The following is a 66,948-nucleotide window of genomic DNA, read 5'->3' on the forward strand; positions in this document are numbered from 1 at the left end:
GAGTTATTCAGGCCCATAGTGTAAGAAAGGGTTAAGTTTAACTTTCACATAAAGGCCACATGGAATAGGGAAGATGGAGGTTGGGCAGAAGAGCTGGCTTAAACTAGCCCCGTGGCGAGGGGAAGGAAAGAGAGAAAGAGCATTGTGACATAAATCTAGAATGAGCACCGGTTCCTTATATGGGAAAGATAACCAGAGTTACTAGAATATAAAAGAATGTGGGGGTATGGTCAAAGGCGGGGAGTCTCAGCAAAAATTTTGAACTAGTTAACTCTCTGATAGACTGTACAATTCAAAATCTCAAAGGCGGGCTAGTTAGCTCTCTCAAATAGGCTGTAACCTCTGGGGTACCCAGCCAATGGGGAAACAGGGGAGGGACATGCATATTAGGTGTAGGATATAACTATCGCATCGGTTCTTGCAAGATCGTGAATAAATTATTTTCTCCTCCACAACCAGGTGAGCGTTTGTAAGGTATAATGCTTCTTTCTAACAATAGGAAATGACACTACTGCTTGCTGAATTAACAAGCAGACATAATTGCAGGTGATGATTTATGCGACCTGGAGAGGAGAACCTATTGGTTGGAGGAGAGGAGATGTGAAATCTCGGACACTTTCATGCCCAGGAGTCACACTTGTACCTTGGTTTGAGGTTAGAATCCCAGGAGCCTGGCTTTACCTCTAAACAACTGGGAAGCCTCAGATAAATGATCAGACTGGTCTCACTTTCCCCTGTTTAGAAGTAGATTGGATTCATCCATCCATCCAACCATCCATTCATTCATTCATTCAGAACACACTTACTGAGCATGTACTATGGGCTAAGAACTGAACAAAGTACTAGAGGTATACAGATAACTCTGATATCATCCCTGTTCTAAAGTGCATAGTCAAGTTCAGTGGTTTTCCACCTTTCTACCCCTGTTACACATTGACAGTCAGGAAGCTCCTGCAGGCATGCCTAGAGTTTGACAGTCCTGGCTGCAGAATAAACAAGAGAGGCTTCCAGTTATGCCTGAATTCCAGTGTAAAAGCTATGATTCACCCCATTTGAAAATTGCTGCTCCAGTTGGCTAACTAAAAAATACCTACCCTTAGTTGAATTTCTATGCTGTGCTCAGCACTTTACATCCATCATCTTCTTTCATCCTTCCTGGAAGTTAGGTGCCACCTCCTCTTCACAGATGAGGAAACCACAACCCAGTGAATTGCCAGGAGTGTGTGGCCACTGAAATCCCTGCATTCTGGGGTGATCTGTAGGATTCCTGTAAGTGCCGGGATTCTGAGTAGGGCTTTTAGGGACTGTGACTCTGTGACTTCGGGCCAATCATTTACCCTTTGAATTTGGATCTCTCCTTCCTTATCTGCAAAATGAGCTGGTTGTGAAGACTGAATGACATAAGGCATATGAAGTATCCAGACTGGGTCCCCTAAAGCACTTTCTCATCTATTATCTCACTGCTGTGATGTTCCATACATACTCGATCAAGACTTGACTCATAAATCAGAGAATTGGCCAGAGAGAAGAATTGGCCAGAGAGAAGAGTTGGCAGATGAGGAGAGGCAGATAAGGGGGAGTGGGGAAGACAGAGGGCTCAGCCTTGGACTCCCAGCTGGAGAGCAGGAGGGAGAAAAGGAATCAGACAGGAGGATACTCAAAACCAAAACTCTGAAACAGGAAGTTCTGACCACCAGAATCCTGGGATGTAGAGATGTTAAGAGAGTCAGAGATAGAGATTCAAGGTGGCCCATTGTGGTGAAGGGTGAGAGACCAAGAGGAGGGTGTGGAGGGCACTGCTGCAGAGGACAGGCTAAAAGGAATCCCCAGGGAGTAATGCTGCCACCCAGAAGACAGGAAGGCATACCTGGCCCAGACAGAGGGGACAAGCACAAACCAGCATCACAGGTAAGAGCCAAACACTCAAGACCCAAAGGCAAATTTACAAAACAGACTTGATAAAATTCAGAAGGATTAAAGGCAGGATCCAGTATTAGTAATACTGACTGACATTTGCTTAGGGCTTTATAGTTTTCAAAGTACTTTCTCATGGCTTGTCTCTTTGACCCTCATTGCATGTCTGAAGAATAAGCAGGCAGTAGAAACTGAGTCATGGAAACTCTTGGAACCCACTTTCTTCATTTGTAAAGGGACTGATCAACCCCACCCTTCCACCCTACAGTCGGGTGAGGATCGAGCCAAAGTGCTTTGTGAACAATCTGGATGGTTCTGAGTCTCACACCACGTCACCATCAGGAGTGGATACAGGGTGGCCCTGGAACCCAGGCCTGCAAAGCCAGGGCTCCCTCTTCTCAGGGGATGGGAACACTCTCCATCCCCACCCAGTTTTTGCCAATTTCCAAGCACAGTGACACAGTAATCTCTGCCTCCTCCTTGCATCCTCTGAGCACCGAAGGGTGCTGAAAGCCACCTGTTCTCTCTTTCTGGGAGGGGACAACCACCACCCCATATCCTCAGGGGAGTCAGGATGGAGAGATGCTGAGAATGGTGAAATTAGGAAGAGAAGGCTTCCGATTGGTCCCAATGAATAATAGTCTGAAAACAGGACTTAAGGTGACATCTTGCTTCTGAGTGGCCCAGACATGAGGAAATTGGAACTTTTAGGGAACTTTCCATTCTGATTGGCTGGAGGGACTGGAAGTAGGTGAGCGATGGACCAATCAAAGAGCTTCTGGTGGCACAAGAGGTTTCTGGTGAAAGATAGGAAGTTAGAATATGCAACTCCCTTGGATCATAGTGACTTTTTGTCTAGAACACCTTTAACTTTTCAAAGTGCTTTCCCACAATCGAGCTTATTCCATCTTAAGTGCAGTTTTGTGGGATATGCAGTGTGTTAACAGTTTCAAAACTCCCAAATGGGGGGACATCCTAAAAAAGAGGTTGAGTGACTTGTCAGTTACTTTTTTGGCCTAGCTGGACCTAGACTTACTCTCTTGACTCTCATCCCTTTAATCTTGGGGGTTAATATGACCCTCCATCTTATCATGTTAGCATAATGGGGCCAGTTTACTATCTTTTGGAATCATCATCACCTTGGAAAGTACAAAAATGAAACAGGATACCAGAGACAGAAGCTTTGGTGAGAAGAGGGGAGCCTGAGAGCTGGGCAGACTCTGGGGGCAGGCAAGGGCAGGATCTCATCCTACCCGAACCTTACACATTTCCTCCACCTATAGAACAATTTACAGTTAGGAAAGCTTTCAGGTTGTGCATCGTTTCAATGGCTCCTCGACGGGGTGAATCGGCAGGTGTCATCTCCCTTCACCGGGAGGGGAGGGAGCCCCGGCCTCAGCCACCAGCACCCTCTGAGACCTCCAGACCACCTTCCCCTCTACTCGCCTCCTTCCTTCAACCCACCGGTCAGCAGGGGGTGCCCGGCCAGGTGGGCGTGCTCAGGGGTCCGTGTGCGTGTGCTCGGGTGTGCGCGGGTGTACGCGGGAGTCTTCCTCTCTGTGCTTCTCTGCGGGGCCCTTGCTGCCTGATGGCCGGCGAGATGGTGGGTGAGTGTGAGCCGAGAGGGTGAGGCTGCTCTGGGGCCCCGGGGAGAGATGGGGAACACTGAGCTGTCCTTAGCCTTCTCGCTCCGCTCCTTCCAGCCCCTCGGCTTCTCTCTCTCGGTGTCTCTTCGCTTCCCGGTTTCCTCTGTCATTTGCTCTGAGCAGTCTCTCTTTTTTATCTGGTGGCCAGAAGGAGGGGATTACTTCGAGAAAGGCATTCCTCTGAGGAGGGGGGCTTCGGGGGGCGGTGGGGACGCCCAGACATGGGATAGCGGTGCTGGAGGAGATGAAACACAAGTCGCACTAGGCCACCCACTCCCCCTGCGGCTCCCAGCCGGGACGAGGGGGCGGAGTCTCGCCAGCCCGGCTGCAGGCCACCCCGCTGGGCCCGCTGCGGGGGTCGCGCCGCCCCCAGACGCACCTCCCAAGACCCCCACTCCCCACCCCCCAGCCAGACTGAGTCCGCTCCAGATCCGCCCCGGGTTTCCTCCGCGTCTCCGGGGTCTCCGCCCCTGCGAGCCAGCTCCCCGGCCGAGCCCGGGCGTCGCCACGCGCTCCATCCGCACCGCGCGAACCCGGAACCCCGCGTCGCGAACTGGGCCACCGCGCAGACCCGGGCTTCGCATCCCAACTCGGAGTCGAGACCCGCCGGCGTGGCCGGGGCCCCGCGCGTCATCCCTGTGTATAGACCCTCCCTCGGCCGCCGTGGCTGTCCTGGCATCCCGGCTCCGGCTCCGGCGAGGTAGGGGGCGCCGGGCCTGGGGGCTGGGGGCCGGCCGGCTGCGGCCCGGGGGCATCGCGGCAGCTGGAGGAAGGAAGCGGCTGCGCCCCCTGCGGCCCGAGCCCTCCCCAGGCCGGTGACCTAGATAACTGGGACCGAGGCTTCGCTGCAGGTGTCCACCCCCCCAAGCCCCGCGCCATCATTTCGCTCCCACCTGTCCCCTGCGGAGTCTCCCTCCTTCCTGCTCCCTTCCTGACCCCTACCCCACCCCCCGCTCCAGGGACCAGGAGGAGGGAAGCCCCTCACCGGGGTGACAGCCCCCATCCAAGGCTGGGACCCTCTGGGGCACCCTCTTCTCCCCGCTCATCCGCCGCCCCTGCCTCTGCCCCCTCCTCCTTCCAGCCCACCCCACTTCGTCTGGTCTCCCCTTCTCTGTGCTGGAAGTGTTCTCTTCCACCCTCTCTCTGTGTTTCTCCTCCCCTTGACCCTCCCCCTACCAGGCACACCAGGGAGAAGGGGGTGTGTCACGCTGCTTTCTATTTATGGTCCCCCCGGGGAGGGGGTGCAGCCTAGGATTTTTTTGGCATCTGCTGGGCCCAGAGTCACGAGGCGTGGATGTCTGTGACTCGGTGTCGGAGCCTCCTGGCGCGCCCGCTCTCGCATCTCCTGCGGCCCCGCGTCTCCCGGTCCCCCTTTGTCTCCTCTCCCCTCGGTCCCCGTGCCTTTCGCTCCCATCTCCGGGCGCTTTGTGCAGCCGCCGGCTCTTTGTCTCCGCCTCTCCGCGGCTCTGCTCCCCTCCCTCCTTCTCCTCCCTCCCCCGGCTCCGAGAAGCCCCCGGCCTCAAGGCCTCAGTATTTCAGGTGTGTGAGATGCGGGGGGAGGGGTGTGGGGGCGGGGGGCGGTCTCCCAGCATGCTCAGCGAGGGCCCCAAGAGCCCCCCTCCCCACCTTGAGTGATCATTCATATTTCTGGGTTTGAAAGAATGGACCTAAGTATGTGGGGCTGGGGACGGGAGGGGAATGCAGACCCTCTTCCTGGAGCTTAGTCCAGGAGATGCCTGAACCCCACCTCCCACGGTGTCCCGGGCCGCTTCTGCCTGGACGCCCGTCGGGCTTGAAGTTCCCAGGAGCCAGGCTGGAGGGCAGCGTGCTGGAGCCGGGGAAGAAGTGGGCAGAGTATGGTGCTGGGGTTGCCGGGCCAACCCATAGCTTCTCCTTGACCTGAAACCCCTGACCTTCCTTGTTCCCACCCATCTCCCCCAGAGTTTAAGGACCTTGAAACCTGAGCTTATGTCCCCCCAAAGGGGAATGGGAGTAGAGAAGTGCTTGAGAAGAAAAGATGGGGTTCAGTTGGCAAGCTGTTCCTTCCTCTGTGTTCCCCTGGGAAACACCCCTCCTTCCAAAGAATCCTGCCTGAGATGTAGAAACACCCTTTGGAAATAGTCTCCCCTTCCTGAAAGCAAGAGAGGGGAACTGGAGTAGAATGTCTTGAATTCATGGGATGTGTTCCAGTCTGCTGGTTGCTCACCCCGTACCCCTTTGGGGACAGTGAGGAGTTGCTGAATTCTGGGCTGAAATTCCCGGGACTCAAGGACAACCGGTAATGATCCATGGAGATGCTGTTGGGAGCCAAAGGCTGACCTGCTTATCTCTGGAACCCACCATCCCTAGAGCCTGGCACAAGGAGTCTGGTGGCCTGGAGGCTGGTGCAAGCCTGTGGGCCTGTGTGCTGGCATGGGGACCACTGACAGTGTGGGGAGGACAGTGGGGGCACTTCTAGCAATCCTTTCTCTGCTTCCGAGTCAGCTTAGGCCACCTGGGACCTTTGACTCCTGTCAAGGGCCTCAAGCTGGATTTGGAGATCCGGCTACACCAAAAAGAAGTCTCCCCCACTGGCCTGGGAGCCAGGAAATTTAATTTCTAGTCTGGCTCTGCCCAGGCAGTAAAGATACTTAACCTCCTTGGGCCTCAACTTCCTTGCTGTGAAAGGGACGGGTTGAACCTGAGGGTCTCTATTGGCCCTAGCAGGGGCTCTAGACTCCTCTGAGCTGGGGCTTCCCACTCTGCCGCAGCATCTTTGGTGAAGTCTTAGAGTCACCTGCGGGGTGGAGGGGGACTTAGGGTAGGAATCAGACTGCAAAGAGGGAGGGAGATGGCGCTCTTGTTTGGAAGCTTTGTTGCAGCAAGCACTGTGTTTACTTGAGCTATGTTAAGGCTTGGCAACTAAAACTGTCCCCAAACCACCCTGTGATGCTCCCACGGCTACCCCCCAAAACCTAAGTAGTGTTCTTGTAAAAGAAAATACAAAAGGTCCAACCAAGTCAGTATTTCCCCCACAGGGTATTTGGTGAGTGTGTCCCCTGGAATGCTGGTTAACGAGGCTTTGTTTCGTTTGTGTGGGGGAAGCATTATGATTAGTCAGGAGAGGGAAGTTTATTTGAGTGGTTGATTTGGTTGGTTTGGGGAAGTTTGGAAAAATGGAGTCTCTCTTTTTGGCACTATCTCTAGGCAAGAAAAATAAAAGAACTGGAGGCCAAAGGGACCCCACAGGAAAACAAACCAAAAGGAGACTTTGAGGAATGGGAAAGGCAGGGAAACTCTGAGCAGGTGATAGGACAATAATTACAGGAATAGATTTAAAAGGAAGGAAGGAAGGAAGGAAGGAAGGAAGGAAGGAAGGAAGGAAGGAAGGAAGGAGGGAGGGAGGGAGGGAGGGAGGGAGGGAGGAGGGGAGGTTAAGTGGGAGAGGCGCTTGGGGGATCTTGGTGGCCATTTTATTTGCTGGGGCTCCAAAACAACCCCCTTGAGTCCCCCTTTTCAACAATATCACCTAGCCTTGGAGTGGAGCCCGCACCTCCCTATGGGGAAGAGGGAAACAGACACAAGCAGGAGGAAGGAAGGGGTGGTTTTGATTGGCCTGAGAGGAAAGGCCTGGAAGTTTCTAATGGAGCTGCCTGTCTGTCACTCCTCTGGCACATGTTTGTGTCTGTGTGTCAGGGAGGTGGAGAGGAGCTGGGGCAAGGACATGGAGGAGCTCAGGGATGACACGTGGCGGGGGCGGGAAGGGGAGGGTGCTGAGTCCTCTGCTCTTCCCTGGGTAACTCTCGTGGGGGAGTGGTGGCAATGGGAGTTTCCTTCGCATGCTGTCCTTGCAGAGGTCTTGGAGAAGTGGGGGGCCCCTTGAAGGGGGGTCCCTCCATTTTTTACTTTTCTCTCAAAGATCTGCTCTCCTTTGAGTCACTGGGAACTGAAGGGGCCTGGAGGAGTTCAGTTTCTGGGGCTTGCCTCTGAGGAGTTCCCCGAGGGGTTCCTAAGTTTCTGACTATCAGGGAGCATTCTGGTGGGAGTGGAGCAGTGCAGGATCGGGAACTCTGGAGGCTGGCCAGAGGATGGAGGGGTCTCTCTCCCATGGGGGTAGGTAACTTGGGAGATTACTTTTATGGGAAGGGGGACTGGGGACTCTTCATGCCCAGGGTCTGTGTGGGGAGCAGAAGAGGAGTGGTTGTGTAGAACGGGGTTGTGCACAGGGGACAGATGTGGAAACGGGGCTCTGATCCCGGTGCTGGCTTCTCTCTCTTCTGCAGAGGAATGAAGCTGGAAGCCGGCGGTGGCGTCCCTAAGCCCGAGACGGAGGCTGCGCCCGACGCGGAGCCGAGCTCGCAGACCCGGCCAGAGGGGTCGGGGGCCACGGCCAGGTCCGGATCGGGGCCCGAGGCTGAGGCCGAGCGGTTGGACTTCGTGGTGGCCACGGAACGGGAGTTTGAGGAGGTGCTGGCCATCTCGGGGGGCATCTACGGTGGCCTCGACTACCTTCCCAGCCGCTACCACAGCTGGCTCCGGGATCCCGACCGCACTGTGGTGCTGGCTAAGCGCAACGGAGGCGTGGTGAGAGCCGGGGGGCGGGGCCAAGGCGAGGGGGTGGAGCCACGTTAGGGCGCGTGGATCTTAGGACTGAGAAGGGGCGAGCCTGTCCGCCAGCCCCCGTCCGATTGCCGAGGAAGGACCTGCTTTGGGACCCAAGAGTAGGGCGTGCGGACCCAGGGACTGGGCCAGTGGGGGTGAGGGTAGGGGTCGCCGGAGAGCTTCGGGGTTTCGGGATCCGTGTGAGGAGTTTCTGGGGGCGGGCGATCCCCAAAGCGGGAAGCAGACCATGTGTTTGGGGATGCGCTGGGGTAGGAGCAGCCAGAGTGGAGCCAGCACCCTGAAATAGTGGCAACTCCAGCACCAAGGGGACCCTGTGGGAGTAGGGGCGGGAAGAAGGACTTGCTCCGACATGGCCCGCGGGCGGGGCCGGTAGGGAGCGGTGCCTGGGCAGTGCGGGGCGCAGTACCCCAGGGCGCGAGGTAGTTCCTGGGGGCGGAGCCAATGTGAAGGGGCGTGGCGAGAGGGCAGGGCCCGCTGGGCTGGAGCATCTCAAGAGTTGGAAGAGACCCCGCGAGTGGCCGCGCTGCCGGCTCTGCAATCCGAGACCCCCACGCGGAGGACAGCTTCCTGGGCAGGCCCGGGTCTGTCCTAGCGCCCGGGGGTGGTGACGACAGAGCGCTGGGCTCGCGGGAAGAGGCGAGCGCTGTGAGCCGAGACCCCCGGCAGGGGCGGAGGCGGAGAGGGGGCCCCCTAACGGCCTCGGTCCGCAGATCGCGCTGGAGTCGGTGCACGTGATCGACGCCGGGGAGACGGCGCTGGTGGAGGGGCTGCGCGTGGCGCCCTGGGAGCGCGGCAAGGGCGTGGCCGGGCTGCTGCAGCGCTTCTGCGCGCAGCTGGTCAAGCGACAGCACCCGGGGGTCAAGGTGGCACGACTCACCCGGGACGACCATCTGGGCCCCCGGGAGCTGAAGAAATACCGCCTGATCACCAAGCAGGTGAGAAGGACTTGGGAGCCCCTATGGCCGGGCCTCTCCCATCGGGCACGCGGGCTTTCTCTCCGGGCTCTACAGGAGTGGAGGGACCCACGAGCCCGGTGCAGAGGCTCCCGGTTCTTACTCAGGCCCTTCTGCCCAGGGGAAGCCAGGCAGCTCCCGATCCCCAGCCCTGGAGCCCTCAGCCCTTGCTTCTCCAGGGGGCTGGAGACCCCAGGCGTCTGGTTTTCTCTGACCCTGGCTGCCTGACGTCCATCTGGCTCTTCAAGAGCCAAAGCATCTGAATCCTACCCACTGATCTGCCCTCCTTCCCTCGCTCCCACTCCCTTCGGAGACCCAGGAACCCACACCCACGGTTCCCTGACCACTCCATACTGCTCCCGCGTCTCCTTGGGGATTCAGGACCCCTTGCCCCTGGTCCCCTCATGCTATCCTCGCGGACCCAGACTTTCTCATACCCTACTCCACCCCGGCCCCGCACAGGTCTGTGCTCCCGGGGACCCAGGTGGGAGCCCGTGGGTGTGAATGTGGGCGTGAAGATGCCGAGAGGCGCCGGGCACTCCAGCCCTCCCGCCGCCCGCGCCGGGCTCACTCGTGCACCCCGCAGGGCGTCCTTTTGGTCCGATTCAACGCGTCGGCGCTGCTGGCGGGGCTGGGCGCGCGGCTGGCGGCGCTGCGGGCCTCCGGCACCTTCTCGCCGCTGCCCACCGAGGCCGTGTCCGAGGCGGGCGGCGACGTGGCGCGCCTCCTGCTGTCGCCCTCTGTGCAGCGCGACGTGCTCCCGGGCGGGACCATCATCCAGGACTGGCAGCCCTACCGGCCGAGCGAGAGCAACCTGCGCCTGCTGGAAGCCAAGGGCCTGGAGTGGCGCGTGGACAGCCGCGCGCGCCCGCGCGTGCTCACGCTGTGCACGCGCCCCTTCCCCATCCCGCACGGCGGCGACGGCACGTGGCGCTACCTTAACATCGACGCCTTCGGCAGCGACGGCGCGCAGGTGCAGAGCCAACTGCTGTGGCACCTGCAGCGCCAGGCCCCGCGTCTCGCCGGCCTCAACGTCATGTGCCAGCTCTTCCTGGCTCCCCAGCTGTGGCCACAGCTGGCCGACTTCTGCCAGGCCGGCCTGGGGCTCGAGCTGGTCAAGGGTTATACCGAACAGTACCTACTGGAGGCCGACATTTGAGGGCTCCACTCTCAGCCTGGAGAGATGAAGCACTTTATTTTATACCCGCCTGCTTCCGCAGATCCCCAGCCAGACCCACCGCCTGCCACCTGCTAGCTCCTCCCCTCCCCTGCGCTCAGCTCAGCTGTGACTCGCCTGCGGCCCGGTGTCCTCCTTGTGGCCTTTAGCCCTTTCCACTCTGCCTGCCATCTTGCGCCACCGTTGCCTACGCCTTGACTGCCAGATCTGGGGGAGCTCCTGGCGCTGCTCTTGTCCACCCTCTCTCCTTTCCCAGCCAAAGAGCCATCCCTTCCCTGGCTTCAGAGCCTCTCCCTACCCATCACCCTGGCCTGGGGGTGAACGCTGCCCTTCCTGGCTTCTCCCTGCCTTTCCCTTCTGCCTCCTCGGTTGGGAGCTGGCAACGGCCGTCATAGGCCTGGAGCTCTGCGGCTCGATGAATGTCACCCCCCCCCTCCCCGCAGCTTGCCTAGTGCTCCTTTCCTCCCCGCCCCCGCCACTCCTGTGCCTCTGAACCTGGGTCCTCTCCCCCCTCTTTGTCTCCCCATTCTCCTCTCTGGACCTTCCCAACCCTTAGCTCCTAGCGCCCATTTTTCTGCCCCTCAGTTTTCCTTCCCCCTGACCTCATCCCCAGCCTTGTGTGCAATATGGAGAGAGACCCTGTAAATAAAATCTGTCCCCAATTTGGCCTCCTTTTATGCTCTGGTGATGCACTTTCCAGAGCCTGCCCCTCTGCCTGGGGTTTCCTCCAACTTCTCATGGTGTTGCTGTTTCACAGCCCCTCTTCCCCAAATCCCAGTTCAGAGGGGGTTCTAACTGGCGACTTCAGTGCAGTCGAGGGCAGGTCCCTCAGCCTGACCTAGGGGCTGTCTCCTGGTTCCAATCAGGCTGCCTTCTGGTGTGCCAGGAACCCCCCCCCCAACCCTAGATATTTCTAGACATTTCTCCCTTCCTCTGCGTTTGGACTTTGGGAGCCTTCTATTTAAAATGAAGTCATAACGGCTGCATTTGCACAGCTGGATCCCCCCATCTACCGCACAGGGAGGCATCTGAGGCTCAGAAAGATCAAAGTGACTTCTAAGTCCCTCAAAGTAGCTGGGGGCCTCGAAGGGACTGGAACCCAGGCATCCCAAGCCCAGAGCATGCCCCAGAGCCTCATTCTGTGTGACGATATTAGCTTGAACTTCTTGTTGGACAATGGACAGTTGCTAGGGATTCGCTGACAGCCAGCACAGGCTTGGCGAGGCCTGGGATGCAGCGAGTGTGCAGAAGAGGGCGCCAGGAGGTGGAAGAAGGGGGGGCAGAGGGGACAGCCACTGCTTCACCACTTTGCCCACTTTCCCAGGTTGCGTGTGCTCTGCCTTTACTGCCTTCTGCCCCTGGTCATGCTGCCACCCTCCCTGCCTTTGGATCACGGATGTATTGCAATAAAAAGGACCCCTTGAGCACCCTTCGTGTCTGTTTCACTTCTCAGTGAGGAGGGATGAGATGCAGCAGCCTGTATTAGAGAGGATCTCTAAGCCCCGTGGCAAAGGGGCTAATGACTTCCTCCGGGTGGGTAGGGTGGGGAGGGGGCGAGGGAGGGCCGCTGGGTGCCCCCACCCCCACGCCAACCAAGCGGCAGAAAGAAGCGTCTGCTCAGAACCGGGGCTGCGCCCCAAATTCCGTGGACTCTTCTCCACTCTCCCAAGTTCCCTTTGGCATCAAGATCAGCCGCCCTCCGACCCAGGATCCCGGCGTTTAGCTCCCAGCTTTCGACTCGTCATCCTGGGTGGGCACCGCGCGGAGGCGGGAGCAGTCCCGGGAGGAGGTAAGGGACTGGGGGAGCCTGGGCACCGCCCCCGGGGAGCCGAGATCCCGAGCGACTGAGACTGCGCTTCCGAAAAGTACCACGCGGGGGCGCCGGGACGCGGGCGAGGCAGCGCAAGGTGGTTTATTCGTGTGAGTGTGTCCACGGGCGTCTTTGTGTGTCTACGTTCTGTCCGTGGGTGTACGAGGCAGGGGGTGTCAGGGTGGGATGTATTTGGGAACAGCGTGCCTGGTGTACCCCAGAAGAAGGCACCCCAAAAGGCTTTCGGATGAGGACGATGCTTGATATGCTTACTATGTACGTGTGGATGGGAGGCAGGCAACTTGTGAGAATCGTCGCGTGTGCACGGCGCAGCCTGTGAGTCCCTGAAACCGCGTCTCGGATTTTTGAAGTCGCATTCCTTGAGGATGTGACCCCCTCCCACCCCTCCGTGAAAGGAATGAGGGCTCTCAGTGCGAATCTCCATTCCCCTGGTCACGTCGTGGGCTGGGTGTGACATTGTGTTTGTGTAAGTGGGTGTATCTCGGAATCTCTGTGTAACTCTGTATGATTGTGTGTTGCGTGTGCGTGACAGGTGGACGTTGTGGGGGGCTGGTTCAGGATCACAGAAGTACACAACTGTCTCTCTTGTTAGTTTGTGGACGCCACCTTCGCCGTGCGTGTTTTCCTTTCTCAGTCTCTTCTCTCTCGGCTGTCTCTCTTTGTCTCTCCCCATCTCTGTCTCTCGCCCTCCCTTTCTTGGTGACTCATCTCTGCGGCGTTGCCCTCCTCCGGCTTGCTGGGTCTCCCCTCCCCCACTCAGGAGTGGGTGGGGGTCTAACAGGCTGGGACCCCAGGACTGAAAACCAAGGTGAGCTCCCCCTTCTTGTCACTTATCCTGTTTTCCAGACCCACCAGCCGCCCCAGCCCTCTCCCAAGTGCTCTTGCCAGGACTCCCTGTGGAGCTGGGGTGGGCAGGGGCTAGCCATTCTAATGGGGCCATTTTCAGGGGAGATCTTCATCACCTTCTTTCATTTCAAAGTGGAGACCCCTACCCCTTTCATAAAGTGCCCCTTCCCCGCCTGTCCCCCCCTAGCACTGACGCAATGAAAGGCTGCAGAGGTGAGTCACCCGTGGGGGGAGGGGGCCGGTGAGCTGCGGGGCCCCCAAGCCCCTGCCCCCTCTTTCTCTCCCAGCTCTTCTCAAGGAAAAAACCCAGTGTTCTTTCCCCTCTCCCTGGGGGGCAGATTTGCCTCCCCAAATCTTCTGCTCTGATCACTGCTCTACAGGACCCCATCTTCTACCCCATCTGGAAAGTAGGGGAGATTCACAAATGAAGACAAAAAGAGATGGATTCATACAAACAACTCAGTGCAAGCATCAGGAGTCCCCTCCGGGTTCCCATCTCAGCTGCTTTTCCCAGATCTGTCTCCCCATTTCCCTTTCCTTCCTGCCAATACCCTCCTCTCCTGGATCCCAAGAACCTGCCTCCAGTCCAGCTCTTTCCCAGAAGCCCCCAGAGGCAGCAGGGTATGAAGGGCACAGCACATCCCAAGGAGGTGGGGGTGGGTGAATGAGCTGAGCCAGGTAGGGAACCGGGATGGAGAGCGACAGAAGCAACCCTAGGCAGGTGTGAGGGGACAAGATCCAGACAGTGGAATCACCAAGCCTACGGTCCTCGGTCCCGGGGCTTCCACCTAGCTCCCTCCTTCCTTCCTCCCCAGATGACTAAGGTCTTGGGATATCACTTTCTGGGAAGCTCCCCTGGGCCTCCAGGCTTGGATGGAGGGGGTTGGGGGAGAATGGAAGAACGGAGGGAGTCTCTCAGAAAAAAGGGGTGAGGACCCAGAACTTGGGGCTGCAGATGGGGGGCTTGGATACTTTAATACACAGAAAGGTAGAGTTGGAGGTGAATCTGGGGTAGAGGGGCAGGGGGAGATCAAAGGCACCCAGAGGTACACACAACCACCAATATACGCCAGCAGGCATGCAAGGCTTCAGAGAAATGTATAGACACACTTCAAAGGAGGCAAACAGACATATACACACAAATACACTCACATTCATCACCAGCATCTGGGCGCACTCCCAAACGCCCAGCCACACAGGTATATGGGTACTCAGAAGGGATCAGAGCACAGAGATACTCACACTGACACACAGATGCCTGGCAACAGGCAAACACACAGCCACACAGATGGGAAGAGATGATCACACATTTAACTTGGAAACACTACCCTGCCCATCTACTCTCTAAGGAACTAAATATACAACTGTCTCTCCCTCTAATTCCCTTTCTCAGTCCCCTATCTCTTAATCTCTGTATACACACAAATGGAAATGCACACACAGGTACATGCACATAGGCACACGTGCACACAAGCGCACAGACATATAGTCTCTCTAGGTGCCTATCTCCTTCATCTGGACCCTGTCGCAGCCCCCATCAGCCTCTCTGTCCCCCTTGGCTCCCTCCCTCCCCCTTCTTCTCTCTTGGTTGGCTCCCTTCCCCCTCTCCAGCTGTCTGAGCCAGCTCTCTCTGATTCATCCTCCTCGGGAAGGTAACGTGACCCCCTCCCCATTCCACCCTCTCAGTCACCAGGCTGGAGAGATGACAGGGAGATGGAGAGGGGGAGAAGGGGAAAGAGGGTATCCTGGGGAGCGGGGCAGTAGGGGGCCTGGAGGGTTGTGTGTGTGTGTGGGGGGGTGAGGATGAGGCAGTGCAGAAGGGTCCCCTGCCCCCTCCTCTCTCTCCTTTCTTTGGCATCTCCAGTCATCTTATATCTCCGTTTTCCTCCTTTAGCCTCTTCCCTCTACCTGTTTCAGATCTCTTCCTTTCTTCCTCTCACTCCTGCCCCCATCCCTTCTCTCCTTTCTCTCTCTCCACTCCTCCCCACCTCTTTCTGCGTAGAACTGATGGATTTTCTTCTGGGAAAGTCGAGCCATTGATGGAAGCAAGAAGCCACTGCTGGCTATAGCAGGAAAGCACGTGAGTGAGGGACAGAGAGACACAGAGAGAGAGAGAGAGGGAGAGAGGAAATGGGGGAGAATGAGGGTCAGTGCTGGGAACATATGGGTGGGGGTGGGGGACAGACTGACTCCGAAAATGTCTCTGAGACCTGGACAGACAGCCCTGATTCCGGTTTCCTGAATCGCAGGGTTCGGGTGCCCTATGTGTGCCCACAGGCACCCCTGTGTCCGCAGTTCTTGTGTGTCTGGCGTGTGTCATTGTCACTCCCCCCTTTCCCTACCCACGCCCCCGCACGGCTCTTTGCCTGCACCGCAGGCCCCTCTGGCCTCCCTCCCTCCCCTTCATTCCTGCAGTGGCTGCTCCCCTCTCCCCCCTCCCCATTTCCGTCCCCCCTACCCCCGCCCACGGCTGGTCTCCCTTCACTGGACCCGGCAAGCTGATGGATTCTCTTTGCGCAATCCGTGCGTCATCGCCCCCCAGCCCCCGGAACCTCTAGCTGTCCAAGCCCCCAGCCTCAACACCTCTGGCAGGAGATACGGTCGAAGGGTCCGGTGGCAGAGAGGGGCGATATCTGACGTTGCAGTCCCCACTCCCCACACCGTGTTCAAGCCTTCCTTTAAGCAGAGGGGAGAGCTGGAGTTGAGTCACTCCCCCACCTGCGCAACCCCCTCCCCACCTGGTCTGGTCTCGCCCTCCAAACGTCCTTCGAGGGGGAAGGGGAGGGAGGGAAAGAAGCAAGAGGAAGGTGGCAGGGGGAGAGGTGGGCTTAAAACGGGCACAGCGGGGGCACAGTCAGCCAGACAGAAGGACAGACACACCTTTTTCTCCGGACATGCACCGACCGTGAACAGACACAACCCAGAGACACACAGATCCTCAGTCTTTCCCTTTCGTCTCCAGACTCGGACCCTTCCCGATGGCATTACCAAAACCGCAAGGTCCACCCATCTGCCCCGGACCAGGGCCAGCACCCGCACCGCAGGTCCGCGGACAGCGCCCGCCCGCGCGCGGATCCGTCCCTCTCTCCGGGTTCCCGCTGTCCTTGGGCGTGTTCCCCAAGGACCGCGCGGTCGGGGGGTGGGGAGCCGGTTCCCCTTCCCGGCTTATGAACCCTTATCCTCCCCTCCCCAGAATGGATCTCCTACTGGCGCCCAGTCGGACGCTGGGAGTGCCCCCTTCATATTCCGCTCAGCGGCGCGGGCTCTAGCGGCTGCAAGTTGCTCTGTAACCCACCCTCCCGCCTGCCAGGGTCTTCGGATCCACCCTTCCATTCATTCTCCCATTCATTCATTCATCCTTTTCTCCTCGTCCCTCCTTCATTCATTCAGAGCCCCCTCCCCCCTCAGCATTTCATTCATTCATTCATTCATTCATTTCCCCAGCGCTTGGCTAGCGCACGCCCCTCCAGCCAAGGGCCCCAGCGCGCAGGCGCGGGACGGGAAAGGCGCGCTCCCTCCAATCGCTGGGTGCCCTCCCGCCTCGCGGCGCCCGCCCGCTTCCCCATGAATGAACATTGACGTCAATGGGGCGGGGCGCGCCCACGTGACCCTGAGCGCTTCCCTTTATAAAGCGGTGGCGGCGCGGGCGCTGTCCAGCGTGCTGAAGCCGGAGCGAGCGAGCCGCCCGGAGCCGCGCGGATCCAGCGGAGCCCGGCCCACTGGATGCCAGACCTCGACCGTCGCTGGTACCCCATCCACCGCTCGGAGCCCAGGCGGACGCGTCCCGATCTTCCCCTGTCCCCACCCTGCCCCGACCCTTCTCTCCATCTCCCGCATCGTGACACCAGCTGGTAAATACTCCGCTGTCCGTCCCTCAAATCCTCTGCAGCCGTGGGCATGAGGGAGGGTTCCCTCTCCTCCTGGATGGGGGTGTTGAAAACACAGCGGGGAGCCCCCATAAGGGTCCCTGGTAAACGGGGGAGTTGCCGCTTTTCTCTTGCTGCTGAAGTCGCCCACGCACCATCCGGGGAGTCCTGTGGGGAGGGAGCAGAGATTCTCCCCCCCCCCCATCCTTGCTGCTAAGTACGTGGGCGCTGGCAGTGAGATGGCTCAGGGAAGGGGGCGAGGAAGAGCTGGGGGAAGCCAGGGTTGCCGGCATTCCTTTTCCATTTACACGACTCCAGAGATCGGCACAACCTCTTCCTCCTTTGCTCCTAAGAGTCCCTCTTCTGGGTAAGGTTGGGGGATCAGGGAAGCCCCGGATTTCCTGAATGAAGTGGGGAAGGGAATGTAGAATTAGAGAGCGGCGAATTTTTACAGAAATCCCCTCTTTCTCTGGCTCCTTCTCTTTCACAGCTTCCGAAGCCCTTTGGTCATGAAATCTCCCCAGTTGCCGGCATCCGCCCTCTTCTGCTTCCTTCTACTAGTGAAGGGGCTAGGGGCAGCGCCCCCGGGACGCCCTGAGGCGCAGCCACCTCCCCTCAGCCCTGAGCATAAAGAGCGGGTAGCTGGGGACGCAGTGCCCAGGCTGAAGGATGGCAGCGCCCCAGAGGTCCGAGCTGCTCGGAATTCCGAGCCTCAGGACGAGGGAGAGCTCTTCCAGGGCGTGGATCCCCGGGCGCTGGCCGCGGTGCTGCTGCAGGCACTCGACCGTCCGGCCTCGCCCCCCGCGCTGGGCGGCTCCCAGCAGGGGCCGGCGGAAGAAGCAGCAGAAGCTCTGCTGACTGAGACGGTGCGCAGCCAGACCCACAGCCTCCCGGTGCCAGAGACCCAGGCGTCGGCGGCCCCGTCTCGCCCCCAGTCTCAGGAGGAGAGTGATCCTGAGGTGGGCGACCCCTCTAAGGAGCTTGAGGCACTAGCGTCCCTGCTCCAGGAACTGCGAGATTTCAGTCCGAGCAGCGCCAAGCGCCAGCAAGAGACGGCGGCAGCGGAGACGGAAACCCGCACGCACACGCTGACCCGAGTGAACCTGGAGAGTCCGGGGCCGGAGCGCGTGTGGCGCGCTTCTTGGGGAGAGTTCCAGGCGCGCGTCCCCGAGCGCGCGCCCCTGCAGCCCCCGGCCCCCCAGCAACTCCAGGCGCGAGTGCCGGAGAGCAGGCCCCTTCCTGAAACCCACCAATTTGGGGAAGGAGTGTCCGCCCCCAAAACACATCTGGGCGAGGCGTTGGCACCCCTGTCCAAGGCGTATCAAGGCCTGGGAGCCCCCTTCCCCAAGGCGCGCCTGCCGAAGAGCTCACTCCTGGGCGGCTCCGAGGCGGGGGAGCGCCTTTTACAGCAAGGGCTGGCGCAGGTAGAGGCCGGGCGGCGCCAGGCGGAGGCCACGCGGCAGGCCGCGGCGCAGGAGGAGCGGCTGGCCGACCTCGCCTCCGACCTGCTGCTTCAGTATTTGCTGCAGGGCGGGGCCCGGCAGCGCGGCCTGGGGGGTCGGGGGCTGCAGGAGGCGGAGGAGGAGCGAGAGAAGGAGAGGGAGGAAGGAGAGGCGGAGCAGGAGCGACGCGGCGGGGAGGGGAGGGAGGAGGAAGAGGATGAGGAGGCGGCGGAGGCGGAGGCGGAGGCGGAGGAGGCGGAGAGGGCGCGGCAGAATGCGCTACTGTTCGCCGAGGAGGAGGACGGGGAAGCCGGAGCCGAGGACAAGCGCTCCCAGGAGGAGACGCCGGGCCACCGGCGGAAGGAGGCTGAGGGGGCAGAGGAGGGGGGGGAGGAGCAGGACGACGACGAAGAGATGGACCCGCAGACGATCGATAGCCTCATTGAGCTGTCTACCAAGCTACACCTGCCCGCCGACGACGTGGTCAGCATCATCGAAGAGGTGGAGGAGAAGCGGAAGCGGAAGAAGAACGCCCCCCCGGAGCCGGTGCCTCCCCCCCGGGTCGCCCCCGCCCCCACCCACGTCCGCTCCCCGCAGCCCCCGCCCCCCGCCCCGGCTCAAGACGAGCTGCCGGACTGGAACGAGGTGCTCCCGCCCTGGGATCGGGAGGAGGACGAGGTGTTTCCCCCGGGGCCCTACCACCCTTTGCCCAACTACATCCGGCCGCGGACGCTGCAGCCGCCCGCCGCCTCGCGCCGCCGCCACTACCACCACGCCCTGCAGCCCCCGCGCCACTATCCCGGCCGAGAGGCCCAGGCGCGGCGCGCCCAGGAGGCGGCGGAGGCGGAGGAGCGCCGGCTGCAGGAGCAGGAGGAGCTGGAGAATTACATCGAGCACGTGCTGCTCCGGCGCCCGTGACCCGCCCCCGCGCGCCCCCGCCCCGCGCGCGGCCGCCGCGCCTCCGCCCCCTCCGTGTCGCTCCTCCGGGCTCTCCAGGTTTGCATGCGCCCCGGCCCCGCCCCTCGGCCGCCGCCCGGCCCCGCCCCTTTGCCCTTTGGCCCCGCCCCTTTGCCCTTTGGCCCCGCGCCGCCCCTGGGCTGGGCTGACACCAGTCCCACCTCTTCTGGGTCGGAAGCCGGAACCCCCGGAACTCAGTCGCGGGTGACCCGGGGCCGGCCCAGGCGAGCGGGTGGTTCGTGCGAATTCCCTCCCTCCGCGGGGCCCGGTCCCCATTTCGTTGCTCTCGGGACTAAACCGGAAAAAGCAGTTGCAGTTAGTTGTGTGAAGTGTCTGTCTCCCTCCCTCGGGGACCCCCGCCCTCTTCAGATCGCTGTGAATTTATTCCTCTTCCTTCTCGATTGTATATACCCCTCACGGAGGAAATAGTTTTGCTAAGAAATAAAAGTGACTATTTTATTAGGACTTTGTTCTCGGTTATTCACCCGTCCCCTTGGGCCTGCGCGGCCCTTCGTAAGGGGCGGTGAGGGCAGCGCCAGCCCGGACACCCATCTCCTCTCCTCGCCCCCGTACCCCAAACCAAAGCGAGAGCTGAGGGATGGAACCACTTTCTACCGTAGCTGGGGCAGAAAACGGCTCACACACATTCAGAAGCCCTCGATTCCACTTACAGCTTTGGGTAGTGGTGGCGGTTTAACAGTCTTCTGTCCCCAGGGCTCATCCAAGAGACGTGGGGATGGCCAGGCTGCCTCAGGGTCAGTAGGGAAGGCCTTCATCCCATGACCCCAGGGCCCTCGGAGCAGGCCTGGGTGGCTTCCCCACCGCCCCTGGTCCACCTCACCTGCCGCTCTCCCTCCCCTGGGGCCCGTTTCCCGGTCCTGTGCACTTCACAAGAGACCCAGAGAGGAGGGGCTGCAGCCACAGGAACGGTTTCAGCCCTTTCTCCACCGTTTTCTAAGCAGGAGGGTGGGACACGCCCTTGAACTTCCGACCCCCCTCCCCAAATAAAACCAAAACCATGCAACTGAAATATTCCACAAAGAAGGTGAGGGGCCAGGCACCTCTTCACCACGAGCTGCGCCTTCCTGGGCAAAGGCGGCCCGGGGGGGCTGGGCACAAGGGTGGAGAGGCACTGGGCCCCCAAATCTGCTTGGGGCAGGGCTGCCTGATAAATACAGGACACTGCTAAACCTGAATTTCGGATAAACAATGTGTATCCCACATACTTAGCAACACATTTATACTAAAAATTTATTCCTTGTTTGCCTGAGATTATTAAACCGGGTGACTTCTATTTTTTTTTTTTTTTTTTTTTTAATTAAATATGGCCAGCCTAGTTTGGGGGAAGAGGTGACTGGGCAATGTCCCCTCGCCTCTTGCCTGGGGCCAGCAGCCTTGCTTTCCTCCACAGAGTCCAAGGAAGGCCAGGTCCAGAAACGCTTGTTCTTTTATTTCAGAGGAAAGGAAATGAAGTCAGATACCCCCCCACCCCCACCCCCACGGCTCCTGCCTCACCCAGAACCGGGAGTGAAGCGGACAGGGCCCCATTTCCCACAAAGCCCTCCCTCCCCCTGACCTTCCCCTCCCTCAAGGTGGCAAGGTTAGAAAAAAATTACCTATGTGGTTCTCCCCTGGCACTGGGCAGAGGCCCACCACAGCCGAGGAGGAGAGGGGGCGGACGAGGGAAAAGGCCTTCCCTCTCCCTGCACAGAGGCCCCTCTCCCGGGCACAGGAGCTGCCCTGGATGGATGGCTGGGGGCTGGGAGATGGAGGTAGGTTCTGGGGGCAAGGGGTCGAGAAGAGCCCTGAACACCATTTCCCTTTAACCTGACATATTTATATATTTACAGTCATAAGGGAGGGGAGGGAGTCTGTGGTAACAAAGGCAGGGAATGAAAGCCAAATAGCACCCCCGTCTTGGTCAGTTTTTCCTACCTCCTGACTCCTTCAACCTTCAGCGGGAAAAGGGAGAACACGAGGTAGGGGGTGGAAGGGAACGTTTAAGGGTCCTGAGCCCACGGCTTACTCCAAAAGGTGAGGCACAGGGGGGCAACTGGGTTCCGCCAAGAAAAGGGCCCTTGGAGAGGCGTGGGAGAAGCAGCCACTCTTGCCCCACCTCTGCACCAGCTCCCCACAGCTCTGCATGGCCCAGGCTGGGGGCTAGGCCAGACCCATCTCCTCCAGCACGCTGCGCGGCGACTCATCCTCCTGAGGCAGAGACAGACAGAGGGTGACGCAGAGACACCAGGGAGGCAGAGGGGGGGCGAAAAGACAGGGGAGGCAAGTCAACAGCAGCCAGAAGGAAGGGGTCAGAGTGGAGCAGCAGAAAGACACACGGGGGGGTAGGGGAGAGAGAAGCCAACGTGAGCCCAAGGCTGGAACAGCTGGGAGCCCTTCAGGAGAGCTCACCGGCCTCCCGGGTCCACCCACAGAGCAAATGTGGCAGGGTGGGGGGCCGGGGTCAGTCCATCACCACCCCGAGAACCCAAAGCCAGGAGCTCAGCGAACAAGGGGCTCAGCCTCAGTACCTGAGAGGAAAGGGGGTGAATCTGGGCTGGGGGGTAAGAAACCGCTTTGAGGATTGGGGCTGGCAGATGGCTGGGTCCTCTCATTTTTTGGGGGGAGTGGGGTACTAAGAGGTTGGCATCAGGCCCCCAAGGGAAGGTGAACCAGGCTGCAGAGGAATGAGTCATTAGGGTCTGGGCAGAGACCAGTAACAGGTGTATGTGTGTGTGTGTGCACGGTGTGCGTGTGTGAAGGGGAAGGGGACCGGGAGGTGGCAAGTTCAGCTCTGCCCTACCTCCCACCGCAGAGATGAGCCCCTGCCCCCATCTCTCCCCCTCCTCAGAGCCAGTTCAGGCCAGCTTGCTTGTCACTGCAGATTCCGGTGACTCATCTCCCTGCACCAAGTCTCAGCAGTGGCACAGCAGAGAGGGGGCAGGCAGTAATGGGGTGAGGGCGGGGGCACTGGAGAGCAAGGAGAACCAGCAACCAGGGACCCTCTGCTTCAGTTCCCAAAACCCTATAGCCTTTTGCTCCTAAGAAGCAGAGGCTTAAAAACAAAAAAAATAGAAAAAAGAAGTTGAGCCCAAGGAAGAAAAGAATCCTCTACACCATGGGTGCCCTTCTCCATTCTCTGAGCCAACCTTGATGCCAAGAGAAGCATGGGCCAAAGGGCAAAGGCCAGACACCTGGGCCTCGGGAGAAGGACGGAAGTTGGAATGAGTGGAGAGTTGACACAGGTGGGCCATCTGCTGCCCTGGACGGCTGAGTGTGGTGGGGGTCAGACGCCACTGGGTGGGGGGCCACCGCGGCGGCGGGCAGGGGCCAGTGGTCGCCGGCGGGCAGGGTGTCGGGGGGAGGGCGGACACCCTCCGCCCCCGCACTCTTCCTCCTCCTCACTGTCCCTGGCCCCTACCTCCTGCAGCAGGTCTGCCTGCTCGATGGCCTTCAGCACACTCTTCTTGGAGGTGTCTTGGACATCACCCCCCATCAAAAACTCATCCAAGATGAAGTAGGCCTTCTCGAAGTTGAAGATGATGTCCAGCTCGCACACCTGGGGAGGAGGGCGAGAAGGCAACGCTGACCGTGGAGGTGTGTTCCAGCCCAGCCCCACTCCAGCCACTCCTTTTCTCACATTTGCTCTTTGGCGCAGCCACTCTTCCCACTGTGCCTTCTTGCCACAGGTCCTGGGCCCTTGCTATCCCCAGTTCTTTTTGGGGAAAGTTCTTTGGGCTCTTCTTTTTTGTTTCCTGCCTCTTTCTCCATGTTCATGAACTAGTAGCTGCCCCAGTCTACCCCTGTCTGTGGTTCCTGTTGCTTCCCCCAAAAATGTATAACATCGTTCCCACCCAAGGCTGAGCTGGCCTCCCTCTGCAGGCACGTGGGGCAGGGAAAGCGCAGCTTCTGGGTAATGGGGTAGAAGAATTGAGTTCCGAGCAGGGCTCTGCCACTAACCAGTTAGCTGTACATGCCATGCAATGCCTCTGAGCCTCGGTTTTCTAATCTGAAAATGGAGACAACTCCACTTGCTCACGAGGAGCACGCAAGAGAACAACATGAGGGTACTTTGTGACTAATTAAGGGACTACACATTTTGGAGTTATTACTACCCCCATCTAAGATCTGAGCTGTCTGCCAAGGCCCAGGCTATACCCCACATCAAGTAATTATGAGTCTTTGGGGTGGGATCAAGTACCCATATTTCTAGAAAGTTCTCCAGAAGATTCAAATGTGTAGCTAAGGTCAGGAACCACTGATGCAATCTGGATGTGGCCTCTGTCCTCTTCCAGAGCACATGGCAGAGTCAGTCCACAACCCCATGCTCCCAGGGATGGTTAGGGGGCGAGGCTAATGGGTTTATGGCTTAAAAAGGGAGATTAATTATTGTTCTTGCTACTCCAACTTCACTTCTCCCTTGAGTCTTCCAGGGCAGAGGCTGGAAAGGGCCCCAGAGTTTGGGAGAAAGAGCGGACTGCTGGACACACAAGCTGGGGTGTGTGGGGACACTTACACTGCCAAAGTACTTGTCCAGGAGCTCCACGTATCGGTGGATCAGCTCCAGTGTGATGAGTTCATTGTCTTGGCCCTCGATGGCGCAGCAGAAGTAGAGGCTGGCGTATCTGGAGAGAGGAGCAAGTGGGGCACAGCAAGGGGGCTGCTGGACCTGCTCCCAGATCCAGGCACTCTGGGCTCAAATCTCCTATTTTCCTCCTTTCCAGACCAGGGTCCAAGCCTCTAAGGGACAGAGGCAGGGTGGCCCCAGGGCATACAAACAGTAACTCATCTGGCCTCTTAGCTTGAACCTTAGTGCTGCCTCACAGACACAGGCAGATATAGGCTCTTACCTTCTTGCCCTTTGACCTGTTCGCTTTGACTCAACAAAAATCTGAGCCAATTAATTCACCTGCTTAAAGGAGAAGGAACTGGTAAGGGTGCATACGTGTGGGTTGGGAAAAGTGGAGCAGGACCTATGACTGTCCAATGGGACTGCAAGGGAGATATGCAATGGACAAGGCAGGGCCAATAGGGACAGAGCTATGTGCCTGAGGCAGGTGCTAGCCTTGAGCAAAACCAAGTGGGGAACTGGAATCTTCAAGGGGAGTCTGGAAAGGAAAGGAAGTTAAAATTAAATCACTGCCCTCCAGATATCCTTGGCTCCCAGCTCATCCTGACCTTCGGGGCCTGTTATTTCTCAGCAACCTCTCTCTTAACCTATCGCCAAACTCCAATCAAGCAGGATGTAGTCAGGGTTGAAAGTAGGTGGTGAGTCACCTCTTATAGACGACTTTGAGGTCCCTCCACTCCAGGAAGCTGCACATCTTGGGTTTGCGGGCCAGAACAACCTGCATAAGCTCCCGAACCATCTTCTTGCGTTCCTTGTCAGATGTGGCCAGGTACCACTTTTGTAGCCGCAGCTTCCCCTGCCGGCTGAACAGCAGCATGAATCGCATCTGGGGGTGGAGGGGACAGAGTTGAGGGTCAGAAACCTTCTTCAAAACTCTATCCCCTTATTGTCAACTCTGGGTAGCCTCCCCACCCCCAATCCCCAGCAAATGCCTTTCCTTCTGAGGGAAGTCAGATCTCCCGAATTAATCTGTCAATCTGTCGTTTGTTTGGGTTTAAATACCAGCTCTACTAGTGTGTATGGCCTTGGGCAAATTACTTTATGTCTTTGGGCCTCTGTTCCTTATCTGCAAGATGGAGATAACCGAAGTCCCTACCTTAGAGTTGGTAGGAGGGAATAATGAGTTGATATATGCACAGTGAAAGCACCATAACATGTTAGGAATTATGGCTGCCTGCTTCCTATCCCTGTTCTCTAAACTGAAGTAAAATGCCTAGCAAAGTGACAAGCAGCCCATAGCTGATGTTAAAGGGATGCTTGTTTTCTTCCCTGCTCCTTCTGGACACCACCTCCTAAGTATTTTGTACCCCGAGAAGCTATCTCATTTCTCTACCCCACCCTAGTCATAAGCTTTTCTGATATCCCAAGCACACTGCTCTCCAGTGCCAGTACCATGCCCTGAGGGATCGGCCTCTAACAGTGGCCCAGGGTAACTGGGATCCCCAAATTCTACCCTCTTCTCTTCTCAGCCATCCAAGCATTTGGCTGCTGATTTCCTTCTCTCAACTTTTCTTCCTTGTGGGGACCCCTCCTGCTAATCACACTCTATGAGACCAAGTTCCCTTTCAGTCGCCAAGTTAGAACACAGCCAAACGGGATGGTTCTCCTAGGGAATGTCTGTGTAACAAAGAGCAAGTTGAATGGAGGGGGAGAGGTGACAGCAGAGCCCTCACTATCCCGTGCACCTCCAGCTTCCCGGTTCCAGGGTGTCCAGGCCACAACCCCCAGTCCTCTCCTTTGCTCGTGGGCTCCCCTCTCCTGGAATCTGGGTGTCTGGAACACTAGTTTAGTAGGCTAAAAATAATTCAAGGCCGGGATTTTCGGTGGTGGGCAAGGAGAAGTGGGGCTAGTGTGGTGGGAGGGAAAAAGAGGGGCGCCAAGGGAGCCCTGTGCGTCCAGGACGGGGGTTGGGGGAGGAGTGTTCGCCGGAAGACGGAAGGCCTGGGTTCCGGAGAGAAAGGGGGTTGGGGAGGCGGAGAGGGTAGAGAGCCAGACCTGGGGATCCCAAAGCCTGGGTCCCTAAAAGCAAAACCTCAAGCTCACATGGCTTCCCCACCTCACCCCAGCTTCTAGGCGAGCATGACAATAAACCGAGGCAGCACGTTCACCTCTCGGACCCGGAAACGATCCCTTCCCACCCACCGCTCGGCCCCCACGGGCCGCCGCTCCTGTGTGGGACGCACGGGAACAGAGGGTCTCGGTGACCGGCGACCCCCCGCTCCCTCCCTCCGCTAACAGACCCCGGCGCTCCTATACCTTGGGCGACTTCCCTACGGCACTGTCCCGCCCCGCTAGACCGAGACGCGACCGGTCTTCCAGGCCCTGCCGGGTCCCGCCATCCCCTAGCAGCCCCCTGTCCCCCCACCAACGCGCCCCCCCTCCCCGCCCCTTCTTTCTAATGTCATTTCCAGCTCTTCCTCCGAGGCCGGCTCGGTCTCTAAGGATAGGAGGGAAGGAAGAGCGGCTCCTACCAGGGGCGGCCCCCAAGGACCCCCGCAGGTGCAGCCCACGCCCCTCCGTTCCCCCTCCCCTCCCTCTTCGCACAGCCTACCATCCTGCAGCCTCCGGCTCGGCGCGTCCCTCTTCGGCCACCGTAGGCGCCAGCTCCGCTCCCTTTCTTACCCTTTCTCTCTCTTGGTTGAAGCCCCGCCCCGTCCCGCCCTGGCTCAGAGGTCCCCCCACGTGGCGTTCTGCGCAGGCGCAAGCGTGGTGAGGCGCGCGGGCGGGGCTGGAGGCGGAGAAGCGGAAGCCCTGGCAACCAGGTCCTTGACTTCGGCTTTGAGTAGCTCTGTTGTCATGGCAACGAGGCTGTCAAGCGGGTTGGTTGGAGGATGGGGGAGGAGGCCAAGAAGTCCTCGTGCTTTGGAACCTTGGGGGGGAAAAGGCGGGAAAAGGGGTGAGCGGTGGATGGGACGACCATTGGAATTTGTGAGGAAGCAAGGAGCACTAAGGGAAGGGGCGTGGGTAATTACGGGGAAGCAGGGTGGGAATTAGATGTCTAGAAACGGGAGGAGGAATGCGGAGGAAGACAAAATGTAGTGGTGGAGCCGACGTGAAAAAAGTGTAGCGCTTAAAATAAATATCTATTGAGAACCTGCTGGGTGCAACAGTCTCTTAAAGTAGGAGAAATGGGTAGGAAATGAAGGAAATGAAAAAGAAAAAAGAAAAGGAAGAGCTGCTACAAAAGAGATGTGGGAGAAACATAAAGGAAAAGTAAGGCACAATGGGGAGAAATAAAGACCCTTAAAAGGTTGTATGTGCCCAAACTAAAAAGGGGCCAGTGTGACCCAGACATAAGTGTAAAGATGAGGAGGCAGTAAACTGTAAGAGGAGCTTTTTAGCTGAGAGAGAGTGTGTGTGTGTGTCTGTGTGTGCCTGTGTCTGTGTAATAAGGTAAAAGGGTATGAATATAAGGAAAAGAGAAACTCTTAGATTTTGTCATGCTGATAAATGAATGACTACTTCTAGATAATAGTTGGTAACTGATTATACTATTATTTTTGAGTAACACTTGAAGCACTAGTTAGTAAGGTCTCCATATCTCCACTTTATGCTCTTTTTTCTTTTCTTTTTTTGGAGGTGAGATGCTCTAGTGGTAGGAGAGTGGGCCAAATTCACCTGCACTGGAATCTTGTCTCTGAACTTTACTAGACGTATAGCCTCAGGTAAGGGGTTACAACAATACTTACCTTGAGAGGTTGTTCTGAGGATTAGAGGTATTCTATAGATAAAAGTATCTGAAGGATAAATACAATATGATCTCACCGATATGAAATAATTAGAATACACATGGTCAGAATCTGGACTATAGGCTACCAGAGTATCTGGTGCACTGTAAACACTTGGTAATGGTAGCTTTTAGTCTTATTTCCCTTTCCCACTTTCTTCTTCTACTTTCTCTTCTTCCTTCCTTTTTCATTTCCCTTTCTTCTCTGCCTATGCCAATGGCATAGATGTTGGCTAAACTATCTTGGTGTTATATAATAGGTCAAGATTAATATTAATAAAGCAAGTTGTTAAAGTTAGAAAGGGTAAATCGTTATGGAAAGAAAAGGAAGGGAAGTATGTAAGAAGGGCAGAAGGCAAAATAAAAAGAAACGCTCTTGAGAGAGAAGAGGAGGTTGTACATAAGGAAGTAATGAGCCATGAAATAAAGACTCACACTGGAGAGCTAGGTAACAGCTTCCAGGACTTTGGAAGCTCTAGAGATACAAGCTCCTGCATTCCTTGGAAAGCTGACACTTTCTAGAATTCCTTGTTTCAATGTGGTCCACCTAGCTGCGGAAAAGATAAGAGTCACAAGAGACTTGTTAGAAATATGGGTTTTGCTTATGTAGAATCATAAAGTTCAAGAGGTTTAAACTAGTTAGACAATACTGACTGGATTTCTTCATAGTTAGTGAAGGATGAATGTAGAGAATTTATATGGTAGTGGATTCAGTACAGCTTATGTCTGCAGGTGAGTTCAGACTTGATGCAATGGGCAGTTGAGAGTCATTATAATTGTCTGAACTGTGGAATAACTTGCAGCAACAGTTTAAGAGCATTAATCTTATAGTAATATGTAGGACAATTTGAAAGAACAAATGGAATACTGGACTATCACATAGGAGGTGGCTTTGGTAATCAACAGAAGGGGATAACTCATCTAAGTAGAGGAGGAAGAAGAATCAAAGATGAATTGAGGGGATTAGTGGCATAATTTGTATACATGGAAAAGTATGGAATCGCTGAGAGTCTCCTTCACAGGTAGAGGTGGAGTTTGTGAATTGTCCCCGATCAAACCGTGCTGACACCTCCTCATGCTTTCTCTAATTTTGGTTGTAAAAGAGGCTCCTGCGGTGGTTGGAGGGGTGGCCCAGATGGCCTCTGAAGCCCTTTCATCTCTAAGAGTCTGTGATCTGTGTTTCTCCCTCCTGTGGTGCTCTCTGCATCCATTTTTTTTTGTCCATTCGTTAAGTAGGTCATGTGCAGTGATCTCCCTCTCTCCTCCCCCCCACCTCGTTATCTTCTTTACTGAGCAATCGGTGCTTATCATATGCTATTCCTATCAATCCTGAGCATTTGAATACTTTCTGTAGCACATGTTAGAATTCTTTTTCACCTTGCAGCCTCTAAACTGCCTTTCTCATTTGGGAATCGCCACCTTATGAGTCTAGAGGAAGATAGAACAACCTGCCACTGTAACATTGGAAAATTCTAGACGTTCGCACTTGCAGCCTTCTTTTCAGCTGCAGCATGGGCATTTCTGCCACCAATCTGTGCACCCCTGGCCCCAGACTTTGGTCCGGGAGAGGATGAGATGGGGCTGGGTGATAGATGGGTACCGGCAGTGGGCCAGAGGTTCAAGTTCTTAGGCTGGCAGTGGAGTGGGGCTGATGGCAGGTCTTATCTCCAGTGAGGTAGTGGGGTGGCAGCAGGGGTATGATTTGGGGCATATTTTCTGGTGTGAGACCTCCAAATCTTGTTCTCTGGCCTCCTGATAATCCCACATGCTATCCAGTTTCTGTTGCTTGTTACTGAGAACTCTGGTACACTTCATTATCATGCCATTTTGTCCATTGATTGCTTATGAGTGTATGCCTGTCTCTTCAACTCGGTGGTAAGCTCCTTGTGGGATGCTGTCATATACAGCTTTTGTTTCTTTTGCAGAACCCATTATAGTGCTTGTTGATTGACTTCAGTTATGATCTGAATAGATGGCTGTCATATCTGGATATTTAAATCTTACTTCTCATCCAAACTATGCTAAATTATTATTTCATGTTTAATATTATGTATTTAAAATCTATTACTCTTGCTAGATGACCAGCCGTCTTCTTTTATTGTTTTTCCCATGCTCAGAACAGTAAGTGCCTCACACACAGTAGTCACCGGATATTTGTTGGATAAATGTTTACTGGATGCCCCATTTGAAAACTTCATTGTCCCCCCAAACTTCAGTGGCCAAAAATGAGTTATCACTTCCTTCCACTTCTCCTAGATGCCATCCCATCTCTTAATTTCCCATTGTAGTAACTGTCACCACCCGTTTCCTAGGCTCAGACTATAAATCTGGGACATGAAAGGTAACATAAAAGCTTGGCTTATTTGAGGAACAGAGATACTGTTTGCCCAACTGGTCTAGGGGATGGGTGTGGATGAGTCGGAGAGAAACTGACGGGGTTCTCGGAGGAGGGAGGGCAACTGAAAACCACCCTGGGGACTTGGGGCTTTATCCTCCCAGGTGTCCCTTGACACATCTTCCCTTGCTATACTTCCCATCCTGCCTTGCTAGTATTTTTCCTTTGTGATTTTGCTTTTTACAACATTTTCTGGAATGCCTGGCTACTCTCTCTCTCTCCGCCGACCCAAATCCAACGTATCTATCCTTAAAAGTCTCAGTCATGCAGTCCCTCTTCTGATAAGCCTTTATGGTCCAGTCTGGACCATAGTGCATTTCTACAACATTCCTTCAGATCATTTTTGCAATGACTTGCATACTTTTCCAGCTTTTTGGTATCTGTTTTCCTTTGGTGCTTAATAAAAAGGAATATTGCTTACACTTTTTTTTTTAATGCTTTACAGTACCCAGTATAAAGTTGGGCTTTAAAATAATTACTTGTTAAAGTGACTGGATTTCGAACTTGGCAAGATTTTTGAAAGAAGCCACAGTTGCTTTCCGTCAGAGACCTTTCCATTGGAGTCAAAGCGACATCTGGTGGCTGGGCGAGAAAAGACAAGCCCGGTGGCTGCTGGGGAGGCCGATTGGCTAAGGTGTCCATGTAGCTATGCGATGGTGTCTGGCAGGTGAGTGCAACACCTTGGGCCCCACCTCTGAGCCCCTCTTTGTGTGCAGAGAGATCTGTGTTCACCAGTGCCCTGAGAGAGGCAGTGGAATGGAGTGACTTGTTAAGTGATAATAACAGCCATAAGCTAAGACCACTGTGCCTTTGTCTCTTTATCTCTGTGTAAGTATTTGCTTCTGTTAGTACAATGAAACCTTCAAACACCGCTTAAACATGGTTTGAGAAACACAGGGACTCCTTGACACGTTTCATTCTGATGCCTAGAATATATATTTTTTCTAGAATATTTTTACCATTAAGGGATTTACAATATCCCTATTCATTGCCCACACATGGGCAGATAAGTAATCCCACTGTGTAAGGGTTACAAGAAATCTGCAGCAAGGATGGCTAGAGGCAGAGCTTGTTAGTCTTTCATCCCGACTGAAATAGAAGGAGAAAGAGAAACTTAGAATGGCCAAGGAGGGGGCCTGGGCAAAAGTCAAACAGGGCCGGGCAGGCTTTGCAGTGGGCCCAGAGTTTGGTCAGCTTTGTAAGACTGCTTCATTTTCTTTGTCCTCATAACATCTGAAAAAAGCTTCCCAGAACAAACATGTTCTGTGGCGATGAGGCCTTTTGAAGAACTCTTTTCTTCTGAACTGTCTCAGCATGTATGGTCCATTTTTAAACTATATATTGCTGAATTAAGACAAAATTGCTCTGCTTTTTGAAGCGTAGCGTACAAATAAAGGCTCTTTAGGTTTCTAAGCAAGTCTGTTACAGGTGGGTAACTCCCCAGTAACTAGGCCAGGGTCTAAACTGGGTCATTTTTTTTTTCAGGATATAAAAGCTGGAAAGATATATTTGGGCCTCAGCATCCCTGAATTTTTGGAGTGTTGCCCATCATGACCCCAACCAGCCCTTATGGGGCCCAGAGGGGGATCTGGGCAAGAGAGTGAGGCAGGAAAAGGAATATCTCACTACCAGCTGAAGCACTGGCCACAAATCCTGGCCTAGCACTAGGTCTTGTGAACTGGATCAAGCCACATCCAGTTTTTAAGTCCCTGGTCTAAGCTGCCCAAAGCAGGCTTACTGGTCTCGATGGCCTTTTCTCTCTAATTCCACAACTACATGTTGGTCCTACAAAGCTTACCAGTTGCATAGTGGAAATACGAAAGGAGAAAGGAAAAACTTATTGAGGTCAAGAGAGAGCATCTTTCACTAAAGCTGAGAGGAGCTTTAGTGAGCCACCCCTTATGGGTCTCCTTTCTCTGGGTCTTGTCCTGGTTCCCACTGGTTTACTAAGGAGAGAGGAAGCCCCTTCCTTCCAGGCTTGAATAGACTTTGAGGATCTCCTTACTAGATCAGCCTCATGGAAGAAGAGAAAGCTTGAAGAAGGTGAATCTAAAGAGGAATTTATACAAGGCACCAATCACATCTCCTTTGAACTTCTTGGCTGACTCTTGAGAAGGAAATGGGAAGGGAGGGGCCGGAAAAGAAGGCCAGAAGCTGATGTTTGCAGCCTTTAGCACATGTTGAATGATTGAAGAGTGATTAAATGAATGAAGAACCTTTCTGGATTTATTCTCAAAAACATGATCAACAACAAAAACAAAAAACATTCTGATCAGAATTTGCTCCAAGAAATTCCTAACGTCATTTCAGAGAAAAAGAGAACGTGAAGGTTCTTTCAGCTCAAGGTCTAAAATCTGTCTTTATTCATGGCAGTGGATTTATTTAGGAATGTTTTGAAGGCTTATCTGGGCTTGAGAAAAAGTAAGATTTTAACCATGTGTCTTAGTTTGCCAGAGCTGCTATGACTAATAGCACTCAATGAGTTGGCTTGCCAGCATTTATTGTCTCATGGTTTTGAAGGCTAAAAGATCAAAATCAGAGTGTTGGCAAGGCCATGCTGTTTTGATGAAGGCAGTTTTCCATCATATGCCAATCTCCCTTTCCTCTCCAGCTTTTTTGGACTTCTTGCTTCTTCTGACTTCTTGTTTATTCTGATTGCCTGCATCTGAATTTCCTCCTTTTTTTATAAGGCCTCCAGTCATACAGATTAAGGCCCACCCTGATTCAATTAGGCCTCATCCCAAATAGGATCTTTGAGGATCCTATTCACAAATGAGACCACGCCTTAACTAATAATATCATCTTCAAAGGTCTTATTTACAAATGGACTCATACCCACAGAAACATGGATAAAGATTTGAACCTGTCTTTTAAAAGGCAGGGTACATAATTCAGTCCCCAACACCTGGTGAAATGATCACATTTGATTGTTTTGTACCATTTGAAAATGCTGTATTATCAAAATCATGTAACTTCAGAATTAACAGTTTCCTAAAAGGGACATTTAGTCCCACCACTAGGAAGCTATCCTCTGGATACGTGAACACATGTATACTGGGGTAAATGTATGAGGATGTACAGCTCAGCACTGTCGGTAATGACAACAATAACAAAAGCCCTGAAACAACCAAAATGTCCATCAGTAGTGATTAAGGAATTACAGTACAGCTGTATATGTGGTTGGTAAAAAGAATCAGGAAAAGGTGTCCAGGGTGTATCATTAGGAGAGCAAAGCAAGCTGCAGAGCGGTATATGTTGTATGACCTTATCTGTGTGAAAGAAAATTATATTTTGTTTATACTTGTAAATGTTTGGTAAGGTTCTAGAAGAGCACCCAAGAAAATCGGGGCTTTTGAGTTCCCACTTTTATCCCTTTGAACTATCTGAATATTTTACGTGAACATGTGATTTTATAATTAAAAAAAAAAGTGATCTGGTCTTACACCCTGATTGCAGAAGCATCCTCACCAAGGAGCCATCCTGGGTGTCCTCGAACTCTTCTCGTGACAGAGTACTAATGACCTCTTACTAATTACCAAGAACCCCCAGAATTAGTGCTGGCTTAGAAAATGACCCAAGTATCTGGGAGCTGGGACAGAATCCAGCTGACAGTGTCTCTCAAGCCTACCTTTAGGATTTGGGAGCTGGATGGAATGCAATTTTGATAGATAATTCTTGGTATTTTTTCCAGTTTATTCACAAAAGCTACTAGGGATAGAGATAATAAATTCAGCAGAGTGGTGGGGTACAAGAGCAACACACAAAAATCAGTAGTGTTTCTATACACTAATAATGAACAATCTAAAGAGGAAAGCCAGAAGATTTCTACTTACAATAGCAACTAAAAGAAGCAAATATCTAGGAATAAATTTAACCAAGGACGTAAAGGACTTAGCTACAGAAAACCACAAAACATTGCTAAAATAAGTCAAAGGAGACCTAAATAAATGGAAGGACATTCCTTATTCATGGCTTGGAAGACCAAATATTGAGATGTCAATTCTACCCAAAGCAATTTAGATTCAACACAATCACTATCAAAATTCCAGTAGCCTTCATTGCAGAAATGGAAAATCCAATCATCAAATATATATGATAGAGTAAGGGGCCCTGAAAAGCCAAAACCATCTTGAAAATGAAGAATGAAGTTGGTGGACTCACACTTCCCAATCTTAAAGCTAATTACAAAGTTACAGTAATCAAAACACCATAGTCCTGGCACAAGGACAGACTTATAGACCAATGGAATCAAACTGAGAGTTCAAAAATAAACCCTCACATTTATGACCAATTGATTTTTGACAAGGGTGTCAAGGTCACTCTATGGGGAAGGAATAGTCTCTTCCACAAATGGTGCTGGGAAAACTGGATATCCATATGCAAAAGAATAAAGGCGGACCCCTACTCCACATCATATACAAAAATTAACTCAAAATGGATGAAAGACCTAAATAAGAACTCAAAGTATAAAACTCCTAGAAGAAAACATAGGAAGCATCTTTAGAATGTGTTAGGCAATGGTTTCTTAGATTTTACACCAAACATACTAGCAATAAGAGAAAAAAATCGATAAATGGGATTTCATCAAAATTAAAAACTTTTATGCATCAAAGGACTTCATCTTGAAAGTAAAAAGACGACCTTCACAGTGGGAGAAAATATTTGGAAACCATATATTGATAAGGGCTTAATATCCAGAGTATATAAAAACTTCTACAATTCAACAACAAAAAGACAAACAACTCAATTAAAAATTAGGCAAAAGACTTGAATAGACATTTCTCTAAGAAGATATACAACTGGCTAGCCTCATTACAAATATACAGATGCTCAACCTCATTAGCCATTAGGGAAATGCAAATCAAAACCACAATGAGATACCATTTCACACCCACTAGAATGGCTATTATTGAAAAAATTGAAAACAAGTGTTGGAGAGGATATGGAGAAATAGGAAAGCTCATTCATTGTGAGAATGTAAAATGGTGCAGCCACTGAGGAAAGCAATTTGGCCGTTTGTCAGAAATTTAAGTATAGAATTACCATATGACCCAGCAATTCTACTTCTAGGCACATACCCAAAGGAATTGAAAGCAGGGACTTGGACAGGTGTTTTCTCACTAGGGTTCCAAGTGGCATTATTCACAATTGCCACAAGATGGAAGCAACCCAAGTGTCCATCAATAGGTGAATGGACAAAGAAAATGTGTTCTATACATACAATGGAATGTTATTCAGCTGTAAGAAGGAATGAAGTTCTGATATATGTGACAACATGGATGAACCTGAAAGATATGCTGAGTGAAATAAGCCAGACACAACAGAACAAATATTGTATGATCTCACTGATACACAATTATTAGAACAATCTGTAGAATCAGCAACTGGAATACAGGTTACCAGGGGTTGGATTAGGGGTATGGAAGGGGAGTTAATCCTTAATTGGTACAGAGTTTCTGTTTGGGGTGATGGAAAAATTTTGGTAATGGACGGTGGTAACGACAGCACAACATTGTGAATGTAATTAACACCACTGAATTGTATATTTGAATGTGGTTAAAAGGGAAATTTCAGGTTGTATATATGTTACTAGAATAAATAAAAACACAGGACTGTGCAACACAAACAGTGAACTCTAATGTAAACTATGGCTTATAATCATAATAGTATTCTTTCATCAATCATAATGAAAGTACCACACTAAGGCAAAGTGTTAATAATGTGGAAACTTGCATGTGTGAAAGGAGGTATATGAGAACTCTATTTTTTTGCATAATTTTTCGGTAAACCTACAACTTCTCTACTAAAAAAAAAGTATAACAAGTTATTTTTAAATATATGAACAGAAAGTAATTGAGGGGTGTCCTCTGCCAAGAACCTTCAAGACACTGGAGGAAGAGAGTAAAAGATGTTTTGGGAAGACCTTTGAAGGAGGGTATCAAATGTCTATATAATAAAAGATCCTTGTTTTCAAGGAACCTGATATTTAGACGGGGAGGAAGGGAGGTAAGATCAACACACAAATGAAAGGACAAACGTGAATACAAGCGCTGTTACACACCAGGGAAAAGAAGGATCATTGTGTCAAGTGGAGAGTGAAGATGTTGACGGGTCATGGAAACCCTCGGTGGAGGACATGAGACTTGAGCTGGGTTTTGAGAAATGGTGGGAGGTGGCAGGCACGGAGGGTGGACGCAAATGGCATGAACAGAGATGGGAACTCACAGGGAGGGGGGCATGAGCAGGCACATCTGGCTGGGGGGGAAGGTGTTTGGGGAACCCTCTTTCCTTTGTGGGGATGTTGCCCAGAGGGAGAATCAAGTCCTAACTCAACAAGGTCTTTGGGGCCCAGAGACTCGATAGCCAGACCCGCGGACCCACGCTTGGGGTCTCAGGGGCCTGGGCCTGTCAGTGTATGTTTCATAAAGATCCCTTTCACGGGAAAAGTCTATGAACTGACAGGACTTTAAGATCTTATCCTGCTTAGAACATGGAAAGTAAAGGCGGGGATTGTTTTGAAATATTCCTTTTATTTATTATTATTTTTTACATTTTTACTTGTTTATATATCAAAAGTGAAAAACCAGACAATCAAACACAATCTCAAGGACATTTGACCCCGCATTTCGGTAACCTTATGGGTACTACATGTGGCTGTCACTGTCCAGTGCATAATGAAAAAAACCAAAAAGACCCAAAAACCTCAAATGAGGATTTTTCACGGAAAATAGCACGGTGGGATGATTAGGGTTTCATTCGATTACATTCATTTCACATCTAGGAGCAATTCTTCAATAAATAGGACTTCCTGCCGTACACCCCTAGCTAACAGTTTTTTCAAAAAGATTAACTAGGATAGTTGGAGCTGAGCTTGCTGTCTCTCTCATTATCTCTCATTTTCTCTCTCTCTTTCTCTCCCTCTCTCACGTGTCTACTGCTCACTCACAGCAGCCGGAAATGACACATTGGCGTGAGTCACCCGTGCAGCTGTGAGTCACCCTATAATTGGGGGAACTTCTTTCCTGGTAGACCTTACAGCACTTTGCCCTTCTGCTCCTGAGTGTATTGGAAAAATCTGAAACCCCTCTGTCCTCACTCTAGTCTGTTTCACCCACCCGACGCTTCTGATCACTGAAGTGGCTGAAGTTGGGTCATTTTGTCGGGGGCAGGAATCATCAAGCAGAAAGGCAAGGCAAGGAGCGGAGGGGGTGGGCTTCGGGCCGCCACAAGGTGGCGGTGTGGACCCCATCACACGACAGCCAGAGGGATATGACCGTCAGGTGGCCAGAGAGTCCTGAGGGTCAGTGACCACCTCTTCTGGCTCACCGCCACAAAGGCACACAATAAGCAAGTTTAAATAATATATATATTTTCTTGATAGTCTCTCTCTCTCTCTCTCTCTCTCTCTCTCAGGCACACGAGGGCAAGCATGTGATAAATATTCAAACACACCCCTGGCCCCCCACCCTCCTCACAGGGAGATGGGGGCAAGGAGCCAGGCATACACCTGACCTTTCTTCCTCTAGTCCTACAAGGTAAAGTCCATGGGCAGCGAAAACCTGCTTCTATGAGTAAATGAGTCACCTACACTCCAAAATAAGAGATGCACACTGCTTCTGGGAAGGCAGACAATCGGGCAGGGTGGGTTTCAGCCCTGGGTGGGCAGCGGTTCTGCCAGTCCCCAGCACCTCTGATGCCAGGGGAGGGTGGTCAGTCCCGGAGTGGGCCTTGACATGAAAGAGTGTTTCTTCCGCTGGCCCTTGGCCCGAAGCCAGTCTCCCCAGCAGTGGCAGACAGTGCAAGAGTGATGGCAACATGACTGGAACACAGATCATTCCTGCCAAGTGCATAGAGCACCCTGGGCCGGGGTCTCGGTGGGAAGCAGGTCTGAAGACTAGAATGGGCAGAAAGAAGGGCAGGAGCAGCTGTGCAAATGGTTCTGGGAGTTTTCTAGTCTCTTCTGGAGCCTTTCAGGTGTCTTGCTTCAGAGTTTTCTTCCAGGATCTCTGCTAGGGAGTTTGGTTCTATGTTCCTCTTTCCTCCCCTTTGAGAAGGAGCTTCTGCTGGGAGAGGCTGAGGTCAAGGAGGCAGATTTGAAAGATTTACAAAAAAAAAAAAAAAAAAAATAGGGTAAATGTCTTCTGTTTCTGCAGAAAATGTAATTAAAATGAAAATTCTTTTTTTTTTTTTTTAAAGTGTCTTCTGTTTTGGAAACGTCTCCAGTTCTGTCCCACAGAAGGGCTTCTTCTTTCCATGTTCAGGGTTCCATCACTTGGCCCATGAAAAGGACTGTTCCTGAGGAAGGAAATCAAATCATGGGAGTTTAGAATTGGGAGGCACCGGCCAGCTCACCTCATTCAGTCTTTATGGATAAACCAAGATCCCAAGAAGATAACTGAGTGGCCCAGAGTCGGAGCTGCCTTCCTGAGCTGGGCCTGCAGACTTGGCACAGTGCCTTGCCTATGCTAGAGTGCAGCCCACCTCCTCTGAGGAGAGAGCAGAACCGAATGGGCAACCCAGGGCAATTAGGGATTCCCTGCCGAGAGTCCTCTTGGGGTGCCAGGGTGTGTCCCCATCGATCTGGATTAGTGCCCGAGAACTGGAGAAGGGGTGGGAGGACTGGTGGAGCACCGGGGGTTCTGGCTCACCTGTGGGGTTGTGCCGCACCACAAAGAGGAAAGGTCTGTCCATTATGATCTCCTGGGGGGCCATTCGGGCTGAGACCATGACGGCTGGAAGAGAAGAGAGGAGGCCTTAGAACGGGGGTGCATTGGCACGGCTGCCCTGGGCTGGCCAGCAGGTGACAGCAGCATTCATCTGACGGTGGCCCTGGGGGCTGATTTTTAGGACACATGGTATAGCAAAACTGAAACCTAGTTTCCTCCAGTCGTTGGGAAGAGATCTATCAGCCGTTCAACCACAAACACCCATCACACCCTTTCTGGGCTTATCAGTAAATCCAGTTCCTTAAGCGCACTGCCCACTGTGGGGACAAACAGGACCTGCCTTTGGGAGGCCTTTCCATGTTCAGGGCACTTCAGAAAACAGGGACTGAGGGAACAGGGTCCCAGGGAGAGGGGGCCCATTTTCTAGGCCAAGAAACACAAGCGGGGGCTTGTGTTCTTCATTGGGAGGAAGAGCTTCTCTGGGTGGGGTGGGCCAGTGGGGCCTGGGCCACGGGCCGCCTCGCCCTGTGTAGGGGACTAGACATTCTGAAGAACGAGGGAGGCCCCAAGCAGGGTCCCAGCTGGAAGCCTCGGGCTGAGACTCGGGGTCCAGAGGAGTCAGGGGACCAGGGTCTCAGGTGAGCTGGACTCACCTGTGGACGAGGATGCCACCGTGCCGCTCTCATCCACCTCGATCTTGACTTTCTGCAGTGCCTGCGACACGTAGAGAGACTCTTGATCTGAAACAGAGGAGGATGCAAGGGCAGATCAGCCACCGGGTTCAGGAAGAAGCACCCTTTGTCTGTCCTCCTGGGGGCCCCATAATCCACTGGAAGTGGATGGAAAATCTCTTACCTGTAAGACTCGTGAAGTCCGCCCAGCCTGGCCTGAACATGTCGGTCAACCCCAAGCTCTCCAGGGGCCTCCTGAGGTCAATTTCACTCTCTAGGGAGAACCTATGAGACAGGAGCAGGAAACAGGTCAAACTCGGGGCCCCTGGCTGCAGTGCCCGGTTCTCCCACCAGGAGGCCCCCGGTCCCTACCAGGTATCCCCACTGGCAGACAGCCAGGATGGGAATGGACCTGGGAGAAGCAGAGGGGGCCTGTTGTTTGAAATCTGTTTGCAATGTCTCTCTCGTTGCTGGTGGTTTCTAATATTCGTGAACATTCTGCAGGCTCCCCACCCGCTCAGACCTATGACTAATTACTTTTTGTAAATAAGGCTGTAGTTTCAGCATAATTTTATTCTGCCTGGCTGGCGGGCCGAGGGCAAATCCTTCTGCAAGGATATTTGAACAAAATTCCGGTCTGTAATTGAGTTTTTGAGAGCTGGCCTGGAGAGGGCTCAAGCAGAGAGCAGTTTTGAGGCTCCTCTGCTTCCCACCAGGCGATGACTAATTACCTCGATTTTTATTAGAGAGAGAGAGAAAAATCTAACCGACTAAATTGTCTTTCTCCAAGCCTTTCTCCCAGAAATCGGGAGTAAAGGGGGTGAGAGGTTTCCCTACAATTCTGGAGCTACCCAACCTCAGACTTCTCCACACCTTCGCTTCTGCAGAAGGATTTAAAAAATCTTCTCTGAGGCAGTTGAAACCGTAGCTAGAAGCTGTGGTTCAGGGCTGCTACGCTTGCAGAAGTGATTCCTTTTGTTTCCACTGTTGGGATGGGGACTTGAGGAGATGGGGAGTGGGAGTGAGGGGCGTTCATGAAAAGGTTTAGACAGATTTAGCCCTCTACCTCCCATCTTTTCTCTGGCTCTTCTTTTGGCTGGCTTTCCTGGGTGTTCTGGGAGCAAGAAATGTGTGGGCATGATATAGAAAAGCTCTCCCCTGCCCTACAGCAGAAACGGGAGGAGGAACTTATGAGAGGCATCTTAATCAAACCCAGGTCAGACAGTTTCCCATCAGCCTCCCACACATGTTCCTGCCCTGAAAGCGTCATGGATCAGAGAATGGGAAGCTCGATATTGGGGTGGTGCTTTCAGGAGTCAGGAGAGAAGAGAGGAAGGAGAGAGGGGGGTTAGGGCATTGGCAAGTGTGGCAAGAAGAGGGGGTGGCTTACTTGGGCAGCACCAGGAGGCGGGGCAGTCTGGTCATATTTCCTTTCCACTGGCTGATGAGCCCGGCATCCAGAATGTTGGAGAGGGCAGAGAGAGGCACCTCTTTTTCATAGGGGGCCGCAATAAACATGCTGAGCGTGTCTCCATGGTAGGGCAATTCCAGGATATCATAGTAATGGCCGTCGGGCGTAGAGAACTCAGCTGTGAAGACACGAAGAGAGCACGTTGAGTCCAAGCCCGTTGAATCCAACCAAACACCGGGGTTCAACTATTTCTTCTGTTATCTCCATTCTTTCTGGAAGCAAAGCTCTCTATCCTGACTGTTGAGGCTCCCCAATTCAGTATTTTTATTTCCATTTTCCTTCTCTTCTGCTGATTCCCAGCGCCTCCTGGTTTCTCTGTATCTTTTAGGTCTTCTTTACTTCCATGCCCCCCTCCCCGATACCCAGCCACTGATTCATTCCAATCCTCATTCCCCTTCATCTCAGCTTCCCCCAACAAGATTTGTTGGCTCCAGGTCATCACACTAGAAGCACATGAGGTTGGGGGATAGGGGTCAAGGGGTCAAATGTAGACCTGTGGGAATTTCTGGATGTCATCCTGCATGAGATAAGGCTGCTGTCTTCTGCTCTGTTATCCCAGGAGCTCCCATTTGGGAAATCTCTGTTAAAGCTGGGGTGTATTCTAGGGGCTCTTCTTCCTTAGAGGGCAACGTTTGGCTGTCTCCCCCGGAGCCCCTGGGGATGAGGTGCGGTGGTTGTGGAGCATGGAGAGGGGGTCTTGCACTTACTGTAGTTGAACTTGTTGGTCTGGGCCATCATGGGCACAGAGACGGTGCTGCCGTCAGACTTGTAGAAGAGGCGGTGGTGGGTGCTTGAGTCTGGGAAGGGCATCTTCCACTGGCCGTTGAAGTAGAGGGCATTCACCAGCACCAGGCACGTCAGGTGGTCCACGGCCCCTTCGCCAAGCAAGTCGCTGATCATGCCTAGGGGAAAGCCAGGTGATGAAGATCCTAGATATTTGTAATTCCCTTAGCTGGTTCCCTTGGGCCGCCAGCTCTCCGATGGATGTATGTTGAAGGATCCAGGCAGAGGGGCTGCCGGGGATTTAAATGAATCAATCCAACTGCCTTCCACTGGTTCCATCTCCCTAAGAGTCTCAGAGAGTCTTCCAGCTCATGACTCTCTAGTGGCCCTGGGATCCTGCCCAGAATCAGACTCTGTAACTTAAGTCTAACCTCAATTCACCCCTTGCTTCGCCCCCTATGCTGTAGTCTTGAAAACCTGTGTGTGTTCCTTGTCACGGTTATTGCTGTTTTATTCAATCTCACAACACTTTTTAGGGAGAGCTTTTGGGTAGGTTCATAAGTGGGCCCGATTATGGAAAATATTGGCTATTATGCTTTGGTTCTCAGAGCGTCTGACGTCTGCCCTCAGGGAAGCAAATGCTGAAAGGGAGAATTTAAGCTACTTGGATGAGTTTCAAATGCTCCTTCTCTGCAGGGCCCTTGGGACGGGCTTCCGTTCCCTGCCTGCTCACCTTTAGTGTTTGTCTTCACCCAGTCGTTGATGATGAACCTGGCTCTTTCCACCTCTGAAAAGTCCACCTGCTTGACTGTACTCTGGAACAGCCTGAAGAAATGGGGCATGAAGCCCTGGACCAACTTCAGATCTCGTTGGACAAAGATGGCGTCCGCTGTGCTGATCTCATCCTTGTTCCACGGCCCCATGAGCGATCTGTGCAGCTGACGAAGGGCGGGGGCAATGCCTTTCTCTGTGCCAAAGAAACGACACATGAGGCTCACCCGGAGCCCGGGACTCCCGACAACCCCCACGAGAAGCCCCAATCTTGCCCAGGTGGGTGGGGGCTCTCCTGCTCCCCAAGGGGTGTGTGGAGGGAGATTCCATTTTGAACCTCAATCTCTTTTCTGTACCCCTCTTCTTGTGCCCCAAAGTCTCAGGTTCTAACTCTCCCTTGGGGTTGGAATATTTTTCTCTGCCCTTAAATTATAAACCCTATTTTTTTATCTTATAATAATGATAGCTCTGCTAAGCATTTTACATGCATAATTTTATCTGATCGTTAAAGCAGCCCTAGGTAGTAGGCACTTTTTATTATCCCCATTTTGTAGATGAAGAAACCGAGGTTTGGAGAGGTCGAGTAACTTGTCAAAGGTCACACAGTTAACAAGTTAACAAGTTAACAAGTGCTCACCACAAGACTGCTTTACACAGTCTAGGGCCAAGCGATGTAGGGGCGGTTGGAGGAAGACGGGTGGTCCCCATGTTGTCGTGGTGTGTGCATTAGCTTGGCTAAGCCGGAGCCGGCCCTTCCTCAGCTCGGGGGAGGACCTTCGCTTCCTGTTGGTGAGACCCCTGCCCTGCAAACGTGGCGTGACTCCCACTCGGCCCCATCTCTCACCGTGGATCTGGAACTGCATCGCTGCTTCGATCTGCTGCCGGGTGTCTCCTCCTGCTGCCACCTGCAGCATGGCCAGCACGGAAGCCACCCCATAGGGCGAGAAAACCACATTGCGGTCCTCGGAGGCCTGCACCACCTGCTGGAACACCTTCACGCCGAAGTCCGTGAACAGGTGGGATGCCCGGGACCGGTGAGGGTGCAAGGCGGACCCTTCCGCAAAGACGAAGGCCAGGCCCAGGGCGAGGCAGACAAAGGCTGGAGACATCTGCATCCTAGAGCAAGGCGGAAAGGACCTGGTGAGGGGGGAGGGGCCCCGGCACCCCAGCCAAGGCTCGGGGCTCCCCTGGCCCTGCTGCTCCCAGGTGATGGTTGTCCTCGAGGGCAAGTTTCTTTAAGATGAAGCTGGAGCCCTGCCCATTGTCCCAGGCTGATTCTTTCAGGCCCCACTTTCTCCCGTGAGGATCTTGGTGCTCGCTGCCACCATCCTCCCCTATCTGTCCCTCCCCCTCCAGGACGCTGAAAGAATAAACCATGATAACATCTTGAATTTGCATGATGCATTTTCACTCTCTTTTAATGCTTTCACAACTCTTGTTTCAATCAGGTGAGCAGGTAAGACAAACCCCGTTCCTGAGGCTCCCGACTGAGAGGGACAGAGAGGGTCCCAGTTGTTGTTTCCGGGTGATAGGGCTGTTGAGGGGGCTTGACCTCCTTCCCCACTCCTCTGTGCTCGGGGCTGTGCTGGGGTCCACTCAGGGAAGCGGAGGGAAGTTGGGGCTCTTGGTCAGAGGAGATTGTGGGGAGAGAGCCCTCTGCCGTCAGTCTGAGATAGGAGTTGGAGGGAGTTGGCTTTTCTCTTACCTGAGGTTCTGAAAAGTGTCTTGAGGTTGGCGGTTTGTCCTGCTGCGGCTCCTGCCTTGCCGCACTTCTACTCTGGATTTGGGGGTGCCGGCTGCTGGAGGAGGGGCTGGGACTCGCTGACTGCTTGCTGCTCTTGACCCTGCAGCTAGATGCAGCTGTGCTCCTCTGGCTGCTGCCTCCTCTTTATACCAGATGTGGCAGGAAATGGATGAACTCATGTCCCAGCCCCGCCCCCTCCGCTGGCTCGGGAAGTGTCTGAGCAGCCAGCAGGCGGCCCCCTCCGCCCCTCCCTCCGCCGGCGTGCTCAGGCATGTGTGTGTGTGTGTGTGTGTGTGTGTGTGTGTGTGCAAGAGAGCTCAGGAGAAAACTGAGTAAACCCTGATTGTCGTGGCCCCAGGGCCTCCCTGGGCTCTGTGTCTTTTGCCTGTGTCCCCCTGTCTCTTCTGATATGGCAGCTCAATCCCGGCAGTGCCTCATGGCCAGAAATGTCCAGTGTTGGGAACCACCTTCCCCAGTGCTCGACTTGGGGAGAAACCACTGCATTTCCCCCCCTTTTCCTGTGGAGAAATGGGTAACAGTGGAGTTAGCAGAGAAGCTAATGATCCCACAGGGTTTTTCCCTCCCCTGCTCTCCACGCCATGCCCCAGCTGGGCTCCGGGAAACAACGGGGCTCCCTCCTTTTGGTCTCGTCCCAGCAGCCAGAGGGCACGTCAACGTGGTGTGCAGCTTGTCTGGGTTTTGATGTGTCTGGGACGGGAGCCGGGCCGAGGACTCCTGCCTGCCCTCTGCCTGCCTGTCCCCAGGCCTCTGGTGATGCAGGGCTGACTCCCCCCACCGTGTCCAGACCTTCTTTGTGTCAACAACCCTGTCGAGCTGGGGTTTGAGGTGTGCTGGGTGGGGTGGTGGAGGCTGAAAGGGACCTGGGGATACCGCGGCAAAGCCTTGGCAAGGACTTTGGAGTCCAGTGTGAAGGTTTTGTTTCTCTGAGCTGCCAGCTGTGACAGGACGGGAGCTGGGTCTCAACCTTTTCCTGCAGGCACAGACATTTGAAGCTGTGGGGAGCAGGAATAGAAGTGAAGGGCAATTCAGGGCAGGTTTGTCGGTATGGTTTTGGGGCCTTGGGGTTAGGAGTAGAGGGTGGCCAATGAATTCCAAAGAAAAGGCTAGAGGCCAGTGTGTGGGATTGAGCGAGAGCATTTGGGGTTTGCCTTGTGGAGGGAGGGGTGGCTGGGCTGCTGCCAGAGGGGCTCTGCAGGGGAGGAGGTCCCCTTTGACCTTGGGGTCCACACACTGTCTGGCTTTGTGTTGGTTGAGGGGTTCAGCTGGGAGTAGCCATAGCAACAGCTGACAGCAGAGCCACAGGAAGTGTAAGTGGGTGGACGTGTCGGGATATTTGTTTTGGATTTTTTCAGTAAACAGATACCAAGGGCAACCACAGCTGAAGAGCGTTCCCATTTTTACCCCACCTTGGCTTTTGTTTTCCCAGTTGCCCCTGGGAGTGAGGTGAGTGTGTAGGTGGCAAGGACAGAAGGGGAAACCTCAGCTGGAAAGTTAAGATCACAGACATGTTGCAGCGCCGTTCCCGTGTAACTGCTTCTTGTTTATGTCTTTTTCCTTCTCTTGACTGTGGTTTGGATTCCCCAAGAGGGTGGTTAGTGGCCAGGATTAAGTGATTGCCTCGACTTCCAGGATGGAGAAGACCAAAGTCTAGTCCCCAACCCATCTCCTACCACCTGAATTGCCCTCTGTCCCTCGGCGTCAGAGATCTGGGGGGGCCTGGGTTGGGAGGACCAAGTCCCGAGAAGATGCCCCAGGCTCTCAGCCACCTTGGCCAAACCGCCATCCCTTCCTTGATCTGCTGTGCCAGGAGCCCTGCCAGGCCCCAGCCAAAAAAGTGCGGCTGGTTTGGGTGAGTGGCCTGGGCCGTGCCAGGATGGTGACCAAGTCCATCCTGCACGTGGAGCCAGTGGGTGGTCCTGCTACATCTAGAAAAGACGCTGGTTTCTGAGCACAGGAGAGTCTCCACGGCCTGGAGTGAGCAGGATGGGGAAGGGGCACACTCCGGTTTGGCATCGACCCCAGCAGAGAGACACATGGGGGTCTTTTCCCAGACTGGAGGGGACTTGTAGGCATGTGGCAGGTGTGTATGGGGAGCTGCGGTGAAAGCCAGTGCCACCGGCTCCCGGGCTGAATTTCAGACCTTTCCTGGGACTCCTGGTGAGCGGGGGCTGCCCAGATGATCTAGAATCTTGACCGTAGTCCTTGCCGCTCCTCTCCGTGCAAAATGGCCTCACCCCATCCTGGAGACAGGGCGTTCCTCCACCAGGGCACACCTGCCTACGGGTCGCACTGGGGTGGGCTGTGCAGCCCGATCGCCTGCTGACCCCCAGCGGACGTCGCCGTGACACCCTTCTCGGAATCCAGCCTGACTCAGGGGTCTGTCACTTTCCCTCCCTTCCCTGAACCCCAGGCCAATGCCCTTGACCCAATCCTCTCTTTCAAGCCCTGGCTCTTTGGTCAGGGGTTAAACAGAGCAAGGGAAAAGTCCCGGCTGTTGAAATATCCAGATCTCTGGTTCCCGGAGTGTCAGAGATAAGAGGGTGAGTTACAGGGCTGTGGATTTCTGGGGAAGTTCCAGTTTCAGACAACTGGGAATGTTGTTGTCTCCAGCTGTCCCTCCGCAGGTGGCGGATGACGTGCAGACCCGCATTTCCGTGACAGCCCCGCACCCCACCCAGGAGGTTCTGGTTCAGTTGAGGCTCTCACTACCCCATCTTCCGTCCTCTCTTCCCCTCCTGCCCTCAGCTTCCCCTGTGCCTGCTCTCTGCCCTTCCCCTTTCCTTCGCCTCCCCTCTACCACTGCCAGCACCGCTGTCTTTTTCACTTTCCCTTTCCTTCTTCAAGCCTCCCTCTACTTGTTCTCTCCATCACTCTCTGATTTCAGTTTTATCTCCATTCCTTCTCTCCTCTTCCCCTCTGGTGAGATCGTCCCCCTTTTTTCCACTCTCCCTTTTCCGCTCTTTCTGACTCAGTCCCTCTCTCCTTCTTCTATCTTCCAGAATCCCTTTTACAGTCAAATATTCTGCTCCCGGGCTCTTCCTGTGGGGGAAGAGAGCCCCGTCTCTGATCAGTTACACAGGCTCCTTGGAATGTTGGAAAAGGCCTCCTGATTCTGGGTGATTTCACTGGGAGAGCCGGGGGTGGCGAGAGGAGGGGGGTCTCTTGCTAACTCATAGCACTATTTCTGGCCTGCTCTCCACAAACAACATAACACCAAAAATAGCTTGTGTTTGGGCTGGACGTTTTCTCCCGCTCCCAGCGTAGGAGTGAGGCCGAGGGAGGGCCCTGGACCCCAGCGTCTTCTCATTCACAAACCTGGCCCTGGGACGCCCCACCCCAGGAGGCCCTGGCCTGTCCACTTCCCCTGCTTGGACTGGCTCCAGGCCCGACCTTCCCCTCCGTCAGCCCCTCTCCTTTCTGCCTCTTGCAGCCCTTGGCCAGCCACATCTCCTTAAACTCCCGTAACCTTAAAACCCACACCCTTCTGGCCTAGCCCTTGCTTGACTCGGTTGCTTTATTCTCTAATTACGTCGTGGGGGCTTAGATCTGGAAGGATCATTTAATGCATTCCTTTTAATTTATAGGTGAGGGACCTCAGGTCCAGAGAGGCTCAGTGATACATTTAAGGTCACCCAGTGACTGCACCACAAGTGGGAAAAACACAGTCATTGGATCAGAGACACCTGGCTTCAAGCCAGGGAGCTGGCACTTGTTGAAAATGTGTCTTTAGGCACAACTTAGCCATTGGAGCTTCAGTTTTCTTACTTGTAAAAGGCAGATAATGATTCCCATCTTTCGGGGTCATTGTGAGGACTAAATGAAATATTGTCTGTAAAGTGCCGGCACATTCTAGACTCTCCATTTCTTGGTTAGGGCAGAGCCAGGGCAGGCACCAGGACGTCTGAGCTGTTAATTTTGGTGGAATGCCAGCTCCTGGAGGGAGAGATGTTTAAGCTTTCTTTTCTATTTCCCCTGGCATTTAACGGTGTGTTAAATGCTTTGAAGGTGGAATGCTGGTCACTCAAGAGAATGGCCACCAGGCCCGCTTGTCCGTTGGGACCAGATCCTCCCCGTTCATCTTCCCATGGGCCAATCATACAGGTTTTAGGCCCTGGGAAAATATTTTTCTCTGCGCTGGGGGATCAGATACAGACCCCACCAACAAGGGGACATGAGTCCTGATCCCTCAGTCATACCATGAATGAGGGGGACTTCTTATGCCAACCAATAAATGAAAATAGGCCTTTTTGACCCATTCTCCACTGCCCACATTGCTTTTTTTTTTTTTTTAATTCCCCACACTCTATAACACTTGAGCCATTTTTATGCATTTGCCCCTTCACTTGTCTTAGTGAAACTTACTATAGCCATCCACTATTTTCTCCCCACTTCTTGAGGGCATTTATTGTTGGCTTCTCAGAGTCCTCACAGCCCCCTGGGACAGAACGGGCCCCCTCTCCAGGGGAAAGAGGCAGGGGGCTTGGAGACACAGGACCCTCCAGGCCTGGTGTGGCTGTCATGGGCAGAGAAAGTAGAGCACACAGTCTCTGGGGTAGATGAAACCACAAACCTGGTAGCCACCATTATCAGATTCCTTCTCTCCACTTCTTATTCTTTATTTAAAAATTTTTTTAAATTTGTTGTTTTAGAATAGTTCTAGGTTTACAGAAAAATCATGCAGAGAGTACAGAGTTCCCATATACCCCCACACCAGCTCCCCTCCAGCATTCCCTATTATGAGCATTTTGCATTAGTGTGGTACATTTGTTACAATTGATGAAACATGATTATTATATGTATATTTTATATGAAGGCTCACTCTTTGGGTTGCCCAGTTTTATGGTTTATTTATTTTTTATTTTTTTTTATTGTGGTACCATATATACAACATAAAATTTCTCATTTTTACCACTACTTTCAAGTATGCCTCCACTTCCTTCTTTTTTTTTTTTTTAATAGTTTGTATATTTTCTTGGAGTAAGGTAGGAACATGCTGAAGTAATGTAGTTATTTTAGGTTATTTGTTTTTCTTATTCCTTTGTTCGGCTCTGGTTTGTTAATTTCTGGGGGGGGTATGGTAGGAACAAGTTTGCAGAAATGTCGTTATTTTAGATCATTTGTTTTTCTTATTCCTTTGTTGGGTTATAGTTTGTTTATTTTCTTGGGGTAGGGTAGGAACATATTCTCTCTTCCACTTCTTTTTGCCCGCATATCTGGAATGTCTACTTCTGATTCACCTTCCGTCTCCCATCTTTCCCATGACTTATTCCTCATTCTTCAGGTTCCTGAGTCTTCTTTCCCTGAACCTGTCCTTTCTCTGGGATCATCCTGTTTTTGTTTTCCACGCTGGCTGTTGCATGAATCTTGGCTTCCCTAAAATGGTCAAATATTTATTGACAATCAGAGCTCAATGGTGAGATGCAGAGAAACAGAAGCTTCTCCCTACCCCGAAGGAATGTGCACAGTTATGGGGGGTGGGAGTGGTGTAGGCTCAAATGTGGAGGGCAGGGGATTGGTGCTGGGTTATGAGGGAGGGTCACATGCATGCGGTGGGCTGGGGAGGCCCCAAGCTCTAGCAGGTAAGAGTACGTTCCTGTCCACTGTCCACGTCTTCATCTCCAGGGAGCAATCTGTCCCCTTCCTGGCTGAGGCATCCCATCCTGTCTTGCTCTCTTCCTGGGCTTTGGTTTAGTAGGACTCTGCTCTTTCTGTATCCTCCTCCCCATGTTCTAGAAATAGATGTTCTTGTCCTAGACTAGATCCCGGCTCTGCACGTGGCTGTCTCCCTGAGCTTCCCCTGGGCTGGGCAGACTCCCAGGGAGACGGTGACCCCAGGTCAGTGGGAGACTTGTGGGTGGCTGAGGTCTCCAGGACCGGGCTGCATGGCTGATGCAGCGCAGATGGAATTTGCCACTGGAGAGCCAAGCATGCAGCGAGTCACTCACCATTCCTTTCTCCCTTCCTTCCTCCCCGTGAGGGAGCAGGGCCTCCCTGCATTTCTCTTGGGCTGCGTCACCCTGGGCCACCCCAGTGGGCTTGGTGAGCAGAGATGCAGCCAGGCTGCTGGCTTGCTTGGGTGGACCCAGGCCCAGCACCCTTCCCACAATCCCTCTGGGTGGTCCTGCAGCTGTAAGGGAGAAGGGTGGGGGAGAACGGGAGCAGGAGGCCCTTAACTACTCAGGGAGGTCCCAGGGCCTGGCTGCCTTCCCCTTGGAGCCATGCCAGGCAACTCGTGTTTGTGGAGCAGCTTCTTGGGGTCTTTGGATCTTTCTGCGATGGCTTTTATGGGATAGTCAGAGAGGTGGAGGATGGAAACCATCCTTGCTTCAGGGATCCTACATCTAAGCAACAATGCCAGCTGCAAGCCACATGGAAAGCTTCCCGACTGCCCACACTTAGCTTCCTCACCAGCCCCAGCTCCCCATGCCTTATGCCAACTCATCCTTTCTCTGGAACACCCAAATCTTCCCCTCCACGGCCCTCTAAGTTCTGCTTCCCCCCATCACCGTCACCAGTGCTGCCTCCTCCTCTTGTCCTTCCTGAAGGTGACTCTGCTGAGAAAAGGCAGCACAAAGAGTCTTAGTTTTCCAGGGCTGCTCTGACAAATACCACAATTTGTCAATAGGGAATGCCTTGGGGAGCTGGGGTGGGGGTATAAGGGAACGCTGTACTCTCTGCATGATTTTTCTGTAAACCTAGAACTATTCTAAAAAAAACAAATTTAAAAAAAATTTAAATAAAGAATAAGAAGTGGAGAGAAGGAATCTGATAACGGTGGCTACCAGTTCTGTGGTTTCGTCTTCCCCAGAGACCGTGTGCTCCACTTTCTCTGCCCATGATGGCCACACCATGCCCGGAGGGTCCTGTTTCTCCAAGCCCCCTGCCTCTTTCCCCTGGAGAGGGGGCCCGGTCTCTCCCGGGGGGCTGTGAGGACTCTGAGAAGCCAACAATAAATGCCCTCAAGAAATGAGGAGAAAATAGTGGATGGCTATAGTAAGTTTCAAGAACTGAAAGGACCTAAGGCAAGTGAAGGGGCAAATGCATGAAAGTGGCTCAAGTGTTATAGAGTGTGGGGAATTAAAAAAAATAATAATAAAGCAATGTGGGCAGTGGAGAATGGTTGGCATGACAGGAATTTAGTATCTCTCAGTTTTGGAGGGCAGGAATCCAGAATGAAGCTCTTGGCAGCCATGTTTCCTCTCAAGTATGTAGCGTTCGCCTCTGTCACGTGGCCGTCGGCCTCTCCTGGCCCCCTCCCCGACTCCTGTTTCCTTGGCTTGTGAGGACATCAGCCATATTGGATCAAGGCCTACCTTCGTTTGTTCGGCCACGTCTTCAGAGGTCCCGTCTACAAATGGGTTCACACCCAGCACACCGGGGTGAGGAAGTGAACATGACTTTATAGGGGACATGATTCGATCCCCAGCAGAGACCCAGGGCCACCTGAAGCTTACCCTTCCCTTCCAAAGGATCTAATCCAACCTATTTCCTGAGCCCGGATTCTCTGATGGCCACCATGGAGAAGTAACAGAACCTGTCTTGGAGGTCAGGTGAGAGTGAAGTAAGATAACGATGGCAGAGCAGGGCCTGGTACTCAGTATCCCAGCTCCCAAGATCCTGGTGGTCCGAGTGAATCATTTCACCCTCCCTGAGCCTCAGTTCCCTCATGCAGACAAGCAAGGCTGACCCAGACGGTTTCTCTACAAAGAGGCAGACATGGTGTGTGTGCCAACAGGAAACTGGGCAACTTCCTTGACTGCCCTTCCTAGAGCCCCAGTTTCCTCTTCTGCAACATGGGGAGAATAACAGTGTTTCTAGGATTTCCAAAGATGGAATGGATGAAATGATTGGCTGTGCTGGATCCATAGAAAGTAGCCAGTAGGTTTTACTTGACTTTCAAAAATTGTATTCTGTTTTTTTTTTTTGAGCGTGTCCTCTTCTGAGCCTCTTGGTTCCTGGTTGGTAGAGATGGATACACTTGTGCTAGAGGGGAGATGGGGTGAGCTAACGGGATCCTCAGGGAAGGAGACCCCAGAAGCTCTGCAGGAGGGGCTGGGCAAGGTATCCAGGCTCTGGTTCATGTCTGGCTCTAGTGTGGGAGAACCAGGCCTCCTGCAGTGATGGGTGCAAGACAAATTCATCCCGACTGTGTAAAGAACTTCACCCCAAAGCTCATGCTCCAGGATGGCCATCTCAGCTGTCTCTTCTGTTCCCAGAACCAAAGGCCCATCTGAGAATTGTCACAGATCAGGTCCTCCTCTGCATCCCCTTTCTCAGGGGGCCTGGCTGCACCCACGCGGTGCCCCCTCCCGCCCCCCTCGTGTCAGGACTGTGTGAGTAAGGGTGATGCAGGCAGAGCGAGTAACTGTTATTCACATGCAGCCCCGCCTTCCAGGGGCTGGGGGCGGGGGCTGGGGCCGTTGGGATGAGGGGAGCTGAGGTGGCAGATATGAGGCTGCCCAGACTCGACAGAGGGCTAACCCCCCCTGCCCCCTGCTCCGTGGCTGAAAGAACAGGTTGGCCTGGGTGCGTTTTAAGACCAGGGATCCAGCCGGGGCGCCTCTAATTGACAGTGAGCTAGGGCCCTTGGCCCCCGCTTGTGAAGCCCCCCGGGAAATGCAATGCGCAGGGCAGTTGGCACAGGTTTGGGCCAGTCCGGCCTGCTAGCACCCGCCCCCAGCCCGGTGACAACACCGGAGATCAGTCTCAGTCTTAGCTGTCCGACAGAGCCCGTTGCCTTCCTCTTGAGCCAAGAGGGTCTTGCACCAAATCGAGGGAGAAACCGAGTTGGGAGTATGAAGCCCAAGGTTGTAGGGTGTGTCCCCGCCGGCAGGAGCCTCCTCACCTGTCCACCCCAGGCACGCTCCCTGGGCCCACCCGGCTTTGCCGCAGAGGGGATGGCTTGCCCACCCTGCAGCGCAGATCCCTGCCAAAAAGGCCCTGACCAAGGGCACTTCCTGTCTCGGTGCTTTGCCGTCCCCAGCCCCTGTCTTCTCCGAGAGGCCGGAGGTCCTGGCCAGGGGCCAGCTGCATCTGGACAGGAGGAAACCGGGACATGAGGAGCGGCGGCAGCAGGAGGAATGCGGCACACTGAGTCCTCGTTGGCAGGAATTCCCCCGGAAAATAAACAACGTGTAGGGGACAGAATCACCCTCTAGAGAGCACGGAGGCAAGGAAGGGTGCAGGACTTTCTTGCCCCAAGTGGGGTAAACAGCCCCAGGCCTGGGGAACCCCAACCTCCCCCCGTACCCCCAAGGTTGTCCTCCAGGTCTGGATGCTGGAGTCGGATGCTGGAGAGCCGGGTGGGCAGAGCTTTGGAACCACTGGGAGAAACGGGAGCTTGCATCCTTTCCTGGCTTTCTGAGGCTGATGAGCCCCTATGGGGAGAAACAGGGTCCACTGCCAAGGTCAGGAGGGTCCCAGGGAGGCCAAGGGCAGGATGAAGGAGCATCTGGCTGCAGGTGCCAAGCTGTAGCTGAGGCTGGGGAGGACACAGCCCCCCACATGGCAGTTTGCTGCAGGAGATCAAATGAGAGGGTCTAGGTTCTAAGGCAGGAGTTTCAGGAAGTGGAGGCTGCAGAGAACTCCACTGGGGTATCAGAAGCCAGGTTGAGTGGAGACCAGCCCAGGGTCCCCATCTGTGACACCAGAGGGGACAGCCCCTTTCTCTTTTGGGGGCCCGGACCCAATTACCCTTTGGGAAGCAGAGCAGGAACGAAGCAAACACAAGACTAGACACCAAGCATCCTGCATCTGGAAGGGACTGAAGGAAACACCCACCGACAAGGCACAGTGACCCTAGGATCCCCTTCCCAGCCATCCATGCTGGGGCCAAGTCAGAAAATTCTCAGCTGGCAGTTGGGATTTGCGGGTAGGCAGTTTCTGATCTGCTCTGTTCATTCCTAAGGTTTGCGGGGGCCAGGGCGGGGCGGGGCAGGGGGTTGGTGTCTGCTTATCTTTTCTTTAGAATTTCAGGAAAAACCTCCTCCCCCAAACTGTAGCAGTGAGAACAGCTAGCCCACATGTAGCAGAAGCTGAGTGCCAGGCCCTGCTCTGCGGTCGTTGCCTTATTTCACTTTCATCTGACCTCCGAGATGGGTTTTGTTACTTCTCCATTCTGCAGACGAGGAAGCCGAAGCACAGAGCTAGCTCTCTTGCCCAGGTCACTTGGCCAGAGAGGAGCCGACTCCAGAGCCCTCGGCTTTTCACCAGCTTCTTGGGGTCTCCGCTGTCCCGCCACCTGCCCCCTGCTCTGACATAGGTCCAGAGGATCCCTCTGGTCCACTGAGGGGCCATCACCTGGCGACAAGGAGACGCAGCCTGTGGTGGAGGGCGGGGGGAGGGAGGACAGGAGTGTTGCCCTTTGACCCAGCTGCTCAGTGAGCAGTTCTCTCGCCCTGCCCTTTGCCCTCTTCTCGTCTAGCTGGTTTCATGCCAACCTGTGCCTTCCGGCCAGACCCTGAGGTGGATGGAGAAAGGACGGAGAAAATGGGAAGCTGGCCCAGGGGATGGAGGCATTCTCTGCAACTTCAGGACCAAAGATGTCAGTGTGAGCTTCGAGTGCCTCAAAAAAGCTCTATGTGAAATGCTATAGGATCAAAGTTCACTTTTTGTCCGAAGAATCAGGAAGAGCGATGGCACTTAGGGGTGTCCCCTGCGAGTGTTTGCCGAGAGCCTGCTTCTTTGGAGGGTTCTGCCCTGGGTGGGTGTGAAGTGGGTGGGACGTCTCCTGACCTCCAGGGGCCAAGATCCACAGCGGGGAGGATGCTGGTGTTCACAACCATAAGGAGCGTTGCAAAGAGTGTGGCTCCAGGGATCCGGAATCCAGAGAGGGGGCATCTGCAGCCTGGAGCAGGCCGGGAAGTCTGCGTGGTGGGCAGACCTGAGCCTGGCCTTTCAGATGGGGCAGCGGGGGGAAGGGGGGCCCCTCTGCCTGGGGAAGCCGAGAGCCGTGTGCAGGAAAACGGGGAGAAAGGCCTGGAAATGGAGGTTCCCAAAGAGCAAGTTTGGACATTTGCCTCACGTGTGGGAGCCTGGAGGAGCCTCCCCACGCCTTGCTCCCTGTGCCCGCTGGGACCTGTTCCCAGCTGCTCTCTTAGTCAGCTCCTGCAGCTCTGGGGCGCCGATGAGGCCCCCGTTATTCACAGACCGGAGCCGACAGTCGGCTCCCTGGGGCTCACTCCCTCTTGCCCAGGTGCAGCCTGCCTGCCAGCTCACTGCCCTATGGGGCCGGCTCCAGACCCAGACGGCCCGGGTCATGCCAGGGTTGGCCGGAGCTCAGGGCCCTGCAGGCAGAGACCCCACCCCACCTCCAGCCTGTCAGCCCTGGTCTGGTAGCTTTGTAACAAAAGGATCGAGCTGTCTCAGGAAGCAGAGGGGGATGGCTCTGTTTTTATGGTCCTTGTCCTTCAGCAGTGGCCCCAATGGCATCACACAGAGGCCAGCAGAGGGACTTCGGGGTCTAAGAAATTTGGGGGCCACTCCCTTCTTATTCTACTTTGGATGGAGAAAATGGCTTGTCCCTGAAACTAAACTCCTGGAACTGGGCTCAGGGGCCCTGTGTCCTCAAGTCCTCGCTCTCTGGAGAAATAAAATGACCAACTCCACCACTCTGCGGCTCCCCTCCGCCTTCGGTTGTAGGCTTCCCCAGGAAAGTGGGGTGTAGGAGGGAGGCAGGGGCTGAGTTGGGATGGAAAGCCCCTGACTTGGGAACTCCCTGTTACTGTTTCCAAGGAACCCCAAGGGCCTCTAGGTGTGGGGAGATGTCCTGTTGTGTCTAGAATGCAGGGCCGGCTTTCCGGGCTGAATCAGGGATGGGGTCAGCAGCCCCATAGCAGCAGGTGGACTCCAGCCTGGCCGTGCCTCCCGGGCTGGAGGGTCCCCCGCCCTCCTCTCTGACAGGGCTTTCCTGTCCTGTGCACCGTTTGTTCCGCTGGCGGGATGGAGGAGTCGTGTGTGGGTGCGGGTGTGTGGGTGTGGGTGTGATGGGTGGACACCGAGGATGTGCTCACTGGGGTTTCCGCTTCCCTGAGGCCCTGCCAGCCTGGTCCACCGTACGGGGAGGGGCAGCAGGAGCCGCGTGGGTGAGAGGGAGTGGACGGGGCTGGGGAATTCACAAACTGGGAAGTCTCGATCTGACCACATCTGCCCCCACACTTCGCACCCCACCTCCGCCATCTGGTTTCCCGTTTTCTTATCAACCTCTTACAGTTAGGGGGTTCACTTGCCGCCCCCCCATCATCCCTTCCGCTTCTTCTGTGTCTGAGGGGCCGCACACTGGTCCCCCTCTACATATAACCTACCCTGGAATGTTCGCTCTCGTTGGCTTTTCTTGCGTCAATCAGCGCTCCATGGAGCCTCCAAAGCTTAAAGTCCACCTCTTCCATAAAGCCTTCCCGGACTCTCCAGGCTGCCCCGAGCTGCTTCTCCTTTGAGTCTTGATCTCCTGGTCAGACCCATCCATCAGCCCGGGATTGCTCCTTGACCATACAACGTAAGTTGCCTTTGTTTCCCTGGTGGGCTGGGAACAGTTTAGGGGTAGGGGCAGTGAGGGTCTACGTGTTCCCTGTACTTTCTCTCAGTGCTTCCCTGTGTGGGTGGCCTCTGGCCCTGCTGTGCACACCACCTTCTGAGGATGCACTTTGGAAGAAACCCAGTTCAGAAGAGACTGTTAGCCCTCCGTGGAAATCACCTAGGAGACAGCCTGTCTGCGAATGCCCCAAATCCAATCAAGGTGACCTGGGCAAAGCCTCCAAGAGGCTGATGATCCTGCTGGTAACTTATCTAACTAATTGCATTGTCCTCTGCCTGAGGGGGTCATGGCAATGCGAGGGGGCTGTCCTGCAGGTGGTTATACAGGAGACCCGGGAGACCAACCCTGGCACCGTCCGGGAGAGTCAGTGCCCTGTCCCTCCAACGTCAGTGGGCAGCCACGGGATAGGTGTGCCCACGGTGGCATGGATTTCTCGAAGTTCGACGACAGCAGCCATTAAAGTCATGCAATGCCCTGGCCTTGTTCCAAGGCCCCCGGGAGAGATGTGTCCGAGCCTCTAGGGGTAGTGGTTCTGCCTGCAAATTAATCATGGAACATTCTGGTTCCATGTGCTGTCCTTTGTGTGTTGGGTTCCTGTGCGTCTGCCCTGGGTTGGATTTGTCCGTGACTTTGCACACCCCAGCTGAGGACCAGGTGCCAGGTAGCAAGGAGGACGTGCAATGAGGCCACCTTGTCTGGTGACCGGCGCTTTCCCTCACTGGCCACATCTTCTCCCAACACTTTTGCCCCTGCCGTTGGCTCTGGGCTCTTAGCTCAGGGTACTTCAAGACAATAAATACTTTCTGCATGGTGGACTGATTGATGGGTCTAGGGGGTGGAGGGAAAACAGACCAGCTCAGCTTAGGTCTCAGGAAGGCGTGGGGAGAAGGCCACGGTCCCGGGGGGCTAGAAGGGGAACGAATGAGTGAACACTGGCGGAACGTCTGCCTTGTCTGGGCGCTGGCTGAGTGTGTCAACGTTCACTCCCTCCTTTGCCCTGGGAGCCCTGTGCTATTTCCTGTTATTTATTAACTTGTATTATATTTTTTCCCTGTAATGTTTACAGGGATGAGGACTGGAGGTCCAGAGCAGATAAGTAACTCGTGCAGAGGTCTGCCCATTCGTGAGTGGCGGTGAATTAGATGCAGCCCTCCTCACCTGGAATTGCCTTCTTGGAGAGGAGGGGAGAAGGGCCCTGGGTGGGGAGGATCTGTCTTCTGTATTAGGAGAGGAGGCTTCTGGATGGAGAGCTGGACAAAGCATGGAGGCACTTGGGCCCTGCTCCTTGCCCACGCCCAGCATCTGTCCTTCAAGACTTGGCAGCTGCAGTCCTCGGCTGAGCGTTAAATGGTAGGAAATGAGCTCCAGGGAAATTCCAGTCTTGATCCTTTGATGAGGAGAGAGCTGGCATGGCATGCTGCCAGGGCACACCCCTGTTTGCCTCCCCTTCCCACTGCCCTGTGCATGTTCAGAACACCAAGATCTGCCCCATCCTCACATCTAAACATGCACTCAGGTGCCCTTCCCCGGCCACGTGCAGAAACCAGGCACGGGGCACAGTGGCGCTTTCTCCAACGTCTGGACACAGATTCTCCATGACAAACATACATCCTGACTTCCCTAACAATAACGACCCACTTCCAGCTCTTGCTGAGACATCGTGGCTCCCTTTTATCTTCCTGTGACTTTTCTGGGCCCTGGATGGAGATGTGTGACCCCAGATCCCAGGGAGCACACACTAAGGTGCCCCCAGGCTTCTGCATCCCTCAGCCGACAGCTTTGGGTCTCTGTCCTTTCCCCCAGGGATCACATGGGAGCCAGGAGCTGGACTTCGGCCAAAGCTGGCAGCAGCTGGCCTGGGACCAACTGTCCACCTCTCCTTGGGGAGGTGCTGCTACCCAGGAGCCCTTCCAGGAAACCACACCCCGCTTCATCTTTTCTGGAGCATGTTTTTCTTTTTCTCCCTCTGGACCAACCTCCCAAGTGACTCTTTACTCCTGAAGATATCTATCTCTGCCCTAAAGTCCAGCTTCTCCTTGGCTGGGGAGATGTTTCCTGGCTGGAGAACAAGAGTTGGCAAGAAGCAGGGGGCAGAAAAAGGGAACTGCTGGGCCAGGCAGAAGGTGAGGGGGCCTGTGTCAGATGCGCCTGGAAGGCTCCCTGCCTCAGACCCCCAGAACTGGGGGTGGGAGGGTGGTCCGTTCCTATAACACCCACCCCCCACCCCCACCCCGCTTACCTCGTAGACTCTGCCTGGGAGCGTCCCAGGACCAAGCCCAATGAGTGGGGACCCCCGTGTCCCCCCAGATCACCTTTCTCTGGGCTTCCTGCTGCCTGAGGCTGAGCGAGTGTGGGGAAGGCCCTGCCCACCCCAATGCAGGAGCTCCAAGGCACAGGCTTCTCTCAGGAGGGAGGAAAGAAAAGAAAAACATTCCCCAGAAAAGAGTCCGTGGGGTGCGACTTCCCCAGAAGGCCTCCCGGACAGCACCTCCCAGGGGAGTGGTGGGCAGTACATTCCGGGCTGGGTAGGGCTAGCTTTGTTCGATGCCCAGCTCCAGATGAGCTTACACATGTTACATAATCTCCCTTAACCCCCCCCCTTCCTCGCATTTAAAACAAGGATAATAATAATAACTCCTCTTAGAACTGTCGAGGGGACTAAATGAGATAATACTTTTAAATTTCCTAGCACATAGGAAGGGGCTTGGCTCAGAGGAAACCGTTCAATAGATGCTACTCATTCATTCATTCACTCGGCATCTACCGTGTCTCAGGCACTAGGTTCCCAGCATACACCAGTAAACAGAACAAGCAAGGAGCCCTCCCTGTCCTTGTACATTCAACTGGGGGTGGGGGAGACAACAACACATGAGCAGCATAAATGATTAAATGATACAACACGTTAGAAGGTCAAAGTGTTATGGGAAAAAAAAAGGAAACGTATAGCAGGTTGAGGTAATGTAATAAGGTTGTATTTTTCTCCGGAATGTGGAGCACTTTTGGCCTCAGTCCATCGCCCTGTCAGAGTTGCCAGCATCCAATGACAGGAATGAGGGTGAGTAGGTGAAGGTGAGTAGTTTGGGCATGAATCCATTCAATTGTCCCTTCCATCAACAAATATTTCAAATACCTGATTATCAAGTGCGTGGCATGGATCGGGAGCTCCTGTCCTGCAGGGTTTGGCAGGCGAGGATGGAGCTGCATGTGCGTCATCTGAGTTAGCGAGTGAAGGGGCCGACAGGGTGGGCAGGGGCTGCCCAGAGGGTCTGCTCTGTGCTGCCCACCCTGGCCCCTTGCTGGCTGTTTTTTAACCTGGTGAGTTGGTGAACTGTCCCTAACCTGCTGTTGGGAGCGAGAAATCAATATAGCTACTTCTGAGGGTGAAGAGGCGTTTTCTGAGCAAAATCAAGGCCCAGGAGTCCCCACTCTGCCTGCCCCCAATAGCGGGGAGGGATGCTGTGACCACCTCTCCAGTGTGTGCCCCCAGCCTGTGCTGCCCCCCTCCTTCCTCGCCCCTACAGCACCGCCTCGGTTGCTCTTATTTGGAGGCCAACCTGCCCAGGTAAAGCAGCGGAAGGGGACGGAGGCCCATGGGGTCCGTGCACAAGGCACCTGGCTGCAGACACAGCTGCTCATTGAGGCTGGGGGGCCAGGGGTGGCCCCCGGACGCCCCTGGGGCTGTGACTTCTCCAATTCAAAGGAGGAGAGACCCAGGTGTGAGGGAGGAGGCTCGTCCACATGGCTGGGAACCCGCAGGCCCGTGTGTCTGACCACAGAGGCAGATGCTGTGCCTCGGGGTTGGGAGCTGGGAACAGCCCGTTCTCCCCCCAGGCATGGCTCACACGGACCGCGCCGGCCCCCTCGGCTGCTGAGTCACGCTCCCCAGGGTTCACAGAGGCACCGGTCCAAAGCCGGGCTGAGTCATCAAAGGATGAATCGCAGGATTCTTCTTGAGCCTGTCACCATGGCAGTGGAGAACTCTGATGCCCCATCACCCCCATTCCCCGCCGAGCTGTTCCAAACAAACTCTCTGCAGGTGTCACTTGTCTCTCCGTCATGTGGGGCTCCGGGAGAGAGGATGAACTGGGCACAGCGGGGGATGGAGCGATTCTCAACTACTCTGCCTGCGTCCTGATTCCAGACCCTTCCTTGTGGGGATGGGGTCTGGTCTGTCAGCACAGGAAAGATCCTCGGATCTCATTTTGTCCCAGTGAGGAAACTGAGGCACGGGCTTGTTCACACGACTGGGCCAGGATACAGAGCTGGTTGTGGAAGGCAGATCTGGGGTATAACAGTGGGAAGGACAGCTTTGGAGTCAGACAAACCTTTGCCTGAATCCACATCTACCTATCAGGGCAGCCTCTCCAAGCCTTGAATTTCCTTGACTGTCAAATAACACAAAGGATTCCAACTTTGGAGGGGTTGAGGCTTCCAGGAGTCGATGGCTGGCAAGCACACATCAGCTGGCACTTAGTAACCGCTCTTTCATCTCCTGTGCTTTATTGCGGGGCCAGGGGCTGTGTGAACTGAGTTGGAAATAGGGATCGGAAGTCTGCTTCCCAGACCCCTGTATGCTACGTCACAGGGAGTGGGTCTGGCTGGTAGGCAGATATTCCTAGAGCCCTGATAACTCCCAGCCCCGCAAGGGCTGCTGTAGGATCACACACGCAGCCTGCTAGGAGGTGCCGGGAGAGGCTTATCTGGTCCCCAAACCAGGAAACAGTCAGAGGCCCCCTCCCCTGGGACCCCGGCTGCCCCACGCAGTCAGCCCCCTTTCTGGATACACCTGAGTCCCGGCAAGGCCAGATCGCTGCCGGCTGGCAGGGAGGATTAGCCTGGAAGACACCCAGCTCTGCCCAGAGGGCCAACTCTGCTCTGCAGAGAAAGTTCTGGGAGGTGAGGAAATGGTCCTGGGTGAGGGCGGGGTCCCAAACGGTCCTGCAATGTCCCCGAGGGATCTGTTCTGGCCTCTTTGGAGCTGTGGCTTGGGTGGCTAAGCACAAGGTGACTCCCTTTAGAAGCTGGAGGAATTGTAGACAACTCCCCATACCCAGGAACTCAGGAGAAAAGCTTAGAGTTTTTCAAAAGAACTTTATTAAGAAACAGAGGAAAAATACAAAGTACAAAATCAAAGGAATGAAAGACTTCATGGCACAGATTGCCATCCCCGAGGCAACCAAGAGAAATTGGCCACTGAGAAACCAGTGAGTGGGGACCCAGGCCCCAATCCCTTTTCTTCAACCCTGTCTATACTGGCTGTTAAACCAACCCGTTCAAACTTTGTATGGAGACGAGTTCAGGCTGCCTTCCAAAACCTCACCAGTCCTACTTCCTCATCTTCTGTTTAGGTACAGGCCCTTCGGATGGATGAGTCATTTCTCTACCTGGGCCCAAAGATTCCTCACCCAGGGCTTCAGGTGCAGCCCTGCCAATCAAGGGAATCTGTGGTCCCAAGAAGACCTGCTTTTTTTTTTTTTTTAATTACTGCTCCTGTCCTGATCCATGTTAATTAAACTATAGTCATAAGCCAGTTGGGTTGGCTGGTTCTGTTATCTTCAGTCAACTTACCTATTTCCCTAACCCTGGTCTTTTTCCTGCTGGGAATGTCTTCGGAGCTCTTACAGGCAGCTCAGTGCTCCAGCTACTCCAAGACTGTTGTCTCCCCAGTACAGAAGTCTTTGCACCTGTTCAATCTCCCACTTAATTAAGGGATGGCTCTTAAGTTCTCAGCTTACCTGCCACGGAGAGACGATCAAACACCTTGAACTTGGTACCCATTGATCAAGCCCTGCCCAGATCAAGTCACCAACCTCACCAACTGCCTTGGCATATCTTGGACTTCCCTCTTGGACTTATGGCCTTCTGGAATGTTATTGCTGTAGCTATATAATATAACATGGCCTTAAAGATACAGTACATACTAAGACTACAGTGGAAGGAAAGTTATTCTCCTCCAGAATATATTTTCTCTAGATTATTAAGAGCGTGGGCCACTAGTGCCATTTTCAGCTTTTTCTAAATATCTATAGGTATCAGTGTTTGATTAGTACAGTCTGATTCTGTGCCATCTTTTAGGGATGGTACTCAGTCTGGGCAAGTGGACCATTGGTCCCTTCTGTTTCAGTAGCCACAGTTGTATCTTAGCATTTGGCTTCTTCAAACAACTGCCGGAGAGCCAAAACAAAACGGTCTCCTCCAAAGAAGAAGATGGCTTGCAGATAACTCTACCCAGATATTCTAGAGCTTTTACCTCACAGTATGTGGCCATATCATCCCCCTTCAAGATCACACTAATAGAGTTAGATCAGTACATGTAAGTCTAACATTTTACTAAACAATTCCTTGTATTGAGCTTTATGGTATTTAAAATACTTCTATACGCTTCTCATTCAGTCCTCACAACAACCCTGTGAGGTGGGCATGGGAGATATTATCCGCATTTTAACTGATGTAGATACTGAGCTCAGAGAGGTTAAGGAACTAAACCAAGATAACACAGCTATTCAGTGGAAGATCCAGTGCTCAACCCAGACCTATGCTACCACATTCCCTTTCCTTTTTTTTATGGCAGAAAGATGAAAGAGGTTTTCCACTCCCTCTCTCCCTACCTAAACCACAGTCTCATTTCCCTGGTACACATACAACATCGACAGTTCCGATTAGGAAAAGGAACCACTGGTCAAGTAAAATATCATGGTCCAGTGCGGAGTGGGGGTGGGGTGTTGATGCTTCTTTCACGTTGTTCCTGATTCCCTAACACCTGCAGTGTAACCAAGAATTCCTACCCTTAGTGCCAAGTGGTACTTTCTATGGGATTCCTTAGGATTCCCAGGTTCCAGTCAAGGCATCGGGGATTTTACCTCCAAATAATGATCCATGCTCTACTCCCCACCCCTCTTTCATGGTCTCCATGAGCTTCCCAACCCTACATCTTTAGGAAGAAAATCCAGTTTCTCTCAGGCTTCCAATGTCCAGCTCCCCAGGATTCCTACACTCCCCTGGGAGTCCTCTTGGCTCCTCCAACTCTAGAGCCTCTGGGGGCTGTCTTCCTGCAGTCAGGTCATCTTTCATTTCTGAGGGTGCATCTGTTCCTGCTTTGCCACTGGATGGGCTGCTTGGCCGGTGCCCTTTCACCAGCCAGGCCCCTCCGTGCCTGTTTCCTGGGCAGCTCCAGGGAGCTGCTATTCCAGCCCAAAGCTGTGCAGTCTCCTGGGCTCCGTGTCACCCAGGCCTTCCTCCCCGGGCCCAGAAGCAGTACACTCCCCATCTCATCTCTTCCTTTGACTTGGAGCAAAACCACCCCTGGAAAGGCATATGGTGGACTGTGTCCACAGTGCCCCCTACTGGAGATTTCCCACAAGCCAAGATTTTGGACAACTTGGTCAGTTGGGGGCTGTGGCATTTGAGATGGGAGACCTCTGCAAAGAGTCGTACCACTGCCCTATCCCTTTTCTTGATCTTAAATCATTTCACGGACATTTATTGAGTGTCTCCTATGGGCTAAACACAGCTGCAGAGAAGACAGACACCATCCCTGCCCTCATGCAACTCAACTCATCCTATACTAGTTGGCTCTGCAGAACGACCACTTGGTTTCCAGTTGGTCTGAGCTAGTTGGTGAACCCCATGAGATCTTCTCCTGCCTTCTGCACGCTGCACAATTATTCAACTACCCTGAAGGGCCACCTGACCTCTGGAGACCTTTTCCACTGGGGTCTTGGGCAGTCTGCCTGCTCTTGATCAGGTCTTTTGCTGCTGAGCCCCAACCAGCTATGACACCCCCAATCCCACAACTCTAACCTCTGATAGGACAGTCTCGTTTGTTCTAACTGACACATTCATTCTCAAATCAGTAGCTATTCTTGGATTTCATTTATAGAGGTGTATTTCCCTTTTGAAGTAAATATTCAAGTCTAGATGTTACTTAATGGATAATAACTGAAGTAGAAATGTGCAGATATGAGTAATAGCATGAAACAACTTCGAAAGAACCCAATCTCCGCAATCACCGACTATTTACAAGTTCTGAGCTGATTTCCACTCAGAAAGTATTCAGACATACTTGTCCCTTGTTGCTATCATATGATCATAATTCCAAATTCTTTTTTTTTTGGCTTATGATTGCATCATATCATTCTATTTCTTCTAAATACTTTTCATAGTTTTCATACGTGAAGGCAATATCTCACTTTCCAAATAGACCACAAGCTCCTTAGCTGTCGCCTCACAACTGAAGTTTCCGGTTACTAACCGAAACACAGAAAGCAACCACAAGTAGCTCTGTGCAAGTATTTTCACTTTTGAATTATTTTCCCTGAACGTATTCCCCAAAGTGGAATAATTTATTTTTACAAATTTTTTTTTTTTGGCCCCTTGTCAGATATTACCAAATGGCTGTACAGGAAAATTGGACAATTGCACCATTTCACCAGGTTTCTATCGATTTCTCCACAACGTATTTTTAAAAAATTTTCTTTCAACAACTGTAAGCAGCTTTATATTGTATCTTTTTCTTTTTATTAGTCCTTGATTCATTATGAGTGTCCTCTTGGAGGCACAACCCACTGGGCCTTTTCAAACTGTTTGCCTCTTGATCCCTGCAACTATTCTCAAGTCAGTTCTATATAGTTTTCTCAACTTATTGGTTTTCTTTTATTCTTTATCCTTTGCTGTGCATACTTTTTAAATTATTTTATTTTTTAACAGCTAATTTTTCTGCATTTTAGAGGGACTTTCAAAGTTCAAAAATAAAATCGGAAGCACATGGAAAAATATTAATTCCTGCCATCCAAAGAAATGTTAATCAACCCAGCTGTAGGTTGTCATTCTATACCTACCATATTAACAACAAAAATGGCTTGTTCAATGATAACTAACGATTCGCTCACTGCTTTCTTGATAATAAACAGAAACAAATCTTTTTCGTTACTTATGGTGATATGTTTCAAAAACCATGAAAATATTTTAGTCCTAAGGCTCACTGATGAGCAATAGTTCAGAGGAAGAAACATGTGAATAGATTTGGGTTTACCAAATACTTTCTACTTTTTTCATTCTTGCAAAAGCAAAAGTTGTAGATTCTGATCACCAAACTAATCTACACCTGAGGAAAACATTCAAAATAAAAATGTCTAGTTGTCTCAACAGAGCGAAATTTAAATCAGTGAGCCTTTTTTTGTGGGTGTGCATACATTTTTACATTTATATCTAATTGAATTTGTCCACAGGACAGTGATGATGTCTCTTTCAGTAAGTAAGAAACGGCCTTCTTGGAAAAGGATTTTCTTTCCCCTACCCCCAGTGCCGTGCACTTTCCAGCTGGACTTGTCCCAAATCCCTCTGCTTCCCGCAAACATATGAACGTCCCAACGTCCATGACACCTAAGTCAGCTTCCTTTTGATCTTCCCCTCGACAGCGCCTGCTCCAGCGTGTCCTCGCAGGTTACTGAGCACCCCAATTTCACTGCCGCCGCTGCCCGTACGGAGACGAGGGCCGCGGCTCCCATTTTCCCTCCTCCATCCATCCCAGGCCCCACCACCGACTTCCCAGGTTTTCCACCTGGCCACCCAATCCTCACCTGGCCTCTAGGGTTACGTCGTTTCCCCAGCATAATGGCCACAGAAGGAAAAATTCCTTCTCCCCTTACCTCATCCAAGTGAAAGCCAACATTTCTCAAAAGGAATTTTGCAAGAATTCGAAACGGAAACAAAAAGCAAACCCCAGGAAGTGTAAAGACACCCAGACAGAAGGGCTGCATCACCGAGATTTTACGCTTTACCTCTTGCCTGGGATCAGCTCGGGGTGGGAGTAGGGAAATCCCCTTCTCTGACATTCACAGCCTGAGTTTAGACGCTGACCCTGCCTGGTTCGATTTTCCCGGAGTGTATTTCTTGTCGTGTTCCTGGCAGCTGACGCCTCTTGGCCTCAGCTGCTGTCTGCACTTGTCCCCCACAAAGCCCACCCTGTGCTTCCCTGGGGATGGCAGAATCACAGGGCCCCCTGCCTCCTCCCAGCTGCGGCTGGTGGAAGATGTCACCAACGGCCGTGTCCCGGGCTGCAGGGCCCCGGATTCTCGGCTCTCTTACAGAACGCACCTGCCGGACTCACCTGGACCCAGGAATGCCCGAGCCCTCTTGGCCCAGAGGACGGCTTTTTCACCCGCCTTCCCGAGATACTCCCTTGGCTTCTCCGTGGGGTGTGGTTTTGAAGACTACAAATCAATCAGGGCATGTTTACACGTCTCAGAAACTTAAACTACACGGCAGCAGCGATCACTAACGAAAGCAAGAGGGGCCGTTAATCCCCCAGTCCCCTCCGTCCCCTCCTCCTCCTCCTCTGCTCCTGGGAGGTGTCACCACCCCGATC

General features: G+C 53.5%; 5 protein-coding genes and 1 long non-coding RNA gene across 29 annotated transcripts in view; 3 read left to right on the forward strand and 3 right to left on the reverse strand.

Annotated features, from left to right (window-relative positions):
• The first annotated feature begins 3,935 nt into the window (after positions 1 to 3,935).
• NAT16 (N-acetyltransferase 16 (putative)) lies at positions 3,936 to 11,713 on the forward strand. Of its 4 annotated transcripts, none has more exons than XM_037814605.1 (4): positions 3,936 to 4,260; positions 7,823 to 8,123; positions 8,873 to 9,097; positions 9,702 to 11,713. In XM_037814605.1, exons 2-4 carry the CDS (start codon positions 7,827 to 7,829, stop codon positions 10,272 to 10,274), a joined length of 1,095 nt encoding a protein of 364 aa, XP_037670533.1. In that variant the 5' UTR covers positions 3,936 to 4,260; positions 7,823 to 7,826; the 3' UTR covers positions 10,275 to 11,713. The 4 variants fall into 4 exon arrangements, with proteins under 4 accessions (XP_037670533.1, XP_037670537.1, XP_037670534.1 ...); XM_037814609.1 differs by having other exon boundaries at positions 3,938 to 4,260; positions 9,864 to 11,713; XM_037814606.1 differs by lacking the exon at positions 3,936 to 4,260 and adding an exon at positions 4,863 to 5,099.
• A 581-nt stretch (positions 11,714 to 12,294) lies between these two features.
• Positions 12,295 to 19,699, forward strand: VGF (VGF nerve growth factor inducible). Of its 13 annotated transcripts, none has more exons than XM_037815089.1 (7): positions 12,295 to 12,438; positions 12,884 to 12,931; positions 13,157 to 13,182; positions 14,972 to 15,049; positions 15,932 to 16,013; positions 16,602 to 16,820; positions 17,326 to 19,699. In XM_037815089.1, exons 6-7 carry the CDS (start codon positions 16,693 to 16,695, stop codon positions 19,193 to 19,195), a joined length of 1,998 nt encoding a protein of 665 aa, XP_037671017.1. In that variant the 5' UTR covers positions 12,295 to 12,438; positions 12,884 to 12,931; positions 13,157 to 13,182; positions 14,972 to 15,049; positions 15,932 to 16,013; positions 16,602 to 16,692; the 3' UTR covers positions 19,196 to 19,699. The 13 variants fall into 13 exon arrangements, with proteins under 13 accessions (XP_037671017.1, XP_037671023.1, XP_037671024.1 ...); XM_037815092.1 differs by lacking the exon at positions 12,295 to 12,438 and adding an exon at positions 12,571 to 12,589; XM_037815095.1 differs by lacking the exon at positions 13,157 to 13,182.
• A 1,079-nt stretch (positions 19,700 to 20,778) lies between these two features.
• On the reverse strand, positions 20,779 to 26,503 carry AP1S1 (adaptor related protein complex 1 subunit sigma 1). Its single transcript, XM_037815101.1, has 5 exons — positions 26,413 to 26,503; positions 24,509 to 24,687; positions 23,748 to 23,856; positions 22,653 to 22,790; positions 20,779 to 21,442 (listed from the first exon to the last, which is right to left on the reverse strand). The coding sequence occupies exons 1-5, from the start codon at positions 26,413 to 26,415 to the stop codon at positions 21,395 to 21,397; spliced, it is 477 nt and encodes a 158-aa protein (XP_037671029.1). The 5' UTR covers positions 26,416 to 26,503; the 3' UTR covers positions 20,779 to 21,394.
• An 11,613-nt stretch (positions 26,504 to 38,116) lies between these two features.
• SERPINE1 (serpin family E member 1) lies at positions 38,117 to 44,150 on the reverse strand. The gene is made up of 9 exons (XM_037815002.1): positions 43,991 to 44,150; positions 43,130 to 43,401; positions 42,248 to 42,481; positions 41,499 to 41,693; positions 40,711 to 40,909; positions 39,505 to 39,605; positions 39,303 to 39,389; positions 38,632 to 38,715; positions 38,117 to 38,278 (listed from the first exon to the last, which is right to left on the reverse strand). The coding sequence occupies exons 2-9, from the start codon at positions 43,398 to 43,400 to the stop codon at positions 38,241 to 38,243; spliced, it is 1,209 nt and encodes a 402-aa protein (XP_037670930.1). The 5' UTR covers position 43,401; positions 43,991 to 44,150; the 3' UTR covers positions 38,117 to 38,240.
• Positions 44,151 to 54,085: 9,935 nt separating this feature from the next.
• On the forward strand, positions 54,086 to 62,079 carry LOC119517634. 8 transcript variants are annotated; one of them, XR_005213580.1, is made up of 6 exons: positions 54,086 to 54,599; positions 56,459 to 56,543; positions 56,632 to 57,932; positions 58,386 to 59,651; positions 60,414 to 60,618; positions 61,931 to 62,079. It is a non-coding gene; the product is annotated as an uncharacterized LOC119517634 (long non-coding RNA). The 8 variants fall into 8 exon arrangements; XR_005213583.1 differs by lacking the exon at positions 54,086 to 54,599 and adding an exon at positions 56,123 to 56,133; XR_005213582.1 differs by lacking the exon at positions 54,086 to 54,599 and having other exon boundaries at positions 56,147 to 56,543; positions 58,386 to 58,705; positions 59,577 to 59,651.
• TRIM56 (tripartite motif containing 56) overlaps positions 61,654 to 66,948 on the reverse strand; it is an 8,723-nt gene continuing 3,428 nt past the window's right edge. For both annotated transcript variants that reach the window (XM_037814501.1, XM_037814500.1), the window contains one exon: positions 61,654 to 66,948. This exon is cut by the window's right edge and continues 2,433 nt beyond it. The gene's annotated coding sequence lies outside the window, so the exon portion shown is untranslated.

Source organism: Choloepus didactylus, chromosome 21, assembly GCF_015220235.1.
Source record: "Choloepus didactylus isolate mChoDid1 chromosome 21, mChoDid1.pri, whole genome shotgun sequence".
In the NCBI taxonomy this organism is placed as follows: Eukaryota; Metazoa; Chordata; class Mammalia; order Pilosa; family Megalonychidae; genus Choloepus; species Choloepus didactylus.

Bases quoted from the DNA above. Each gene is read 5' to 3' on its own strand.
- NAT16 (XM_037814605.1), top strand. From the start codon at position 7,827: ATGAAGCTGGAAGCCGGCGGTGGCGTCCCTAAGCCCGAGACGGAGGCT. The intron at 8,124-8,872 runs GTGAGAGCCGGG...CTCGGTCCGCAG, and splicing joins CTAAGCGCAACGGAGGCGTG to ATCGCGCTGGAGTCGGTGCA. The intron at 9,098-9,701 runs GTGAGAAGGACT...TGCACCCCGCAG, and splicing joins ACCGCCTGATCACCAAGCAG to GGCGTCCTTTTGGTCCGATT.
- SERPINE1 (XM_037815002.1), bottom strand. From the start codon at position 43,400: ATGCAGATGTCTCCAGCCTTTGTCTGCCTCGCCCTGGGCCTGGCCTTC. The intron at 41,694-42,247 runs GTGAGCAGGCAG...GCTTTCCCCTAG, and splicing joins GGTGAAGACAAACACTAAAG to GCATGATCAGCGACTTGCTT. The intron at 39,390-39,504 runs GTAAGAGATTTT...CCTCTGTTTCAG, and splicing joins GGACTTCACGAGTCTTACAG to ATCAAGAGTCTCTCTACGTG.
- VGF (XM_037815089.1), top strand. From the start codon at position 16,693: ATGCCAGACCTCGACCGTCGCTGGTACCCCATCCACCGCTCGGAGCCC. The intron at 16,821-17,325 runs GTAAATACTCCG...TCTCTTTCACAG, and splicing joins CCGCATCGTGACACCAGCTG to CTTCCGAAGCCCTTTGGTCA.
- AP1S1 (XM_037815101.1), bottom strand. The intron at 23,857-24,508 runs GTGACTCACCAC...TCCTCTCTCCAG, and splicing joins CTCAAAGTCGTCTATAAGAG to ATACGCCAGCCTCTACTTCT. The intron at 22,791-23,747 runs GTAAGTGTCCCC...CCTCCTCCCCAG, and splicing joins TGGACAAGTACTTTGGCAGT to GTGTGCGAGCTGGACATCAT.